Source organism: Pelophylax lessonae, assembly GCF_965119305.1.
Source record: "Pelophylax lessonae genome assembly, chromosome: 3".
Classification (NCBI taxonomy): Eukaryota; Metazoa; Chordata; class Amphibia; order Anura; family Ranidae; genus Pelophylax; species Pelophylax lessonae.
Genome location: NC_138770.1, coordinates 65,589,793 through 65,661,881, shown reverse-complemented (window position 1 = coordinate 65,661,881; position 72,089 = coordinate 65,589,793). Strand labels below are relative to the sequence as shown.

The 72,089-nt window shown below is 44.0% G+C and overlaps 1 protein-coding gene across 1 annotated transcript; it reads left to right on the top strand.

Annotated features, from left to right (window-relative positions):
• Nucleotides 1-21,811: 21,811 nt before the first annotated feature.
• On the top strand, nucleotides 21,812-55,201 carry LOC309549051 (alpha-1,4-N-acetylglucosaminyltransferase-like; the record flags this gene model as incomplete). The annotated part of the gene is made up of 2 exons (XM_082249012.1): nucleotides 21,812-22,267; nucleotides 54,533-55,201. 2 exons carry the CDS (start codon nucleotides 21,812-21,814, stop codon nucleotides 55,118-55,120), a joined length of 1,044 nt encoding a protein of 347 aa, XP_082105138.1. The 3' UTR covers nucleotides 55,121-55,201.
• Nucleotides 55,202-72,089: the final 16,888 nt, after the last annotated feature.

Sequence of the window (72,089 nt, the reverse complement as noted above, 5' to 3'; positions counted from 1 at the left end):
AACTGGTCTAAACAGACGGAGCACTGGAAGGGCAAACACAAGTCAAAGAAGCCAGGGGGTTTCCAGTCACTACTTATCAACCAGCCAGCGACCAACTGAATAAACCTGTCTAACAGTATGCATTAAAAACAGGGGTTTAGTTGCACACATTTGCAAATACATGTGCAAGCTGCAGGCCCCGGCAAGGCACCCTGATATCTGCAAACCCTAACTCTACCTTTAAAGAGTCTCCACAGTGGGAGCACATGTATTATAATGGATAGATGGAGGACAGGTGACTGGAGGGCTTCTTTGACCTGTGTTTGCCCTTCCAGTGCTCCTTACTGTTAAGACCAGTTATAGGTGGGGGAGCTGACCACGTTTTTTATCTACATAAAGATGGCCTAGGCTATAAGAAGATTGCCAAGACCCTGAAACTGAGCTGCAGCATGGTGGCTAAGACCATACTGCAGTTTAACAGGACAGGTTCCACTCAGAACAGGCCTCGCCATAGTCGCCTAAAGGTTGTCTTTGGGAAATAGACGTATAAGTGCTGCCAGCATTGCTGCAGAGGTTGAAGGGGTGGGAGTCAGCCTGTCAGTGCTCAGATCATATACCACACACTGCATCAAATTGGTCTGCATGGCTGTCATCCCAGAAGGAAGCCTCTTCTAAAGATGATGCACAAGAAAGCCTACAAACAGTTTGCTGAAGACAAGCAGACTAAGGACATTGATTACTGGAACCATGTCCTGTGATCTGATGAGACCAAGATAAACTTATTTGGTTCAGATGGTGTCAAGGGTGTGTGTGCGGCTACCAGGTGAGGAGTACAAAGACAAGTGTGTCCTGCCTACAGTCAAGCATGGTGGTGGGAGTGTCATGGTCTGGGGCTGCATGAGTGTTGCCGACACCAGGGAGCTACAGTTCATTGAGGGAACCATGAATGCCAACATGTACTGTGACATACTGAAGCAGAGCATGATCCCCTCCCTTTGGAGACTGGGCCACAGGGCAGTATTCCAACATGATAATGACCCCAAACACACCTCCAAGATGATCACTGCCTTGCTAAAGAAGCTGAGGGTAAAGGTGATGGACTGGCCAAGCATGTCTCCAGACCTAAACCCTATTGAGAATCTGTGGGGCATCCTCAAATGGAAGGTGGAGGAGCGCAAGGTCTCTTACATCCACCAGCTCCATGATGTCGTCATGGAGGAGTGGAAGAGGACTTCAGTGGCAACCTGTGAAGCTCTGGTGAACTCCATACCCAAGAGGGTTAAAGCAGTGCTGAAAAAAATAATGGTGGCCACACAAAATATTGACACTTTGGGCCCAATTTGGACATTTTCACTCAGGGGTGTACTCACTTTTGTTGCCAGTGGTATAGACAATAATGGCTGTGTGTTGAGTTATAATAAATGATCCTGCGAGCTACTATGTTGAGTATAAAAAGTAATCAATAATAATACTGCTTGCACTGATCACTACCCTTATAGTAAGTGTGAATAAATTAATGAAAATATGCTGCGCAAAAAAATATACGTGCTTAAAATATTGTAATATATCCTTGATAACCTAAATACATATCTTGTGACACTCTCTATTAAAAAACATATATATATATATATATATATATATATATATATATACACGTATATATATAAAACATGAAGATGTAAATGATGAAAAACACAATAGTGCAAAAAGTTTATAAAATGAATGTCCGCGCTTCCAAAATGCCAAAAATGATTCCCATTCACCGGTGCTCTTATGAAAAATTGGCAGCCCATGCACTGTGATTTTTCAATGGTTGCCCAAGGTGTCACCTTTACTCTTGTGACCCCCAAAACAGATCCCTGCAGATGAAGGGAGGTTTAATCTCCCCAGATGTGCTGGTTCTCTTTATAATTGGATAGGCTCAATCACTCACATTTATGGGAGAAAAATGCGTATCCACAGTACAAATATCGTTTTATATAAAATCAAATGTTTATTAAAATGTATATATCACTCACATTTGTAGGGTGCATACAGTGCACTAAACTTTCCAAGCAGAATATAAAAATGATCCAAGGACAGAGAAGCCCATAAGCTGCTCACTGTTTAAACTTGGCGCTCCTCTCGCTGCTGGACAATGTGTCAGCAACGTGGATATAGCCTCTCGGGGGGACTTGTTCTTGCACTTAATTTTTTTTTTTTTTTCAAATAATGCAAAAAATAAGCTTCTAGAAAAACTTTCAGCAACAACTGACTGATATCCTCTAAAATTCCCAAGATTAAGGCTGGGTTCACACTGGTGCGAATTGGATGGGGGTTTCCCTGCATCCAATTCACATGTCTGGAGACTGTGACCGGTTCTCAATGGAGCCGGTTCACACAGCTCAGGGACAGCTGCGGAGCAGTTTGCAGAAGTGTCCTGTGCGTTCTCTGGTCCATTTCAGGTCCGAATTCAACCAAATATTCGGACCAAATTCGGACCTGAAACGGTGAACAGGGATGCACCAGACCCCCTGCTGCGAGCCGCTCCACATACACAGAATGAACCCTGCTTTAAAGCGCAGTTCCGCCTTCCCCTCCACCCCCTCCACCACCTCCACCCCCTCCAAAAATTAAAAGTCAGCAGCTACACATACTGTAGCTACTGACTTTTAATATCAGGACACTTACCTGTCCTGGAGTCCAGCGATGTCGGCACCGCCACCATTGCCGGTAAGGGAACCCTTGCGGCTTTACGGTTGGGTGCCTGCTGCCCATTCCTATTGGCTCGATGGCGGGGGAAGGAGGAGTGGGCCAAACCTCCAAGGGACGGAAAACAGGTACCCATTCCCCCCTACCCCCTAAAAGGTGCCAGATTTGGCACCGGGGGGGGGGGGGGAGAAGCAAAGGAGCAGAAGTTCCACTTTTGAGTATAATCTGAAAAAAAAAAGGGAAAATATTCCATTTAATATATTAACCCCAACCAACCCACCCGATCTGGCCCTTTAACTGGGCTATTACTTATGTTTTGCCCGAACATGTGACTACTGTGATCGGCTGTCAAAGTGGTCACATGATAGGGAGCCGATCCTGCTGGCCCCAAACCCTTAATAGAACGTGGGATTGGTCCTGGACAGTTTGGTTGCTATGCTGGGAGCACGCAGTGAGCTTAATCTCGGCACAGAAACTTTGGTTGCCCATTGGCATAGAGCAGGGATCCTCAAACTATGGCCCTCCAGCTATTGCGGGACTACACGTCCCATGAGCCATTGTACAACTCTGACATTCACAAACATGGCTAGGCATGATGGGAATTGTAGTTCCTGAATGACTGGCGGGCCATAGTTTGAAGACCCCTGGCATAGATGATCTGCTCTAAAGCCCACCAACTTTGCTTTCCAATGGCAAAAATAAGCTTTTGTGCTAATGGTCATTTCTCAGGAATATTACACTGTTTTTAAGATTCTTTAAAAAATTATAGCAATGATTAGGAAATGTGCACTGTGTAAAAACACATGTAAATTGTGACTGTAGAGCATGTGGTCAGAGACAGGCTGTAAATAAAATCAATTGTAGACAGCAATTATGAAAACACACCTTTATCCTGTTATGATTGTAGACAGTGTCTGGGAAGAGACTGCAGGACACATATCAGCAGCATTAATGCATAAAAAATCCTTCTCTCCCCCATCCCCATAAGTTCCTAAATTTACAGCATTCAATAAGGGTTTTCATCTACATTCTGTGAACCAAAGATATATGTATGAGGCTGTATGGGAATGAAGTCCTGTGCCCACCGCTGTAAGTGCTGGCCATGACGGGAACTTGTCTATGCTCCAGGCAATGGTAGAGAGCAACTAGTTGTCATGGGAGCTGCACATCAAGTCAAGACCTGCTGTATGATAGTGAATGGCAGTCTTAGCCTGGATTCTCGCCAGGCCACACCCCCAACGCATTTCACTCAACATCACTGGAACTTACCAATGAGTATGCTCCGGTGGCCGAAGTGAAACGCATCGGAGCATGGCCTGGCGGGGGCCATTCACTATCATACAGCAGGTCTTAACTTGAGGTGTTGCTCCCGGGACAACTAGTTACTCACTGGATCTACTTTAAGACCCCAGTGTCTTCAAGCCCTAATCTGTCTTTTTGCACTTTAGCAGCAGAATTCCCTAAGCACATTGTCAATATGACTTTTGAAACTCTGCTTTTCCTAATGAGGGGCTGTCACATAACAAAACATTTTCGATTCTCTAAGCCACCTGACCTTAAGTTCAAGAGTTAAGGCATGAATTATTGGTAGTTGGTTGCTATTGGAGGCAATGGTCATTTTAGTTATCCAGGCTTATGAACTTTGAGCCTATGCTCAACCCAAACTCAAAGCTCATCCCCAGTGGAGTGTAACTGTTTTCCCCTGTCAGGAATAAGCAAAAAAACCTTGGCTATCAGGGACTGAAGAACACTATATTACCAAACGTATTGGGTCACCTGCCTTTAGATGCACATGAAATTTAATGGGATCCCAGTAGTACTAGGTGGGGTTTAATATTGAGTTGGCACGCACTCTGTAGCTATAACAGCTTCAACTGTTCTGAAAAGGCTGTCCACAAGGTTTAGGAGTGTGTCTATGGAAATGTTTTACCATTCTTCCTGAAGCTCATTTGTGAGGTCAGGAACTTATGTTGGAGAAGAAGGCCTGGCTCACAGTCTCCACTCTAATTCATCCCAAAGATGTTTTATCAGGTTAAGGTCAGGAATCTGTGCAGGCCAGTCAGGTTCCCCCACCTCAAAGTCACTCATCCATGTCTTTATGGACCTTGCTTTGTGCACTGGTCCAAATCATTTGGTGGAGGGGGGAGGGTTATAGTGTGGTGTTGTTTTTCAGGGGTTGGGCTTGAGCCCCTTAGTTCCAGTGAAGGGAACTCTTAAGGCATCACAATACCAAGACATTTTGGACAATTCTATGCTCCCAACTTTATGGAAACAGTGTAAAGAGGGCCCCTTCCTGTTCCAACATGACTGCGCACCAGTTCACAAAGCAAGGTCCATAAAGACATGGATAAGTGAGTTAGGGGTGGAGGAAATTTACTGGCCTGTACAGAGTCCTGACCTCAACCCGATAGAACACCTTTGGAATAAACTAGAGCGGAGACTGCGAACCAGGCCTTCTCGTCCAACAAGTGCCTGACCTCACAAATGCGCTTCTGGAAGAATAGTCAAACATTCCCATAGACCAGTGGTTCTCAACTCTGGTCCTTGGGATCCACCAACAGGCCAGGTTTGCAAAAAGATAACTAAATTACATCACAGGTGATCTCATTTGCTGCATAGTGATTGCAGTATTCTAGTCTGCTTTTTCCCCAAGGTAGTACTTAAAATCTGGCCTGTTAGTGGGTCCCTAGGACTGGAGTTGAGAACCACTGCCATAGACACACTCCTAAACCTTGTGGACAGCCTTCGTAGAAGAGTTGAAGCTGTTAAAGCTGCAAAGGGTGGGCCAACTCAATATTGAACCCTACGGACTAAGACTGGGAATGCCATCAAAGTTCATGTGCATGTAAAGGCAGGCGTCCCAATACTTTTGACAATATAGTGTAATACTCTACGACAGATGTCGCCTTCTTGTTTTTCCAGTTATAGCGTGTTTTTGCTAGTGATGTGGTGTTATGAACTAGTGTGGCGTGGAGGTGCAATTGGTACATGAGTTCAATAAGTGCACCCAGAATATGAGACATATGGGCTAGATGGTAAAAAGTTTGGTAGCCACTCACCATCGAAATTTGGGGAAATTATTAAACAGTGTTTGTGATGTCATGTTATTGCTTGCTAGAAGGAGCCATTGCCTCAAAATGGAATTCCAGGACATTTGGGTAAAGCAGGCAAGTCTCCAATGCACCTTGTTCGTGACTTCAAATCCTCCCCTACAGGCTAAAACAGCTCCTGCATATCAGCCTGAGATAGGCAATAACTCTTCACTGCCCCAGCATCAGAGAGAGAATCAAATGGAAAATTCTGACTTCAAAGTTTACCAGCATTGCTGTCTTAACCGCAGATAAGGCAGCAGCCTACTCTGAGCCAAAACCAACTGCTCACCACTCTCTCCTGCCAAAATCCATAATGCTGGAGTTATAATAATAGAAGGAATACATAACATCTATTCTTAACACCAATGCTGGCCCACAAAGAAAAGCTAGCAAAATATTTTCTTGTATTAACCACTTAAGTCCCGGAAGATTTTACCCCCTTCCTGACCAGGGCCTATTTTGCGATTCGGCACTGCCTGACTTTAACGGACAATTGTGCGGTCGTGCAACGCTGTACCCAAATTAAATTGACGTCCTTTTTTTCCCACAAACAGAGCTTTCTTTTGGTGGTATTTGACCACCTGTGCGATTTTTTGATCATGCGCTATAAACAAAAAAAAAGGGCGAAATTTTGCAAAAATAACAATATTTTTCAAATTTTTTTATATGAAATTCCCCAAAAAAAATGTAAAAATCAAAATTTTTTAACATTTGTGGCGAATTTGTTTTCTGCTACATATGTTTGGTAAAAAAAATTGCAATAAGCGTATTTTGATTGGTTTGCGCAAAAGTTATTGCGTTTACTAACTAAGGGAAATATTTCTGTCATTTTTGGTGTTTTTTTTTAACGAGTAATGGCGGCGATCTGCGATTTTTTTTGTGGGACTGCGACATTGCGGTGGACAGATCGGACCCTTGACTGACATTTTTGACACTTTTGGGGGTACCAGTGACATTACTGCAGTAATCAGTGCTATACATATGCACTGCTACTGTAAAAATGACACTGGCAGGGAAGGGGTTAACTTTATTGGAGAGGCAGGGGTTAAATGTGTCCCTAGGGGCGTGCTTCTTACTGTAAAGGGGCGTGGCTTTTCATGTAACCACAGAGACATACAATCCTACATAGCAGGATCGTATGATCTCTGCAGTAACACCAGGGAGAATGACAGGCAGCTTTGTTAACATCAGCCGCCTGCCTTTCTCCCTCTGCAGCGGACGATCGCGGGTGGCCGGCGGACATCCGAGCCGCCGGTCACTCGCAATGTCCGAGAATGAGCGGGCGCGGGAATGCGCCTCCGGCGGCGCGCACTTGCCCCCTATTGGCTCGCGGGCAAGTGACCGATATATACGTCACTTTGCCCAGGAGGGGCTGACTGCCGCCGTATATAGTCGTGCGGCGGTCGGCAAGTGGTTAAAAGAGGTACAGACTCCAGAGAGAGAGTGTAGACATGTGCCTAACGAAAAATTTTTTCGTTTAGATTCATTAACCACTTGCCGACCGCCAGCCGTGTATATACCGCGGCAAGCTGGCTTGGCTGCGCAGCTGGCTTGGATCCACGTGAGAGCTCCTGGGGGCAGCTCAGTTTCAGGGTCTTGGCGATCTTCTTATAGCCTAGAGACCATCTTTATGTAGAGCAACAATTCTTTTTTTCAGATCCTCAGAGAGTTCTTTGCCATGAGGTGCCATGTTGAACTACCAGTGACCATTATGACAGAGTGAGAGCGATAACACCAAATTTAACACACCTGCTCCCTATTCACACTTGAGACCTTGTAACACTAAGGAGTCACATGACACCGGGGAGGGAAAATGGCGAATTTTGCCCAATTTGGACATTGTCACTTAGGGGGGGGTGTACTCCCTTTTGTTGCCAGCAGTTTAGACATTAAGGGCTGTGTGTTGAGTTATTTTGAGGGGACAGCAAATTTACACTGTTATACAAGCTGTACACTCACTACTTTACATTGTAGCAAAGTGTCATTTCTTCAGTGTTGTCACATGAAAAGATAGAATAAAATGTTCACAAAATTGTGAGGGGTGTACTGACTTCTGTGAGATATTGTAAATCTTTCCCCTAGTTTGTAGAAGCGATAGCTTTTGCACAAACCAATCAAAATACACTTACTGCAAGTTTTTTTTCTTACCAAAAATATGTAGCAGAATACAAATTGGCCTAAAAGGATGAAAAAAAAAAATAAAATAGATTTTTATATATTTTGGGGGGATGTTATATAGCAGAAAGCATATATTTTTTTCAGAATTGTCACTCTTTTTTTGTTTATAGCACAAAAAATAAAAATTGTACAGGTGATCAAATACCACCAAAAGAAAGCTCTGTTTGTGGGGAAAAAATGTATTTGGGAAAAGCTTTTGCGCAAACCAATCAAAATACGCTTATTGTGATTTGTTTTTAACAAAAATATGTAGCAGAAAACAAATTGGCCTAAAATGTTAAATTTTGATTTTTACAAATTTTTTTTTTTTTTTTTCAAAATTGTCGCTATTTTTTTGTTTATAGCGCAAAAAATAAAAATCTCACAGGTGATCAAATACCACCAAAAGAAAGCTCTATTTGTGGAGAAAAAAGGGACATCAATTTTATTTGGGTACGGGTTTGCATGACTGTGCAATTGTCCGTTAAATTAGCACAGTGCCGAATTGCAAAAAATGGCCTGGTCATTAAGGGGGTAAATACTTCCAGTCCAGAACTGGTTAATCTAGTAATTTAGTTTTGTAAATTTGGTTGATTCGTTCAATTTCTATTTAAAATTTGTATTTGGAATTCATTCTATGTATTTATCAAATTTACTTCTAATTTACCGATTTATTATTATTTTTAAATTTTTTTTTTTTTTTTTAAACGTTTTTTTTATATGAATGCAGCAGCTGAGTAACCAAACTTCTGATTGTTATGTATACACATTGATCTTGTTTGTATTACTAATACATTCAAAATATGTGAAGTGTTCTAATAATAAAAGTAGTATCTTACTTTCAACATTTTACTGAGTACAATACTGTGCAAAAGTTTTAGCCAGCTGGGAAAAAATAATGTCAAGTACAAATGCTTTAAATATTGATATTTTACTGGTTTCCTTTTATCAATTTTACACTCGCAAATTGAACAAATAAAAGAAAAATCTTTATCAAATGATTACAATGACTCTTAGACCCCGTTCACACTGGGGCGACCTGTCAGGCGACCTGGTCGCCTGACAGGTCGCCGTAGGTCACCTTGCATAGAGAAGCTGTGGACCCGTTCTAATAGGAGCGACACAAGTCGCTCCGAATTAGAAAAAGTGTCCGGAGCTTCTTTGGGGCGACCCGGAGCGACCTGCATTGACTTCAATGTTATGACCTGTGAGGTCGCGCCGGGAAGTCGGATTGCCCCAGTGTGAACGAGGCCTTAAAATCACCTTTGGCTTATCAAAAACAGCATTATTTTGAAACGGTACACTAATAACACACTGTCTTTGATTTTTAACAATACGTTTACGGTTTGAATTTGAATAGAATTCGATGTAAAATTCAAATTTCAATTAGAATTTGGGAAATTTGGACGAATTTAGTTTAATTATTTGGAAAATTCTGTAAAATTTATTTGTACTGTAATTTGGATATATTTGAATCTCTGAATGCAACCCTCTATTATATTTGTATTATCATATTGTGTGTGAATATTTAAAAAAATTTAAAAATAGGATATTTTTTTTTTTTTTTAAATATGAGGACCTACTGATATTTTCAAAAACATACACTATATTACCAAAAGTATTGGGACACATGCCTTTACACACACACGTGAACTTTTTTTTTTTTTTAAAAAGGTGTTTAATTTAAAAAATTTTTCACAATGACAATCAAACAGAATCTTTACATAATGTACAGATGCATATACACACGAGGATACATAACACAAGAGGCCATACAATGCCAGTAAACAACCTACATGTTGAAATGACACGTTGGTTTCCTCATAGGGAGATATAATACATAGGATGACAGAACACAACCATCCATTGTACATAAAGATTAAGTATAACCAGGGCTTTTTTTTCTCAGAGAATAGGTGCAGGAACTCCCCCACCACCCACCCCCGAGCACCAACCCTTGGTTCCACCCCCTACCCACCTCCCAGAACCGCCTCATTTAGAGTATACAGAATCAAGTATCATTATATCATGCTAAGTAATTGTATGGAATTTGGTAGTAATAACAAGAAAAAGCAGTAAAATAGATTCCCCACAGCCAGTAGAAATATAGCCCAGCAACAATAGACCCCCCCCAGCAACATGGGACCCCTGCAACAAACTATCACCCCAGCAACAACTGACCCCCTGGCAGCAACAGATCTCTCAGAAGCCAGCATCAATAGACGCTCAACAGAGAGGAACGATTGACTCCTTCCCCAAAAGTAATTCCCTTCCAGAAACAATTGACCCCCCCCTAGCAACATAAGCCCTCCCCCCAGAAACAATAGATCCCCCACCAGCAACAATAGACCTCCCTAGAAACAATAGGCCACCACACAAAAATAGATCCTCTCAAGCAACAATAGATCCCCCAGCAGCCAGCATCAGTAGACCCTCCATCACACCCCAGCATCTCTTGCCATTGCATACATCCAGTGCTGGAGGTGCCGGAACTCCGTTCCCCCGCGTTCCCGCTGAAAAAATGCCCTGAGTATAACAAGATAACATGGACAACCAGCCAGCCTCACACACACATACAGGCAACACAACCATGCACACCACTCTCCGCGCATCCCAATGTTCCCACCAGGGGAGACGAGAAGCCACAGCTAAGATTGTGGTACATCAGTGGAACACTGATCTTGACTAAACACACACTTGAACTTTAATGGCATCCCAGTCTTAGTCCGTAGGTTTCAATATTGAGTTGGTCCACCCTTTGCAACTATAACAGCTTCAACTCTTCTGGGAAGGCTGTCCACAAGGTTTAGGAGTGTGTCTATGGGCATGTTTGACCATTCTTCCAGAAGCACATTTGTGAGGATAGGCACTGATGTGGACAAGAACTGTCAGGTTGAGGTCAGGAAACAGTCACACACACACACACACAGGCAACACAACCATTCACACCACCCTCCGCGCATCCCAATGTTCCCACCAGGGGAGATAAGAAGCCACAGCTAAGATTGTAGTACATCAGTGGAACACTCATCTCGACTAAACACACACTTGAACTTTAATGGCATCCCAGTCTTAGTCTGTAGGGTTCAATGTTGAGATGGCCCACTCTTTGCAGCTATAACAGCTTCAACTCTTCTGGGAAGGCTGTCCACAAGGTTTCGGAGTGTGTCTATGGAAATGTTTGACCAGAAGCACATTTGTGAGGTTAGGCACTGATGTGGACAAGAACGAGGTGTTCTGTCAGGTTGAGGTCAGGAAACAGTCACACAAACAATGCCTCCTGCGCTTAGGAAAATGGCCCCTCCGGATGGAAATGCTTATGTCTTCATTGCCCTTAGAAATGGGTAACCACGGTCTTGCTGCCCTCAAAGACTTAGAGAGGTCTAACACTGCAACTATACAAAACACACAGAGAGCGCACTTAAGAAGCGTGTGGGTAGTCTTCTCGTGTGGCTCTAAAGAAGAGGAATTTCTCGAAACACATCAGCCCAGGGGGTCTTCAGTGACTGTTATACCCATACATGTTGATACATTGGATGGAATTTACAGAGTTTTGTGATGCGCAATTTTCTGTTGCCTTTGTGAGTATAATACTTACCGTGTTTTTATTCAATAAATTATTTATCTTGGGATAATGCACTAGGTCGGTGCACCCTCTGTTTTGTAGGTCAGGACTCTGTGCAGGCCAGTCAAGTTCCTCCACCCCAAACTAGTTCATCCATGTCTTTATAAAACCTTACTTTTGACTTGGAGTAGCAGGCTCTAAAGCAGCTCCCGCGGTGCGCCCCAGCAAACCAGCATAAAAAGCCCTCCCGACACATCCAGCCTGCCTCTAACATCCCCCCCTGCCTCGGGACATCACCCGGACCCGGCCGATACCCGCAGTTCGTTCCGGGATGGAATGTTTCCTGGAGAAGCCGGCCGCGAGGCCTCCGCCGGGCACGCCACAAATCGAGGCCGCGGTCGCGGCCTACTCCGGTCCGGCGGCAGATTCGGCAGCCATGGATACAACTAGGCAGCCAGAAGGGGACCTCCGGCCACCCATCACGGCGCCCACTTCGGCCCCAGACCCCTCCACTGAGAGGATTGCAAAAGCGGTGGTGGAGCTGCTCACTCCCACGATCAAGGCATCGGTGGAACAGGTCGTGTCAGCAGGCATGGCTGCTATAAGGAAAGAGCTGGAGTCTCACTCCCACCGCCTCAATGAGGCCGAATCCCGGATCTCCAGTGTGGAGGACGAAATTTACCAGATGCAAGGCACTGAGCAATCCCAAGACAAAATCAATCGTCTCATTATGGACAAACTGGAGGACTTGGAGAATAGGTCTCGGCGGAGTAACCTAAGATTCATAGGGATTCCAGAATCCGTCCAACCCTCGGCCATTCCTGAAATCTGCGCATGGAAGATCCCTGCGGCTTTGGGCATACAAGGGACCTGTGTGGTCGAACGGGCTCACAGAATGGGTCTCTACTCGGAGGAACGTAAGACCCCTCGCCCTGTCATTGCGAAATACTTAAACTACGCAGACAAATCTGCAATCCTTCAGAAGTTCCGCCAAAACCCACACTTCCAGATCGAAGGTATGAAAATCCTTATCTTCGCAGACTACTCAGTTGAAGTCGCAAAAAAAACGCAAGACTTTCCAAACCGTATGCTCCCAGCTGCACCAGGAACGCATAAAATTTACCCTGGCCTACCTGGCGCCCCTGCGCCTTCGTGCCCCGAACGGCAACCAATTATCCTTCCAGGATCCTGCGGAGGCAGAAAAATTTGTCCGCTCACTTAACCATGGTGAACCAGGTCACAACAATTCAGCTAAATCCCTCTCTATTTCCAGACCGGACATTCCTCACAGCCCCAGAAAAGAATCCCCAAAGCGGCAACGATACTCCGATGTGGTTAGCTCTGGCCGCACTGGCCCTCCCCGCTGACTCTACTCGACAAATTGATGTGTCTTCTACCTCTAAGTGGGCCTTTGGAACGTTTTCCTCCGGGCTGGACTCCCGGGTGGCTCTGGCCGTTTGATCGTCCTCTCTTACTGGAGATTTGCATTGTACCCTACTACTGTGTTATCAAGGTTATATTTCTGCTGTCCATTGGTTCCTTTTATTGACCTTTTTTCTCCGCAGCGCTCTATATGCCATGGCTGCACTATGCTTAGTCGTAGGTTGCGACCCAAGTCTCTGCAGACATGTTCTCTGTCAGGGTACACTATGTCCCTTTTACTGTCTGGAGTCGCACTTGGGGAGCTGTGCTCCATCGCATACTCATGCGGAAAAAAGAGAAGTCCTTGCGACTACGTTTATGTTTTTGGTGTACTTTTGTTTTTTCCTACCCAGTTTTCCAGTCCCCCCCCTCCTCAGTCCCTCTCCCCAGGGGTCAAACTCTGCATGGTCTCTATGCTTATGTGGCGACATGTTCTTACCAGGTAGCGGTTCCACTTGATTCGTATGCATCTAGCTATCCTCCCGATAATGGTTAGGTTCATTACCGAATGTCACATACACCCTACCCCCTCGGCTAAATTATGTCGCTGATATCCTGGAATGTTAAAGGTCTTCGATCCCCGGTCAAGAGAATGAAAGTCCTGAGGCATCTTAAACGCACCTTCCCTCTGCTGACATGACTCGCATGGAAAAACTTTGGGTAGGCAAGGTGGTAGGCTCTGCAGCGCTCGGGCGCAAGGCGGGCGTCCTCATTTTGTTTCATAAACGGCTCGCGGTGGAAGTTCTCGCTGTGGATGGGGACACGGAGGGCCAGTATGTCTCGGCCCACGTCCGCATCAACTGCAAGGAATTCATCATATCTAATGTCTACGCTCCCAACGTTTTTGACCAGTCTTTTTACTCTATGTTATCGGCTCGTACTCTGGCACTCCCTCCCATCCCCCACTTGATGGGGGGCGACTGCTGTCATGGACCCGGTCCTTGATAGATCACGGTCCCTCTCGGATGCGCGACCTAGTACAGGCGGTTCCCCCACTCCTCTAGCTACGCTCACCGACTCCCTCTCACTAACAGATGTATGGCGACATTTCCACGCGACCGACCGAGAATATACATTCTACTCCCACCCCCACAAACTTTTCACGAGAATCGACTATCTGTTTTGCTCTGACACTCTCCTCCCAGTAATACAAGACACTGTAATTCACGACTTGGTGATATTGGACCACTCTCCTCTCTCCCTATCTATTGACATTACTAGTTCCCCTGCTGTCCCCCTGGTATGGCGGTTCCCATCTTTCCTGGCTAATAACGCAGAGTTTAACGGGTATTTGGAGCGGGCATGGCAGGAATACTCTGACTCTAACGCGTCCCACACCTCTTCCCCCCATTTATTTTGGGAAGCGGGTAAGGCCTTCCTGAGAGGCCGCATTATCTCCTATGCGGTGGCATACAAACGGCATTCAAAAGGCGGCTATAAATCGGCGAGTGAACGTCTTCGCGAGGCGCAACGCAATCTATTACTGGCAGATACCCAGTCGACGAGGGAAATATGGGTTTTGGCCAAAGAGAATTTCGACGAATGGGCCGATAAAGTTGAACGTATACATACAGCCCACTTCTCAGCATCCTTGCACAGGTTCGGCAATAAGGCTGGCAAACTGTTGGCGAAGATGTGCAAGGGGCATCCATCACCCACGCATATTGGGTCCCTCCGGGATTCGTCGGGCGTAGTCGATGTCACCCCCCAAGGCGTGCAACGTATCATCAGAAATTTTTACTCTTCGCTATATGGCCCGGAAAACGTAGATGATACATCGGGCGAGATGTTTCTATCGGGCACAGGTCTCCCCCGCATTACCCCTGCACAGCTCGACATGTTAAATGCTCCGATATCGGCGGAAAAGGTCGCATACACGATTAAACATCTCACGGCGAGTAAATCACCTGGACCCGACGGCCTCACAGGGGAATTTTATAAATCTATAACAGCGAGTATAGTTCCCACTTTGGTGGCGGTATACGCCAGCATTTGGAACGGCGGGCCTTACCTCCCGACGGGTAACCAAGCCAAAATTAAGCTGCTTGCAAAAAAAGGTAAAGACCCCCTAGATCCGGGATCCTATCGCCCCATCTCGTTGCTCAATCTTGACGTCAAAATCCTATCAAAAATTGTAGCCTCACGTTTGGCGGTTATTATGCCCCACTTGATTCATCCAGCGCAGTCCGGCTTCACGAAGGGAAGATCTTTAGGGCCGTTCGTCCAACTGATTACATCTATGTACGCTTCCCCGACAGCCAGACTTTGTGTAGGCGGTTCTATGACTGAAGACTTTAGACTGTTTAAAGGTACCCGCCAAGGCTGCCCACTGTCTCCCTTACTCTTTAACCTGGCTATGGAACCCCTATCTAGATATCTCTCCGGCCCTGCCCCCCTACATGGGATCCACCTGGGTCACTTGGACCTGAGGATCTCTTTATTTGCAGATGACGTCCTCCTCTTCACCTCATGCCCCTCTGCAGACATTCCCACGATTGTATCTATGTTCGACGCCTTCAGAAAATGTTCGGGCCTCAAAATTAATTATTCTAAGAGCGAGATTCTCCCCTTGGGGCTGGGTACAGCCCGGGGGTGGGAATCGGACTCCCCCTTTAAAATAGCGACACACTCTATTACCTACCTTGGCATAAAAATTGGAAGGACCCCCGCGTTTATTTATACCCTCAATTACCCGCCGCTGTTTGCTAAAGTGAAAGGGGAACTGGAAAACTGGAGGGAACTGCCGCTGTCTCTTCTGGGGAGATGCCACCTGATCAAAATGGTCAGTTTTGCCCGCATTTTATATTTCCTTCAAACTCTCCCTTTATTGATCAAGCATAAGGATGTACAGGACCTCTCCAGGGCATTCTCCAGGTTTCTTTGACGAGGAAAAAGGCCCCGCATCTCCTCAAAAAAATTATGCCTCCCCAGGCGAGACGCCGGTATAAACTTTCCTGATATACGTTTATATAACCTGTCATGCTTATTGAGAGTGGCACTGGACTGAATATCTCGGACTGCACAATTCTCAAACTTCGAGTTGGAATCCCAGATGTCTAGCCCTTTTACATTAGCCTCACTCCTACATGCCAAATGGGTTCAACTCCCACCCACACTGCGCCATAACCTGCTCCTGCGGGACACGGTTATTGCGTGGAGGGAGGTGAGGAAACTCTTAAAACTACCTCTATACTTCTCCAAACATCTCCCAATTCGGGGGAACCCCGCTTTTCCACCCGGCTTGGAACATGCGGTCTACAAGGGATGGGAGTCAAAGGGACTGGTCAGTCTCATCCAATTTTGCAACCCACAGACTGGACTTTTTCTGTCTTGTGCTGAAATATCGAAAACATACAATTTGCCACCCTCAGATTCCTTTTACCTGGCGCAATGCCGCCACTTTATACGTGGCACACTAACTAAACCTGACAGCAGGATCAAGCTCTCTCTCATTGATACCTTACTGGACTCTGGCAAATATACCATCTCGGATATTTATAAACCACTCATCCACCTCTGCCCACCTGCCTCCTTCACGTCCTCAGCATCGAACTGGCTTAAAGACTTCCCGGGTGAAGACACGTTGCCCAAGATAATCAGCGGTCTTCGGACCACCCTAAACCTTACCCCTAACTCTACGTGGAAAGAGACTCAACTTAAGATATTCCACAGGGCGCATGTCCCTTTCCTGTCGGACAAGTCGATCCCGGATGCCCACAAATGCACACTGTGTCATGCCGAGCGACCCTCCCTCTTCCACAAATTCTGGGACTGTGCTCCGATCTCCGCATTCTGGGACCAGGTTTTAGCATTCATAACAACGGTAACCACTGTATCCGCACCAAAAGACCCTTTGTTATTGCTCTTCGGTTACTGGGACAAGCGTCTACAGAAATGGTCCAGCACTTTAGCCGACCCACCTCGCCTTTGGATCCTGACCACACTGCTCATCGCCAGACGTTTGATATTAAAACAATGGATAGCCACCTCTCCTCCCCACATATCCATGCTTCGGTCAGAGCTAACCACACTCCACTCCATTGACCGCCTCAACACGGACTCTGCGGCCCCACATGCGACCGACGCCTTCAACATCAAATGGAATGTCTTCTCAAGTTACATCGCCAATGTTTGGGACACCCCCCCTGATCCCTTCATCTTCTCGATCCATGAGTCTTCCACAGATGTTACCCCCCCATGACCTTTCCCTGGCAAACCCTAGGACTTGGGGCTTGGACCCGTCCCCCACTCAAAGCTCCCCTCCCCTGCTCGCTATCAGTGGGCAGGTCGCCCCCAATCCCCTTCACGAGTTGTTGTTTTACTCTGTTTGTTATACATGCATAACCTTGTCCAATGTTTTGTTAAACTTCAAAATTTTAAATAAAAAAAAAAAAAAAAACCTTACTTTTGCTTCCACTTGTGAGGTTTGGCCCTGATGTTGGAAAGAAGGCCCTGACAAACAACCCCACACCATAATCCCCCCTCCACCAAATGATTTGAACCAGTGCACAAAGCAAAGTCCATAAAGACATGAATGAGCGAGTTTGGGGTGGAGGAACTTGACTGGCCTGCACCTCAACGCAAAAGAACACCTTTGGAATGAATTAAATTGGACACTGTGAGCCAGGCCTTCTCGTCCAACATCAGTGCCTAAACTCACAAATGTGCTTCTGGAAGAATGGTCAAACATTCCCGTAGACACACTCCTAAACCTTGCAGACAGCCTCCCCAGAAGAGTTGAAGCTGTTATTGCTGCAAAAGGTGGGCCAACTCAATATTGAACCCTACGGACTAAGACTGGGATGCCATTAAAGCTGATGTGTGTGTAAAGGCAGGTGTCCCAGTACAACATCAGTGCCTGACCTCACAAATGCGCTTCTGGAAGAATGGTGAAACATTCCCATAGACACACTCCTAAACCTTGTGGACAGCCTTCCCAGAAGAGTTGAAGCTGTTATAGCTGCAAAGGGTGGGCCAACTCAATATTGAACCCTACGGACTAAGACTGGGATGCCCTTAAAGTTCATATATATATATATATATATATATATATATATGTGTGTGTGTGTGTGTGTGTGTGTGTGTGTGTGTGTGTGTGTGTGTGTATATAGTGTTTTGGGGTTCTAAGTAGTATTCTAGCGAAGAAAAAAGTACATTTTTATATGTATGAGACAACAGTCAGAATGGCTCAGGGGTCAAGTGGTTAAACATAACTCCTGGCACTTAAACAAAAGACATGGGTGCGAATTTGGAATTATAGAATGCATTTACATGTGTGAGGAGCCTCTTGAATGGCATCAGATGTTGGCTAAGGCATTCATATTGCAAACACAAGTACATTGTGGGTGTGAGCTGCACTGCATGACTATGAAATTATATTAAATGAGGGCATACAATCTGTTTGAAGAAGTAATCCGAGAAATGAACTTAACATATTCCTTCCTTCACTCCATACTCCACAATTGCCATTTCCCTTTTCAGGCTAGGCAAGTCTGCTATAACTCTGTTCCCTCTCATTGCCTAGACCAGGGCTTCCCAAACTTTTTTGGGCCCAGACCCACTTCTGAATACAGTTATTTTTCGGGACACACTTGCTTGTAATTGAATATTGTAAAGCTCTACATAATTTGTTGGCGCTATATAAATGCAAATAATAATAATATTAATGCATATTTTAAAGGGAAGGGGATGTTAAATTAAAAATATAAATGTATTACTTTTAAATTTATTATTGAATACACTTGCCAGATGTTCTAAGTGAGAGGGTCAGAAACCTGTGGCATATAAGCTGAGTTGCAATCAGCACCCTCATAGACAGTATAAGGCAGGCAGAGGACAGAAATCAACCACCCCAGGACAGTGATGAGCAGGCTATATGGCACTCACCCTCCTTCCTGTCCCAGTGGTCCACAGTGAAGGTGAAGCCCCTGTTTGCCCTCTCCAGGGCCCAGCACACCTCACCCAGAGTCTCCATGATGAGGAGCTCTATGGTGGTCTTTTGTGTCCTGGCTCTTCTTCAGATCCTCTACTGGGGTCACAGAAGCTGCCATGTACTCCTGACACCGCCGGGCCTCCTGGTCCTCCTATGACACCAAGGCTGCCATCTCTGCCCGCTATAGCTGAGAATCCCAGCCAGTCTAGCCATCACTACTGCCGCCAGCAGGACCGAGGAGCTGGCTCTGCACCCCATGAACATATCCTACATAACAGCCCACATATATACTCACTGAGGCAAGTATCCTCCTCGCGGGAAATGCAGACCAGCCTCCGTAAACTGTGTGGGCGGGGTCCTGAATCCATCGCGATTTGACTGCTTTGGCTCTCTGTAATTTGCGTGGGCTCGCACAGCACAATTTAAGCTGGCCCCCTCTCAGTGATTTCCAGCTCAGCGCGACTCACTCAAGCACAGCTCGCGACCCACCAGTGGGTCCCGACCCACAGTTTGGGAACTCCTGGCCTAGACCATTTAACTTGCGTTCCTTTGTATTATTTCTTCTGCTAATAAACTATATTAGATTATTGTTATTTAAAGCATGAAAGTCGCAAAGCAATAGATTCTGTCTCTCGGATCTACTGTTGCTGGCCCAGACAAACTGGTCCTCGGCTTTCATGATCCCAGGGCATGAGAAGTGAGTGCAAACATAGGGTTAAGATTCTAAAGGGTTACGTTAAAGCGGAGTTCCAGCCACAAAACCGACATAGTCGATTTTGGGCCATCCGCTTGCTTTTGGTCACCTGAAAAATAAATGGATAGTTACCATTTTTTTTTTTTGTTTACTTACCTTGTTATTGAAGAAAAATATACTCACCTTTCTTCGACTTTCTCCCTCTGCGGCCGCGGCCCGCGCTGTCACTTCCTCTTTGCATTGATTTCTGGGAGCTGAACATCATCGCTCCCAGGAATCAATGCACCTGCACCGGCCCCGCTCGTCAGTTCCGGTGCGGGCGCGTCATTTCCTGCTAAACAGCTTCTGGGCATGCCCAGAAGCTGTGGAGGGATGACGCGCCAGCACCGGAAGTGACGAGCGGGGCCGGTGCAGGCGCATTCTGGGAGAATAGGACACAGAAGAGGACACAGAAGAGAACACGCTGGCTTCAGCTGCCCAAATCCGAGATGGCAGCGCTGGAGAAGAAATTTTCAAGGTAAGTATTTCTTCTAAAAGGTAAGTGCAATCCGGGACATTACAGAGGCTATCCATTGTGGAATGTAGTAGCCCTGACTGTCCCGGGGGTATTTTTAGGGAAAAAACATTTTCGTGGCCGGAATTTTCGCTTTAAGGTTATGGAAAGGATCAGTGTGCAGGTTTGTGTGGAGATTAGCGAGAGGGTTATTGTGAAGGTTAGTGTGAAGGTTGGTGCCAGGATTACGGGTGGATAAATTTAGTTTTGGGATTACAGAGGGGTTTAAGTATTGGAGTTACATGAAGGGTTAGTGTGGACATTATTAGGGTTACAAGACGGTTTATTATGGAAGGGGGTCCCTCCCTCCCTCCCGCCATTGCCACCGCCTTTCCCGGGCTCCCCCATCCTACCAGGGAACTTGACACCAATGTGACCATCCCCGTAGTGTGTACTAGGCAAAGTTAGAGGAACTTCCATTGTTTCTTCCACTCTGACATCAGAAACTGGTGGTGACAAGGATTCTCTCACATCCTGTTTCGGTTTGTTTGCTTACAAGCTGTTACCGATTTGTAAAGCAGCCGATCAAACCCTTCTCTGCATTTTATTCACATACTTGTCATTTATACCCCTATTTACCACTTGCCGACCGCCGCACGACTATTTACTGCGGCGGTCAGCCCCTCACAGGCAACGCGACGTAGGACTACGTCGCTAGCCTGTGAGGCTCTAGGGAGCGAGCGCGCACCACCGGAGGTGCGCTCCCGCTCCCGCTCGGGCACGGACCCCCCCGCGCGTGTGCCCGGTGGACCCGATATCCACCTGGCACTCGCGATCGTTCGTTAGAGCGGGAGAAAGGCAGGCGGCTGATGTAAACAAAGCCGCCTGTCATTCTTCCCTGTGTAAGAATGGAGATCACATGGTTCTGCTATGTAGGACCGTTGATCTCTGTTCTTACACCAGTAGCCACATCCAATCACAGTTAGAATCACGCCCCTAGGGGCACACCTAAGCCCTCCCTCTCAAAAAAAGTTAACCCCTTTGCTGCCAGTGTCATTTTTACAGTAACAGTGCATATAAATAGCACTGATTACTGTAGTAATGTCACTGGTACCCCCAAAAGTGTAAGAAATGTCAGTCAAGGGTCCGATCTGTCCACCGCAATGTCGCAGTCCCGCAAAAAATCGCAGAATGCCGCCATTACTCGTTAAAAAAAAACAACCAAAAATGACAAAAATCTTTCCCTTAGTTAGTAAACGCAATAACTTTTGCGCAAACCAATCAAAATACGCTTTTTGCGATTTTTTTTACCAAACCTATGTAGCATAAAACAAATTGGCCTAAAATATTAAAAAATTTTGATTTTTACATGGTTTTTTTGGGAATTTCATATAAAAAAATTTGAAAAATATTGTTATTTTTGCAAAATTGTCGCTCTTTTTTTTGTTTATAGTGCATGATCAAAAAATCGCACAGGTGATCAAATACCACCAAAAGAAAGCTCTGTTTGTGGGAAAAAAAGGACGTCAAATTCGTTTAGGTGCAGCGTCGCACGACCACGCAATTGTCCATTAAATTCACACAGTGCCGAATCGCAAAATAGACCCTGGACAGGAAGGGGGTAAAATCTTCCGGGGCTTACGTGGTTAACAATGTTAGCTGGGTATTATTAAATACACTGTATTAAGTATGACTTTAAACAATACTGACATTAGTAAAGGTACCCATAATATTTGATATACCTTTGTCTGTTCTTCCTACAGTGCCGCAATTGTAGTCTACAGCCATGCTGAGAAAAATAAGAATATTTGGCATTTTCTTGATGATTGCAGCATTGGGCTTTATCATCATGACTACTAAAGATAAAGGATATTACATCTTGGATTTCTTTACTTCTATTAAATCAGAAGTAGTAACCATGGATCATGATAATGAAACATCCCGTTTGTTTAGTGCAAACACCATTCTAAGAGAAGGAAATGGAATCTTATTTATGGAGACCACAGACAGAATGGATCCACCATCCCTGGTACTGTGTGCCATTGAATCAGCTGCACGAGTCTACCCTGACCGACCGGTGGCCTTCTTCATGAAAGGACTGGAGGACATTACCACAGAAGAAGATGAGAAGAGAGCAAGACAACATTATCCAACCCTGTCCTCTTTTGACAATGTTTACCTCTTCCCACTGAGAATGGATCAATTATTTAATAACACGCCTCTTAAGCCGTGGTTTGATAAGGTAAATTATAGTCTAAGTAGGGGGACCTTTGGGGAAAGCCAAGGTTTGGATGGTTGTAGATAAAAATCTAGCTACTATCACTCTGCAGGAAGCTCTTAAATTAGAACTATGGGAAAAACTTTTTTTTTTTTTTCATTTTTTGATAGAGCAAGGGAGGGTTATAAGTCCCTATCAGATTTTTTTTTCGCCATCTCTGTCCCATTGTGGAGATTTTCTTTCACTTCCTGTCCCATAGCCAAACAGGAAGTGAGAAGAAAACCTTTTGCAAATTAGAGGAGTTCTTCGGGGACCCCTAGGTCAGCAGAACTAGTGTCCCCATCGGAAGAATTCCCCTCTATTAGGCTACGTTCACATGTAGGTGTTTTGGGGGCGTTTTTCTGCTCTAGGATCAGTTCTCAAAACGCCCAACAAGACAAATCCTATTCATTTCAATGGCTCCTGTTCACATCTGAGCGTTTTGAGGCCGTGAGCAAAACGCCCAACGCTCAAAAAAGTACATGAGCTTCTTTTTTGGGCAGATCACACGCGTTTTTCATTTGTCTCTATTCAATCTAAAAACGCCTGTAAAACGCCTGAAAAAACGCCCATAAAAACGCCTGTAATAGCAACGCCAAGATGGGAACGTAGCCTTTGTTTTCTGGGGACAACCCAAAATTTGAGGTTTTCTTTTACTTTCACTTTCAATGATAATGGTAAACAGGACAAAGAGATGGTGAATTTCATTAACCGCTTGCCGACCGCCGCACGACTATTTACTGCGGCAGTCAGCCTCTTACAGGCAAAGTGACGTAGGGGTACGTCGCTCGCCCACAACCCTGTAGGCCTGTAGGCTCCTGCCCCCCCTGGTGAGCCAGTGCGTGTGACCGGCGGTTCCGATGTCCGCTGGCCACTCGTGATCTCCCGCAGGAGAGGGAGAAAGACAGACGGCTGATGTAAACACAGCCGTCTGTCATTTTCACTAAAGAAATCACAGAGGCTATGCGATCCTGCTATGTACAAGACTCTGGTCCGGCCACATCTGGAGTATGCTGTCCAGTTCTGGGCACCGGTCCTCAGAAAGGATGTGCTGGAACTGGAGAAAGTCCAGAGAAGGGCAACAAAAATAATTAGGGGAATGGAGGACATCAGCTATGAGGAAAGACTACAAGCACTGAACCTATTCTCTCTGGAGAAGAGACGATTGAGGGGGGATATGACATCAATGTACAAATACTGTACTGGCGACCCTAGCATAAGGAACAAACTATTCAGAGAAAGGAAATACAATAAGACACGTGGCCACTCACTAAAACTAGAGGAAAGGCGGTTTAACCTTAAAGTGCGTAAGGGGTTCTTCACTGTAAGAGCGGTAAGGATGTGGAATTCTCTTCCACAAGCAGTAGTATCAGCAGGGAGCATTGATAGTTTCAAAAAACTATTAGATGGACACCTTAAAGACCACAACATACAGGGGTATACAATGTACGGTTAAAAGCAAACACACACACACATCATAGGTTGAACTGGATGGACTGATGTCTTTTTTCAACCTCACTAACTATGTAACTATGTAAGCCACGCCCCCCACCATTAGAATCACGCCCCTAGGGACATACCTAACCCCTTGATCACCAGTAAAGTTAACCCCTTCCCTGCTAGTGTAATTTTTACAGTAACAGTGCATATTTATAGCACTAATTACTGTAGTAGTGTCAAAAATGTCAGTCAGGGGTCCGATCTGTCCGCCGCAATGTCACAGTCCCGGAAAAAAAAATCGTAGATCGCCGCCATTACTAGTTAAAAAAAACAATAAAAATGACATAAATCTTTCCCGTAGTTAGTAAACGCAATAACTTTTTCACAAACCAATCAAAATACGCTTATTGCGATTTTTTTTTTTTACCAAAAATATGTAGCAGAAAACAAATTGGCCTAAAATGTTAAAAAATTTTGATTTTTACATTTTTTTGAGAATTTCATATAAAAAAATTTGAAAAATATTGTCATTCTTTCAAAATTGTCGCACTTTTTGTTTTACAGCGCAAAAAATAAAAATTGCACAGGTGATCAAATACCACCAAAAGAAAGCTCTGTTTGTGGGAAAAAAAAGGACATCAATTTAATTTGGGTACAGCGTCGCACAACTGTGCAATTGTCCGTTAAAGTCACGCAGTGCCGAATCGCAAAATAGGGCCTGGTCTTTGAGCAGCCAAATCCTCCGGGGCTTAAGTGGTTGACGGAGGCACAGACAGCAATAAAAGCTGACCGACGTTCTAATCCCACACCACTCTATCCAAAACTAAAAAAAAATAAATGTTTGCCTTTAGTTATACTTTAGGTGTTTTAAAGTAAACTTGTCTTGAGAAAAATACAGTGGTTACTAGGAGTAAGAGAAATGGAGAATTTTTACATTTCTGAGATTCTTGCAAATATCTCGAAATTATCATGAACTTTAATCATTCTGATAAAAATGCATTTGAGTCAGATGAGAAGGTGAAATTAGGATGCATTTTAAGGGTGCAATAGGGTTGAACTAGCTCTTGAGGGCTACAGAAGCTCATTTCAACTTCCCTTGCCCTTTTTTTTTCCTGCTGACTTCTCCAGCGCTGCCATCTCGGATGTGGGCAGCTGAAGCCAGCGCGTCCTCTTCTCCGTCCTCTTCCGTGTCCTCTTTTCCCAGAATGCGCCTGCATCGGCCCCACTCGTCACTTTCGGTGCGCGAGCGTCATCCCTCCACAGCTTCTGGGCATGCCCAGAAGCTGTTTAGCAGGGAATGAGGCGCCGCACTGGAAGTGATGAGCGGCGCCGGTGCAGGTGCATTGATTCCTGGGAGCGATGACGTTCAGCACCCAGGAATCAATGCAAAGAGGAAGTGACGGCGCGGGCTGCGGCTGCCGAGGGAGGAAGTGGAAGAAAGGTGACTATCCATTTATTTTTTCAGGTGACCAAAAGCAAGCGGATGGCCCAAAATCGATTATGTCGATTTAAGGTCCTCCCTGGATAATATTTTGCTGAAGGTCACTAATATACAATATGGCAAGTGAAAGTAATTTATTCTAATAATTCAGCATTAATCTACTTTGAAGGAAAGTTGTACCTATACTAAAATACCTGGCGTAGGCATTAGGTAGTTGTGAGATGCTTAGAAATAAGTTGTGTGTTCTTGGGAAATGAGTGTTGTGCACTGTGGCGTAGCCTACAGTCACTGGCATCAGGGCAGCCTTAAAGTGATTGTAAAGTCAGAAGGTTTCCTAATTTAATGCTTTCTATGCATTAAGATAAAAAGCCTTCTGTGTTTAGCAGCCCCCCCCCTAGCCCCCCTAATACTTACCTGAGCCCTATCTCTATCCAGCGATGTCCACGAGTGCCTCAGCCATCCGGGACTCTCTCTCCTGATTGGCTGAGGCACAGCAGCGGCGTCATTGGCTCCTGCTGCTGTCAGTCAAAGTCAGTTAGCCAATCAGAAGAGAGAGGGGACGGGACCAAACCGCAGCTTCGTGTCCGAATGAATACACGGACTGCGGGCTTGCTATGGGGGGCTCTTAACAGGTGGGAGGGGCCTGGAGCTCCAGCCAGGGACCCGAGAAGAGGAAGATTTGGGCTGCTAGAGCAGGTAAGTATAACACGTGTGTTATTTTAATAGAAAAAAAAAAGAGACTTTATAATTACGTTAATAGCATCATGGGTCTCTGGGAAAAAGTCATGTATTGGGGCTCCTACCAGCCTGCCTCAGTTTGGGGAGGGCTGTAAGGTTCTGGCACTCTCAGTGCCTCCTATCACATCATTTCCGGGTGCTTTCCATCTACCTAGATAGATGAAGCACATATAGGTGTGTTTCCCTTTAAGAGTGCTGACATCATCACTGAGCGCCGGACTGAACAGCTATTTAAATCACCAGCTCTCACTCACATGTGTTCGTTCAACCTGCTTTGTGCCTTGATGCTAACCTGTCTTGAAGCTCTCATGCTTGCAAGCATACCTAGCTGTCGGAACCACGCTGCGCTGATCCCTGTATCCCGCTACCGGATCATCCGCTCTTGTCGAACCTCTCCTCTGCTACATTGCTACTAGTGATAAGTACCCCACAGGGGAAACCTCAATAACCTTCATACTAAAGCTTACACTGTCTAGCTCTGCATACTAAGGACTGTTACTACATCTGCACTATCTAGATTGCTAGCTCTTGAGCCTACTATCATCTGCTCTTGCACTGGGTTAGTCTCTCCTGTATGTCATCTGCTATCCTATCATCTGCTACCATACATGATTGCTAACCTATCTGCATCCCACCTGTTACTATCTCATTCTCAAGAACATTCCTCTCAAGCGTCTGTCACCTATCGTCTCTACTCAACCTGTCTCTTCAGCCTATCACCTCTATACTACTATATACATAGATCACTCCAGGAACTTCTTATTGAGTGTGTATATTTACTTGCTGAATTGAGATCATCCACACATGATGAGTCTTTGGGAGTTGGGATTGGTGTCTCAGCGTTTCTCTACATGACTACTGAAGTGGAATATTTCTGCAGCTGTAAATCCACATCATACATAAAACGCAGGAGCGTTACAGATTGAACGAACCAGATAAAATGGATTCAGCAGAAATGACCACTCAGGTGACACAGTTAACACAACAAGTAACTGCGTTAATACACACACTTACTGAATTAAAAGAAGACAATCAGGCTCTGACGCAGCAGGTGGCCAGACTGACACAGCCTACTGCTGCTCAACCCCCAGAACCTCTTGTCCTTCTACCAGACAGGTTTGATGGTTCCCGTTCCTCTTTTCTTTTTTTTCGTATGGATTGTGAGCTCCTATTTATCCTTAAGCCTAGGACCTATCATAATGACTTTATTAAAGTGCATGCTGCCATTAATTTGCTTTCTGGCAAAATGAAAACGTGGGCATACGAGAAACTGCAAGAAAAAAGTCAGATCCTAGACAATTGGGAATCATTTGCAATTGCCATGCACTCCCAGTGTCTCCCCTCCCAAAAATCTACTCCTAAACCTGCTCCAGGTAACCGCAGACCCCGGCTACCTAGGGAAAAAAGGAAACCAAATGAATATGGTGATCCTGCCTAGTCATGGTCCAAGCCTGCCTTAAACAGTCAGCCTTGTCACTCTGACACATCTCATTTGAACCCTGATCCTACAGAGATGGATGAGGAGCCTATGGAGATTGGTGCCGTACATGCTAAGTTGTCCTTACAAAAAAAAAAAGATCACAGGAGAATCTGTGGCTTTTGTTTTTATTGTGGAGAAGGGGGACATTTCATTACATCCTGCCCAACCAGACCCCATAGGCCTAAGGCTCTCCCAATGGAGGCCAGGCGAATCCGAACGGTCTTCCCTGAAAAACAGCCTGGAAATTACCAAGGCTGTTGCCAGCCCTGTCCCCGTCCTATACCAAAAAAGGGCACCCAGACTTTGACAAATATTGGAATAGATATTCCTTCAACTCCAGTGAACTCGATACCACGTTCTAAAAAACCTCCTGTACCACCTCCTGAGGATACTCTTATTTTTGCAAGCACATTTTTAGCTTCCAATGAAAACATTGAGATTCTTGCACCTGACTGCGTACGCGCTTCTAATGGCACGGTGGTATGTAGGAAGGATCTGAGGATGTTTGAAGAAGCATTGGTTGCTAGGACTACTAGGATTACTTCGGATGGTTATGCGTCCGATTCTAGTGAGGGGTTCATGTAGCAGATACCCTAACAACAAGTCCTATCCGATTCTCAGATCGGTTACCAACCTGATCCGATTCTCATATCGGCAACAAGTGATCCGATTCTCAGATCGGTTACCAACCTGATCCGATTCTCATATCGGCAACAAGAGATCCGATTCTCACATCGGTTACCAACCTGTTTCGATTCTCATATCGGCAACAAGTGATCCGATTCTCACATCGGTTACCAACCTGATCCGATTCTCATATCGGCAACAAGTGATCCGATTCTCACATCGGTTACCAACCTGATCCGATTTTCATATCGGCAACAAGTGATCCGATTCTCAGATCGGTTACCAACCTGATCCGATTCTCATATCGGCAACAAGTGATCCGATTCTCACATCGGTTACCAACCTGATCCGATTCTCAGATCGGCAACAAGTGATCCGATTTTCATATCGGCAACAAGTGATCCGATTCTCAGATCGGTTACCAAACCTGATCCGATTCTCATATCGGCAAAAAGTGATCCGATTCTCAGATCGGTTACCAACCTGATCCGATTCTCAGATCGGTTACCAACCTGATCCGATTCTCATATCGGCAACCATTTTTTTTTTTCCGATTTTCACATCGGCAACCAGTATTATCCGATTCTCGTATCGGCAACCAGTCTTATCCGATTCTCGCATCGGCAACCAGTCTTATCCGATTCTCATATCGGTAACCAGTCTTATCCGATTCTCGTATCGGCAACTAGTATTATCCGATTCTCGTATCGGCAACCAGTCTCATCCGATTCTCGCATCGGCAACTAGTCTTATCCGATTCTCGTATCGGCAACCAGTCTTATCCGATTCTCGTATCGGCAACCAGTCTTATCCGATTCTCGTATCGGCAACCAGTCTTATCCGATTCTCGTATCAGCAACCAATCTTATCCGATTCTCGTATCGGCAACCAGTCTTATCCGATTCTCGTATCGGCAACCAGTATTTTCCGATTCTTATATCGGCAACCAGCCTTAGAGGCCTTCCGGAGCCGGCCTTAAGGGGGGGGGGGGTACTGTAAGGTTCTGGCACTCTCAGTGCCTCCTATCACATCATTTCCGGGTGCTTTCCATCTACCTAGATAGATGAAGCACATATAGATGTGTTTCCCTTTAAGAGTGCTGACATCATCACTGAGTGCCGGACTGAACAGCTATTTAAATCACCAGCTCTCACTCACATGTGTTCGTTCAACCTGTTTTGTGCCTTGATGCTAACCTATCTTGAAGCTCTCATGCTTGCAAGCATACCTCGCTGTCGGAACCACGCTGCGCTGATCCCTGTATCCCGCTACCGGATCATCCGCTCTTGTCGAACCTCTCCTCTGCTACATTGCTACTAGTGATAAGTACCCCACAGGGGAAACCTCAATAACCTTCATACTAAAGCTTACACTGTCTAGCTCTGCATACTAAGGACTGTTACTACATCTGCACTATCTAGATTGCTAGCTCTTGAGCCTACTATCATCTGCTCTTGCACTGGGTTAGTCTCTCCTGTATGCCATCTGCTATCCTATCATCTGCTACCATACATGATTGCTAACCTATCTGCATCCCACCTGTTACTATCTCATTCTCAAGAACATTCCTCTCAAGTGTCTGTCACCTATCGTCTCTACTCAACCTGTCTCTTCAGCCTATCACCTCTATACTACTATATACATAGATCACTCCAGGAACTTCTTATTGAGTGTGTATATTTACTTGCTGAATTGAGATCATCCACACATGATGAGTCTTGGGAGTTGGGACGGGTGTCTCAGCGTTTCTCTACATGACTACTGAAGTGGAATATTTCTGCAGCTGTAAATCCATATCATACATAAAACGCAGGAGCGTTACAAGGGCACATTACAAGAGGAAAAAGCAGCACAATACAGGGAGGCCAGGAAGGCATAGGGGGTGGAAAGGAGAAATTAATACAGGAGGGCCATGAGGGCAAAGGGGGCAGGAGGGCACAGTACAGGGGCGGTAGGAGGGTACAGTATGGGAAGGGCAGGGGGGCACATTATGAGGGGTTAAGAGTGCACAGTGCAGAAGGGCACAGTACCGGGGGTGCAGGAAGGCATAGCATGGGGGGTAGGCGGGAGGACACAGTACAAAGGGGGTCAGAAGGACAAAGTATAAGGGGCAGACAGGCACAGTACAGAGGGCAGGGGGGCACAGTACAGAGGGGGCAGGAGGGCACAGTATAGGGTGCATACATTAATAATAAAGATACGGTCTGTCTCCTCAGTCAGAGAATAGGAGAGAAGCTGCTGTCACAGATCTGATCTGCTCTGTAAGGCTGTCATTGGGCTAGATCTACAATCAGAATGACATTTGTCCCCTTCTACCCCCCCCCCCCAAGATTCTGGCATTTTGCAGGGGTTAAGAAAGAACCTCCGGGGTGGAAGATTTTACTACTGCTGCTTGTGTGGGTGGGATGTTTTCTGCTCCGATCCCCACTGGCCCTCCTCTTCTATTCATCCCATGTATTGGACAAAGTACATTTTTTGCCCACACACACAGCAGCAGTGGTAAAATGCCCCACCTTGGAGGTTCTTCCTTAACCTCTGCAAAGCACTGGAAACTGTGAGAGGAAAGGTGGGTGGGGGATGGGTAGATGTCATTCCAATTGTAGATTTAGCCCAGTGACTTGCTGTTGTTGTCTCCACAGCCCAGATAGCGAGACCCTGCTCAGGACATGGCCATCCTGGGACAGCTTAGTAAAAAGTATGACTGTCCCGGCAAATCCAGGACAGTTGGCAAGTATGATGTAATGCAAGATTATCATGGGGCTTCTGGGCAGTGCCCATGCATTAGGACGTCCCTGACGAGCATGTTTTCTCTAGGAGGTATTCCAGGTCGTAATTACTAATCAAAGAAGTACTGCTATCATCAAAAAAATAAAAATAAAAAACCTGCATCCTCAGAACTCTAACCCTCAGATAATCCACAGGAAGGCAAAACACCCTGTAAATGCATGGACCAGGATATTTCTACAGGGAAAAAATCCTTCTTGATTCCTTGACACCCAGATTCTCACTGGTTTAAGAATCTGCAATGTTATATATTTTTTTTATCATCTTTATTTGTATTAAGATATTTTCCCAATCAATTAAAAAAAAAAAATCACAACGTTATTTCTTATAAATATTAATAGTTATATATATGTTGTGCATTTAGAAACACAATAAGCTTTTTTTTGGAAACATAGTTAACTTGTTTCTGTGGAAATCTGTTATGCATTTTCACAATACTTACTGTAAAGAAGCCTTTCTGTATGTGCCAGTCAAACCTCCTTTCTTTCAGGTGCAAAGAGTGCCCCTTGTCATCGGTCATGACCCTAAAGTAATTGTAAAGTCTAGTTTAAAAAAAATAAAAAATAGCAAAACATGATATACTTATCTTCTCCATGCATTTGGTTTTGCACCCTCTTCTCGGGTCCCTCATTGGGATGGGATCACCCCGCTGTTTTTTTATTTTTTATTTTTTTTCATTTTTTTTTTTGTTTTTTTAATTGACATTTGTTTTGAGTACATTCTGGTGTCAGACGGAAATCCCGCTGACAGCAGATGAGTCATGGTTGTTAAGGACGCCAGCGGCCGTCCGCTCCTTAACAACCAGCTATTTTGATTTCTGAATATACAAAAGGAATGGCGAAGAAAGGAAATTAATTCTGAAATTCCGAAAAAAAAATTGTCCAATATTGCGTCAATGGGCAAATTTTATTTTTGTTATTTTGGAATTTGTTTTGTATTTTTTGTATTGTTTATTCAGAATATAATTTAATAGTAAAAACAAAAAAACAGTGTGGGCCCTCGCCCCCAATCCATACCAGGCCCCATGAAAAAAGATTGCGTGGGGTCCCTCCCAAAATCCATATCACACCCTTATCCAAGCATGCAGCCTGGCAGGCCAGTAAAAGGAGGGGGGGTGATTTCCCCCCTCCTTAACCTTACTAGGCCACATACCCTTAACATGGGGGGGGGGGGGTTAGGACAGAGGGCTCTACCCCCTAACCCCAAAACACCTTGTCCCCATGTTGATGGGGCAAGGGCCTCGTTTCCATAACCCTGGCCCAGTGGTTGTGGAGGTCTGTGGGCAGGGGGCTTATTGGAATCTGGAAACCCCCTTTAAAAAGGGGGCCCCCAGATCCCAGCCTCCCCATCTGAATGAGTATGCCCCTACTCATTCAAGAAAAAAGTGTAAAAAGTAAATAAAAGCACAAGCTTTTGAGCACAAGTCCTTTATAAAAAAAATAAAGGATCCATCTTAGATCCATCGACACCGCAGACGTGAAAAATAAAAACCTCCGATCCCGCCAGCTCCACCGTCTGACAGTTCTTAATCAGCTAAGGGGCGGGGTTACCAGATAACATTACCGTTGGCCTCGTCCCCTTGTGACATCGACCCAGCACGCCCCTGTCAATGATGTTATAAGGGGTGGGGGTCAGCCGATGTCATTGTGTGGCCCCGCCCCTTAGTTATTTAAGAACTGTCAGACAGCGGTAGCTTTTGTCGAGACCGGAGGTTGTTTTTCTTTCAGGTCAGTGGTAGCAGCAGATATCATGATTGACGTTGGATCTACTACAGGGGGCATTTATTTATTTATTTGTTTGTTTTTTAACAAGGAAATGTCAAAAACAGTCACTTTGGGCCTGATTCATAGTACGGCGAATTGGCGTTTCGGCGGGATTTTGCGAACCGGCGATTGTTTAAGTCTGAAATTGGTATTCAAAGAACGGCGGGCGGAAAATAGCGCCTAGTGTGAGATTCATTAAGATGCAATATGGTCAGAGCGCGCGCGACTTAAAACCACGCCAGCTAAAAGCTCGACTAAAGTTTAGCCAAATTTTCCCCTGTACCCCCAAAAATCCCAAATCACTGTGGAAGGTGTGGAAGTCAATTTGGAGATGACTTGCGTTTAAAAAATGTCAAAAACTGACTTAGAAAGAGAGATATCTGCGAAAGTGTAGAAAGGTTAAACAGCTCCTCCAGCCCCGAGCTGCGAACGCGCGAATGTGCGCATGCGCAACGCCAAATAGGCTCAAAAAATTTCGCCAGCGCGATTTTGGGCCAATTTTTTTTTGAATACCGCTTGGAAATCCGCTGTCTCGCCCATAGAAAATGGCAAAAACCGGCGGAATTGGAAAAACATGCACACTTCCAACAAGGGATCCCTTAGTAAACACCATCACATTCCATACACCTTTCCTGCTAACTCAGAAATCATAACAGTCAAATCTACAGTGTTTATATAGAACCTCCACATTATCGGAAAAAACCCACAAAATATTACATTGGGGAACGGGTCGTCAGATAGAACAAAAATAGATGGAAAACATATTTCAAAGAAAGATTATTAGCATTTCACACATATCAAGGAAATGTCACAATTTTGACAATATTTTATGTGTTTCAAAAGAATTTTTTTCGAAATATATTGCAAATACTACATTTTCTTCCATATGGGTATGGCCAAGTGTTACCATTTTACTACACATTTAACTGAAGGTATATATATATATATCCCTCATACTTGGCTAATTAGCAAAGTATGCCCAACAAACAAATAGAGCTTTAGCTCACAATATTGCTACATATTGACTGGCATCTTTTGTATTTTGTTCATGTCTTTAGATTAAAAGTTTGCTGATACACATGCCTTTTTCAAACATGAACAAAATTAATGATGTCAACATTTGGAGGATTGGAGATATCCAAGTGTTGCCCATACAGAGGGCTCCTTCCGGATTCAAACTTAAAAACCTACAGCAGGAAGGCAGACTCCCTAATCATTGTGCTATTTCTCAGTGAGCGTTGGGTGTTTTCCTCATGCCGGCAAAATGCTCACATGGGAACAGGGGCCATTAAACTGAATAGGATTGGATTTTTTGCCTGTTTTGGGAGTTGATCCTTGAGCTGTACAAATCCCCCTCAAACGCCCCCAAATGGGCTACGTTCACATGTACGTGTTTGTGGTCTGTTTTTGGGGCTTTTTTAGGTGATTTCATATAACAATGCCTGCCCAAAAAATGCATGTCAAAACGCCTGTGAAAACGCCAGCCAAAACGCCCATAAGAACGCCTGATATAATTGCCACGCCAAATTTAGGGATGTTCATGAGTGATGAGTCAGATTGTTGGCTTACATATCTGGTCAATCGTCACAATCTCACTTCCCAAATCCCAAAAGGTGTGTTTCAATTGTTTCCCTAAATATATATTTCTCTCTCTCTCGCTCTCTCATGTAATTGTATATATATGTATGTATTCCTGTATCTAAACATTCTAAATAATGACTAGCAAACTTGAAGAGAGAATTTTATCAATTCACATATATACACACCTACATACATACACACATGGATTTGGGCTGTTTAGGTCTCTCTCCTCCTCCTCATTTCTATTTCCCTTGTTTTGGCAACTGAGCATGCTCCAAAACACACAGGACACACACAGTTAATTTTTTGACTGGGCGTTACCATTCTGGGTGTGTGTTTGCTTTGATTATATATAGCTCACTCAGACATCAGGAAAGATTTGACCTACGAAGAGGTCCAATATATTTGTGTGTCACATGCTTTATGGTTAACATTTGTGGGCCTTTGTTATTTATGGAGGTGAGATTTGGCTGTGTTGTGTGTTGACTCTCTGTAAGTATTTATTGCTGTTAACATAATAGTGTATTGTTCTGTCAATCTGCACATGCATCTGTTGATTATGGGCTCTTTGTCGATGTATATGGTCTAAATGTTGTACAAAGGTTGTTTTTGTTTGAAAAATACAAATCTGTGGCTTCAATGGGATAGTGTGGAGACTGTGCCAAAAATATGTCATGTGAAATGTTTGAGCTGTGTATTTGTGTAATAAACAGCATGTTTACAATCTTTTTTCCAAATGTCTTCATGTGTCTAAATAAAGTTTTCTGGTGTCCACAAATGTATGTATTTGTATTTCTTTTTGTAAGTTAAATATGCTTAATGGTTGTGTATGTTGACTATTGTTCGCGAATTCGCTAATATACAAACCCGCGTTCTCACATTTATACATGAAACCGGAAACGAAACTTTTGGTGCGTGCACACGTTTCCGGAAATTGTCCAGGCCCTCTCGCAAGTGTGTGCATCATGGCTCCTGCGCTCTATACTGCCGAAATAGTGGCATTTGTGTGTAAGGTAAGGAGGGGGTGTGAATGTGCGGGGTGCGGGATGGGGGATGGGGGATGGGGGATGGGGGCTGGGTGGGTCGCTTATCTAGCGGGTGTGCAATAAACTTTTGGTCTGCTGATCTGCGCATGCACTTTCTGCCTATTAGACGTGATCTAGAAGCTTCCTGTTATAGAAACTTCCTAGATGTGAACCTGTTCCCTACACATATATATATATATATATATATATATATATATATATATATATATATATGTGTATACACACACAAAATATATATTATAGAAAATATATATATTAGAGAATATATATATATATATATATATATATACTATGTATATATTATATACAATATATACAATATATACAATATATACATTATATACATTATATACAATATATACATTATATACATTATATACAATATATATATTATAGAATATTTTATATACCATATATTAGTGTATATAATAGGGAACAGGTTCACATCTCTGAACTTTCTATATAGATATAGATAGGCATACCCTGCTTTAAGTACACTCACTTTATATACAATCGTGAGTAAGGACACAGCTTGTTCAGCTTGCCATGACACTGCTCACAAACCATAAGTGACAGGGATAAGAAACTTAGGGAGCAACGAGAGGGTACCCAGTTACCCAGGACTACACCATATCCATTTTGTGGCTGGCCAGCTTGCCTAGGTAATCTATCATGTCATAGTCCTGGATCCCCTTAACATGCTCCCACATGGTTTGGGAGTAAGGCTATGTCAATGTGGCCAAAATTTACAATGGAGCTGGTGTATTTTCATGCATTGAGAAAAGAAAAAAGGGATTGCTTCACTTTAAGTACATTTTCAGTTTACATACATGCCCTGGTCCCATTGTGTACTTAAAGTGGGGTATGCCTGTATATAGTAATAAACACAATTATCTGTGACAGATTGCTCTAACGCTTTGGAATCTGTCTAGATAAAGACAAATGTATTGACCCTTTTCATATATGCAAGATTAGAAACATTATATTCCCTAAATACATAATGCCAAAAATTATTGCCTTACATACATCCATACACACTGCAAGCTCTGCACCGTTTGTCTTGTCTGACACTCTTACCATCATAAGCTGGATCTGCACACAGCAGCTAATTGGTTCACCTGAGATGGAATCAGTGATCACAAAAATCTGAAATGGTCATGTCTTCAAAGGATTGCCTTGAACAAATCACCTCTAAAAGAAACACATGAGTGTATAATCACTTGTCTTAATGGATCACATTCCCAACACACCCATCTCACACTGCCATATGATAATGAATGGGGGTGTCCATTGCAAGTTAAATACACCCCCAGATCCCATTGCTTTGTAAATTGACAGATCTAACTGGAATCTGATGGCACTGCTGTGAACCACTATGCCATCAAATTCTGCTGGGGACCTTTAAAAAGGATTATGTGTGATTGTGTGGATAATTATGCCACCTTAAATTCGCATCTCCCACATACCATGTGCAACTCTTGCAGGAATTGCGAATCAAGGATAATTCAGCACAGCATAATGAACAGACACATTGAGGAGTGTAGGAGCACACCGTCAGATTCCCCGATCACACTATGGGGTTTTAACTCCTCCATAATTTTGCCACTTTGGAAACCAAGTGCTTACTTTATGTATACTTTTTAGACGGAACTCCAATTTCTAATAGGGTGATATCATTGCATGAGATTTCCCCTCACTTCCTGTCTTAGTGTCACCAAGACAGGAAGTGAGGGGAATATCACTGTGGGGAAATGGCTTGCAATTGTTGCCTTATAATGTCCATAGTATATATAAAAGGAAAGAATTGCTGGCTATATCCCCACGGGAGATTCCCTCACTTCCTGTCCTGGTGACACCAAGACAGGAAGTGAGGGGAAATCTCCTGCAATGATATAACACTGTTACATGTTCTAGTTATGTAGCAAACTTAAGAATATACAAAGCAAACATCTTTTTTTCCCATTTTGGCAAAATCATGGATTAATTAAAAAACTATCTTTGTTTGTCCCGTGGCTTGCAGGAAAAACATTTCGCCTTGATTCCACCATCAACACAGACAGGGGAAACCCTCCTGCGGAGCCATTGTGTTCTCCCGGTGATGCCCCTGCCAGGAAAACACAGTGATTATTGCTAGTGGCTACAAGAGATGCTAGCGATAAGTGTGTGTAAAATCTGACAGACTGGTTGTACGTTGTCCTCAAGGTGATCGATCAATCAACTTGGGTACCTTCAGCCTGGCCATACATAGTTTAAATCTGCATCTCAAATGAAGCAATCCCATTTACATATAACACTCCATAAAGGAGAATGGAGGGGCTTATCAGGTCTGCGTCAAAAATTAACAGCCACACCCAATCAGACAGCTCATGTTAAAAGGGACCTGAAAAGCAATCTGCATAGCTTGCTTTTCCAAGCATTGGCTAGTTGAGTGAGCCTGGACTAATAACAGTCACTGTAATGCTACCCATACTGCTGTCCTTTTAACATGGTGACAAAAGTTGATACCTATGCTACATGTGTGTAAAGTTACTTTCACCCTGCTAAATGGACAGCAATAAGGTTGTAAATACAGTGACTGCCTGACCCCCCCCTGATGGCGGCCCTGGGTGTGTCATGAAAGGCCAATTGAGAAAATGGCTATATCATGTAGAGGAAATCACCAGTGTGGGGCAACCTATGTCATGGAGGTAGATTTGGACATTGATGTATATGTATCACCAGAAATGGAATTCTTTGTTCTACAATATCTCAAAGACGACCTAGCATGTTATTTGAAGACTGTACTATTTTGGACATACTTGGACTCAAACATACACTGCTCTTTCCACAGCTCCTCCTCCTCTGGGGGTATGATACCATTAATACGCATCTTCACCAAAAGCACAAGATGATGTGTCGTGTCCGGATGAGGCTGCAGCGGAGATTCCAGTTCCAGGCTGAGATGGTGGATCTGCAGCGGGCCTGGAGTGATGCCAAAAGGCGCTCACCCAGGCTCCTGCTAAAGGCTGTGGAGCAAATCTCCGGTAAGTAAAAATATACATTACATGTGACCAGATAGGTTACAATTTTTTGGGTAGGTGGACATGTGTTTAGCTATGCAACAACACTAATACCAACACCCCCCCCCCTCCCTCTCGCTCCTACCTTTCCTACCTCCATCAAGTGTCTCTTCACAACCTTTAATACTACTATGTACATTCGTATTTTTTATGTTTCTTTTTTTTCTTCTGCTTCTAGCCAAAGCGGACGGCCGGCACCCTCTTGTGCTTTTGGTGAAGAAGGGGAGGAGGAGGACTGCCACACTCAAGTATGCCTTACGAGACAGCGAGCCATTTCAGCAGCTGCAAATTGTGGATCGTAAGTAGAAAATAAAAATGGTAGAAATTTCAAATCTCTAATCACATTTTACAGAGCCCCCTTTACATCGGAGTCTCCAGACTTACTACACTGTAAGAGGGAAGTGTGAAGACTCTGATGTAAGGAGAGTTCTGGGAACCATTATTTGAGGGGGGAAGCTGGGGACTCTGGTGTAAAAGGGAACTCTGTGGTCCCCAAAGCTCCCCCATACATCTGAGCTTACAGAGACCCTCTTACACTTCCCTTCCTCAGTCCACCACAGTCAAGGGCACAACAAGTCCCACTGCAGAAGGCTACCTGCTTGGACTTGTAATGCTCTCTGTAGGGGAATGAGGAACTACTGCCTGCTATGCTAAGACTTGTAGTGCCCTCTGTTAGGGACTAAGGATTCCTCAGTCCTCAACATTCTAGGGCACTATAAGTCTCAGCATAGTGGGCTGTCATACCTCAGTCCCTCACAGCTCGGGTCAAAAACAACACAGTTAAACATCTAAAGGACAACTCCAAACAAAACTAACAATAATGGACAGAGTCCATATGCTCTATAATGTCAAAGACCCGCTACCACTCACCTTCCACCTCCGGTGCTGTCATTGTGTAGGGCAAAGGGCTCCATCTACACCATGTTTGGCTTTCAGGTCAGATAGGCAGGACTTGCTCAGCTCCACTCTCTTCCCTGGCAATTGACTCTGGCGTCATTGTGGATCTTTCCTCCTCTAGAAAACACCCAGGGGCCCTCTCCTTGTCCCCCAGCCACCCAGGGCCTTCTTCTCCTCCTCCTCCACCAACCATTTTCAGACTCTTCCAACTTCCCTGGGGCTACTCAACCCCTTTGCATAGTGGACACCACAAATCTATGACCAGCCTGCAAAATATCAAGTCTGGGCCTGGTTACCTGTATGTTCCGGGTCCAGGGCGGAGCTCTCCTCCCAGAGCAACAACTGATGATAGCAGAGTGAGTTGACCGGCCAGTCACTTCCTACTGGTGCAGGTACACACCTACCGATTCCTCAACATCTTAGGATAACATGATCAGACGGCCAATCCCCAGTCAGAGAAGGAGGAGTAAGTGTCAGCGGACAACAGACAACTGGCAGACGCAGTGAAGGGACTGCAGCACACTGCTGCAAATTTTAGATCCGAGGATTGAAAGCAATCTTTTACTTGGGAGATTTCCCTGACTGCGCCCTTCGAAATGTTGGTGCTCCGCCACTGGCCGCAAGGCCCCTGTAGGTGCGAGGCCTTAGGCGACCGCTTAATTTGCATGGTGCCCTCCTGTTTTAAAACATGGTCAATGCATCTCATTGGTGTAAGTGCACTTCTATGTTCTGAATTGTAGGGGCATTGAGTATGGTGCTAGCATGATGAGAGGTTACTGCCTATTTGTGTCCATAAATAATATATAATATTTTCCTTTAATTTTAGAAACCAGTGATGAGGATGTGGAGGCTCAGCCTTCTCAGGCCCACTGTAAGTAATGTGGATGTGCTGGTGTGTTGTGTATTAGGTCTAACTTGGAGGAATGATTGTTTGTTTTGTTTTCTTTTGTGGTTGATGTCGCTTCAGCAACAGAGGAGCCTCAGGCAGGGCCAAGTCACCTGGATCCGGGCCAGGAGGACGAAGAGGCCAATTTCTCCTGCAATGAGGAGGACCTGGGCTCTCCTCAAATGGGAAGTAAGTATTCTACATGTGTTTGTGTGTTCAATGTGTCCTGGGAAATATAAGGGCTGTAATATATATATTTTGCCATTGGGGTTATGTAGCAGCTGACATTGAGGATGTTTGTTGTGGAGGACTGGGGAAGAGGGGCCGCTGCTTACCCAGTCCAATGTAACTACTACCTTCAATGTTTCCCAACTACTTTCTGTGTGCCTTTATCAAATAGCTTTGGTTCAAGGATTGTATTTGTGTCTTTGTGTTTCTAGGAGATACGACGCCATCCCCCCATGAAGGGACACCATCCCCCCATGAAGGGTCTCCCCCATCCTCCCCCACTCCAGGCTCCCCTGAACTAGTCTGTAAGTACCTAAAATTAGATTCTCACATGAATTGTGTGTGCTAGGATGATGTGTATCTAGGATAATCTAAGTTGGAGTCAAAGCAAGTGTAGTTTTGCTATATGTGACAGGAAGGTTGGTCATGAAACACTCTTGCTTAACCTTCATGTTTGAAAGGTGGTTTTGGGGAGCATTACAGGACATGTTATCTTTTGTAAGTTATCTCAAGCCACCCTATTCTAAATTGGTGTTAGTTTCTCTACATTGGAAATGGTGTGCTTTGTACTTGTAAATTTTTTGGGGACATTGTAATTTAATCATGTCCTGATTTAGTCAACACTGAAAATGTGTGTTTATCAATCTTTCATAAATACTCTTCCTCTGTAATGTACCACATTCCAGTTCACAATTTGTGTTCTTTTTGTGCAGTTTCTCCTGAGCCAGCAACGCCATCCACTTCGGGGGCCCAAAAAAAACCTGATGATGGTAAGTTGTGTGCTTTTGCAGTAATGTGTCTACTTAGTAAGTGGAGAAATGCTAACTGTGTATGTCCCCGCTCAGGCTTCAAGTTGTTCTAAAGGCAGCAGGTTCTTTATGTGAATGCATTCTATGCATTAGTATTCCAAATGATAGGTGTGCATATTCCCCCTAAGACTTACTGGGACCATTTTCTTACTGGCCAAAATTTTGGAACAGACTCCCCCTCCTCCTTAACTGAGGTGACAGCATGCCAATATTGCCTCCTGATGCTGTCACTCCTAATCATTGAGACCATCGGAAGGGAGGGGGGCAAGGCTGGCTAACAGCCTAGTGCCTGAACAGGCACAGGGTGCTTGGCTTCATCTCATGTGCCTCCATAGCAAGCTGCCTGCTGTGGGGTCAACCAACAGGAGGGAGGTGCCTAGAGGTGTGTACAGGGGCCATGTAAAAAGGAGGATTGTGATTTCTCTCGTCCCCAAAAACCTAGAGAGTGTAAGTCTAACCTGATTAGTTTTCCGCAGCCCTCCAAAAATGATATGTTTCCAACACTTAGAACAGGCAGGGCTGAGGCACAAAAAACATCCGAAAAACACAATCAGCACAAAAGCAGGGAGTACGTATCCTTAACGCTACAAGCTTCACCCAGAAGAATGACGCTTGCACTGTACAAATCTGCATCACCACCATATCAAAGTCTAAATAAAACTTTCAGGGAAATGTGGAGGGGTAATGAGTGGGTGTTAGAGCGTTTTCATGACTGCGTAACCTACAGTTAGCGTGATTCGATTTTTAGATACATTTTTTCTTTTCTCTTAACACAGCTGGGATGGCGGAAAAACCAAAAGGGGAGCAGACACATCTACTCCGGCCACAACTGGCCCTCCGAATTCCAAAGGGTAAGTCTCTACTATGTGTCAGGTTCAATCTATAGACAGTAAGAGGGAGAGAGAACGCTACAGAAACTCCAATGGTGATAGAGATAAATGTGTGCACATGTATCGTGTTGACCAATTGAACCCAAAACACCTTACATTCTTCTAAATGATTGCTTGTGTTGACATAAAGAAAAGCCTTTTACTTAGCTTTGGTGGAACTGCTACTAACATTCCAAGCCATCTTATGTAACCTTTTGAACAATTTGCTGTGAAAGTTTGAGTTTAAGGTTTACACCAGCAATTTAGCATATTTGCTTCAGAGTGTTGATAAAAGCCAACCAATAGACTCCTAAGCATATTTGTTGAGGCACATTAATTACAATCGTTGTTTGGATCATTTTGCATAAAACTAATTGTCATGTCTTTTTCTACCCAGGACACACCCACCTCACCTATGAGGTCCTTTTGGACTATGTGACGTGGTGCATAGATCGCATTTTAGTTTTGGAAGACACTTATGGGGCGGATCCAGACCCTGAGGAGCCATTTGTGAGGAATGTGTCACCGTTAAAAAGATCGTAGTTTTTATTTTTTAATTTGTTTCGTTAATTTTCCACAGAAATGTCACATTTCTACATTATAAAAAAAAATATACCAAAAAAAGCAAAAAATAAAAAACCCTTTTTTGGGACCAAAAAAATTTGAAAAAAAATAAAAAAACCCTTGTTTTTGGGACCAAAAAAATTTGAAAAAACAAAAAAAACCCTTGTTGTTTTTGGGCCCAAAAAAAAACAAAAATGTTTACAAAAAAGCCTTGTTGTTTTTGGCAACAAAAAAAAACAAAAATGTTTACTAAAAAGCCTTGTTGTTTTTGGCAACAAAAAAAAACCAAAAATGTTTACTAAAAAGCCTTGTTGTTTTTGGCAACAAAAAAAAACAAAAATGTTTACTAAAAAGCCTTGTTGTTTTTGGCAACAAAAAAAACCAAAAATGTTTACTAAAAAGCCTTGTTGTTTTTGGCAACAAAAAAAACCAAAAATGTTTACTAAAAAGCCTTGTTGTTTTTGGCAACAAAAAAACCCAAAAATGTTTACTAAAAAGCCTTGTTGTTTTTGGCAACAAAAAAACCCAAAAATGTTTACTAAAAAGCCTTGTTGTTTTTGGCAACAAAAAAAAAAAACAAAAATGTTTACTAAAAAGCCTTGTTGTTTTTGGCAACAAAAAAAAAACAAAAATGTTTACTAAAAAGCCTTGTTTTTGTGAAACTACAAAAAAATTGTAAAACCAAAAAAAATGTTTATATAAATAAAATAAAAGTATGTTGCTCGTTGCAACACAAATGTTACATTGGCAATTTAGTTCATTCTATTATATATTTTAATATATTTTTTGTATGCTACAGTTGGTAGACACCCACATGTGTTATTAAAACGTTTATTTTATTACCAAAGTTTTCTTTTTGGTGTACACATCGAATGTCTTTTGTGTTGTATTTGTTTAGTCGAGTGGTGTGGTCTGTAATTGTTAGTATGTTGGCTTTGGTTTATGTTAGCCTTGAGACTTGTTTTGAAGCTACATTTGAAGGGAGACCTTTTCTTGGGGCATTATGTGAACATTGAGTTTTCAAAATTTACATGAAATCATATGTTTGGAGATAGAGAAGCACATGTGTATAAATGCCTACATTAACCAGGGCCATTACTTGGCCACCAACACTCCTAAAAAACCAAAGATCAAACACAAACTAATCATTTTGCATAAAATTTAATTTCATCCCCAAAAAAAACACTATAATAAATCATATTGTGCCACCCTCAAATTAAACAAAAAAATGGGCCAACAAATTGGCCAATGTAACAATCATTAACAAAACTAACCAAAATAAAATAATAAAAAAAAAAAAAAATAAGTTGGTGGTGGTGACTGAAGCAGTGTGGTGAGCACTGTTAAGGTTCCTGCCATCAAATGGTGGGCCAATAGTCCCATCTGGTCTGGGGTTAGCCGTAGAGTTCTGGTCAAGTGGCCCATTAGGATCAGATCTTGTGTCTGAGGCTGCTGATGATGCAGGGTGTTGAACCCTGGAAATGTCCCAGACTGAAGATCTTGTGCCAATAGTCTAATCTGCTCTGTGCTCAGCCGAAGAATTTGGGGAACGTGTGCCATTACCATGAGATGGGATAGTTGCTGCCCCGAGGCTATTTGATGCTGCTGGTGGTGCAAGGGTTGTGAAGATGTGTGGGGAGTGGTGGTTGATTGGTTGTTGTGGTCCACGGTGCGGGGGGAAACGACATGTCGCATTGGTGAGAAAAAAAGAGGACGGCCTGGGGAGGAGTGAAGTGATAAAGGTGCGTAGGGAATGTAGTCAGGTCGAAGGGGTATTGTGGAACCAGTGCGCATTGAGGTTGTGCAGGAGGATTGCTCATTGAGGGGTGTGGGAGTCCGAATGGAGTGTGAAGTGCTAGGAGTGGCTACAGGAGGAATTGTCCCATCCCCAGCTGCCTGACAAGTGGCCAACACTGGCATTACCCTCCCACTACCACAACCTGCAGTGGCAGGTGAGTGAGATGTTTGGGAGGGCTCTGCCAATGGGGCATCTTCAGATCCAAACAGGCATTGGCGTGTGGCCAGCACCTGAGTGTCAACACTTTGCCGATCCCATTGATGCTGGTCTGCTAAACTTACCAAGCTGTTACGCATATCCTGTTGAACCTGTACCATTGTTGCTACAGATTCCTGTATGAGCCCGAGCAGATGTACTACCTCAGTAGATTGCTGAGTACGCCTCCTTAACTCATTTTGGATCCGATACTCATCAAGCAGCCTCTCGGCTACATCCAGCATAGATGGACGAGTTTGGGTAGGTGACAATCCCTCTGCATCTAAGGCTACCTGAAAGCAGAAGAAATAGACCAAATCATTATCAAACATCATGACTAAATATTTCAGATTAGTTTGACAAATTAACACCCCAAGCAGAACATTGAAAAGTTTGATGTGCTTCTAATAAGTACTTGTTCATTGTAAGATTATCCAAGCTAGCAACACTTCTGATAATGGGTACATATTATATTGGTATGACTAATATGACAAAGGCAAAAAAGATTCAACATGAAGGTGTTCCCAATTAACCCTGGTGTGGTAGGTTGTTTATGCTTTTGGTAAATCGGTTACTACACCAATGACTTTATACATCTACGTATGTTGTCTAAAATCTTGCCATCAATCGGCTACAGGACAACCCAACCAAACGATACCCATGAATTTGGACCTGGAAAATCAAAGACTGGCCGGACTTTAAAGATCCTGGATGTTTTTGGAACATTAGTGCCACGCCAAATTATAACATAATTCCCTGATGTTCAAGATAGAACTCTTGTTGTGCTGGTGCATCGTCAGAATGTCATAGCACTAATTTAACACACACAATGTAAGCCACATCTAGCCCAAAATCATTACTACCATTGAAATGTTACATGTGCACCTTGTTCCCTTATATCACATACCACAGCACTGGATGCAGAATCGTCGCCAGCTCCTGATCCAACTCCAGCTGCTACGTCAAGAGGGGCCTGATGTTCTTTTAAAAAAAAAAAAACATGTTTAGTACATAACCTTAGGCAGTAATGATTATGGCCAGATTGCCCTCCTAGCTTCAGGAATGAAGCATTGAGGCCAAACATTCAAAAGTGCTTTCCTGGGCTCATAGGACACTTGCTAAACCCTCCCAAAGGTTAAGAAGGCTTGGTCTGCCTACTAATGACGGCACCCATTAATGCTGTCAACTGTGTTTTGCAGGGTAAACATCTAAAAGGCAACACTCTTTCATAAGAAAAAACATGTGTGTTAATGGGGTTAATAAGATTGCAAAAAACATTATTTGGCTAGACATACCAACACCTTCCTCCAGGCCTTGCTGCACTGGGTGTGTTCCCTGCTGCGGATCTTCTGTAAAGGACATAGCAATATGAGCTATCTTGGCAAAAAAAAAACATCTACATTGTTTGGCACAGTATGATATTGGACCTACCAGGAGGAGGGTCAGCACTGATGTCAACACCTGTGAGTCCGTCTGGTTCGCCAAGCTGCATGGGCTGTGGAGGGGCTGAGATCCGTGCTACAGATGAACAAATTGCAGGTTGGGGAAAACAAAAAAAGGACAATTGGAAGGGCAAGTATCAAATTCTATTCATGTCACACATAGGATAGTAGTTAATCTTTTCAAAACAACTCACACAATTGACATCCAAGATAATATCCTACCTCGGTGCAAAGCATCCGAATCTAAGTCCTCTCTGGGAAAGATGGTATCGGGTCCTATGATCTTCAAGAAAGGTAATTGATAATCCCAGAGAGAACTTCGTGCACGTTCATCCAGCCGACCTTGTCGGTCATAAAGACCCTCCGCAGCCCATGCAATTAGCTTCTTCCGAACGGACCCACAGATGTCGTTGACCTTCTTCCGCACACTGTCACGGTGGCGAGGTGCTTCACCCAGTGCATTTACAGCATCCCGGATTTCATCCCACAATCTGTTCTTCTCTGTTACTGAGTAAGACGCGGCCCTGGTCCCATGTATCGCCTGATATCTGGCCATATAGGCGTGGACCAGGGCACAGCACTGATTGTGGGTGAAACGGGGAAGCCGGGGTAATGTGGACAAGCTGACTCTGGTGGACGGACCCTCTCCAGGACTACTGTCAGAAGAGCCAGCTTGTCCACTTGGTGTGTTACCACCTCCCCCGGCTTCCTCCTCCGGGATGGGGATGGTGGACTCCCTCATGGATACAGCTGGAGCCTCCCTCACACCAGAGCCAGACGATCTGCCCACCCTGCCCCCCCTGGCCACCCTGCCCCCCCTGCCCCCCCTGGCCACCCTGCCCCTTCTCCTCAGCCTTCCAGTGGGTGGGGCCATGGGAGCACGAGGTGGGCAGAGAATCTGGCTGTCCAGCAGCAGCAAAGAGCCCCAAACTCCTAAATCTGAAATGACAAAAGATAAAACAGAAAAAAACATGATTTGCAGATTGCTCTTCATATACAGTATAATTAGTGAACAGTTACAGAACACACTTACCTAATGGCACAAACAGACTTGGTGGTGGTGGTGGTAGTGGGCAAAGAGCAGAAGAGGCTGCAAAGAAATGGAAAAAAAACACATAAGAAAACGCATATGGGTACAAATCACACGAGGCCCTCCAAACACTTACCTAATGGCACAAAGACGGTGGTGGTGGTGGTGGTGGTGGTGGTGGTGGCAAAAAAAAGCAGAAGAGGCTGCAAAGAAATGGAAAAAAAACACATAAGAAAACGCATATGGGTACAAATCACACGAGGCCCTCCAAACACTTACCTAATGGCACAAACAGACTTGGTGGAGGGGGGGGTGGTGTAATCCTTTATAGGCAAAAGGAGGCTGCAAACATTAAACATACATGAGAAATCGCATGACCTACATACGTGCACTTAATAAATTACAGTTATCAGGAAAGCAAAAATGGTGTCTTTGGAAGCTGGGAAGGTAAGGGGGCAGGTTTAGATGCCAAATCTAGACTGCACACCTTTAACAAACATGAGAAAACACATGTCCAAACCACATGCACATGGGGCCAACTGCCAATGATTAAAAGACACTTGAGGGGTTCCCAAGCTATTGTGGGTTGGAGGGGATTCACCATAGACAACTTAAGCACACCCAAGATAAGTACAAATTCTCTCCTTCCTTTTTTTTGGGAGAGAGAGATACAATTGTCTTACCTCCAGATAATGTAGGTTGTGGGTCACAGGGTCTTGCTAGCACATAAGAAACATCGATCTATAACATCCAGCAGCCATATTGGCCATGTGCTCCTTTTATAGCTGGCTCACAGGTGTGATAATTAGCGGCCGTTTCTATATATATCTGCGCATTCGCGAATTTGCGCGTTCAAAATGGAGGACGATATCCCAGACGCATTAGATGGTGCAATGTTGGCATTCATCGGTGCCTTGTTTGAGGAGGCCCTAGCACAGGAGACAGCAGAAGGTGGGGAAGCTGCAGCAGCAGCAGCAGCAGCACCTCCAGCAGCAGCACCTCCAGCAGCACCTCCAGTCCGTGTGCCCTTACCTCGCCAGCCACGCATTTTTGCTCCAAGGATCTATTTGGACAAGTTGCGGGATTCTGATGTCAGGAGGAAATTCCGGCTTGAGCGAGGAACTATTCTCCACCTCTACCAGCTCATAGCAGACAAAATTGACCCGGACACACAGCGCGGCCATGCGGTGCCCGGCATGGCCAGATTGCTGGCCACTTTGTATATTTTAGGGCGTGGCAGCTTCCAAGCCACTTCGGGAAGTATCATGGGCATTAGCCAGCCCACAGTTTCAAGGGTGTTCATGTTGGTCATTAATGCCATAGTCGATATAGTGCCCAATTTTATCCACTGGCCACAGAATGAAAATGAGTGGAATGAAGTCAAGTTGGGTTTCTACCTGTGGGCACACATGCCGCAAATCCTAGGGGCAATCGATGGCACCCACATAGCCATTAGGCCACCAAGGAGCCAAGAAAGTGAGTACCGGAACCGCAAGCAGTACCACTCCGTGAACGTCCAATTAGTTTGTGATGCCAAACAGCGCATCATGAGTGTCAACACTGGTCACCCAGGGTCGTGCCATGATTCCAGTATGTTAAGAACCAGTACTCTGTACGAGGTGTTTGAAAGTGGCCAAATGCCCCAAGGGTGGCTTATTGGTAAAGTATTTTGTCTTAACAACATAAACTGTAAGATTACATAGACATAGGAATAAGCTACATCGGTGTACACCCTGATTTAAGCAAAGCCTACCTAAAATGGATGTGTTAGGAGTTGGCAGGCTGTTCACACACAACCAGATCAGCAGCTTAGCAGCTCACAAAAGAAAGATTTGCAAAGTTGTCTTTGAGTCCAATGAAGGTGGTTAACCAATGTGTAAATGGTGTCCTCTAGCCACCCAAAGAAAACCTACAAATGATTCCAATGGTATTGCCATATCCCCAAAGTACTTTGCATAAGTGAGTCAATATTGGTTTCCTCACTCTAGTTGCAGATATATTCCAGAAGTAATACCTAGGCTAATGTAATAGGAACAAAATAGGGGCCAAGTTGGAACTTGCAAGAGAAACACACCACTTTGTGTGTCCTTTTTCCCATTTGTATTAGTGATTTAGGCAGTTAGACAGAGTTGAGATGTTTCATATGAGTTTTTGCAAACAGACGAGCAGGTTGTTTAGTAAAATGCCTAATTGTCTCCCATTTTGAGGAGTCATCTAAAGTCACATGATATGAAGAACTAATGTATATTTTTCTTATTTTTCAGGGGATGCTGGTTACCCGCAGCTGACGTGGCTGATGGCTCCAATCAGGTACCCCCAGGGCCCAGCAGAGAGGAATTACAACAGGGCCTTGCAGAGAAGCCGGAGTATCATCGAGTTGACCATAGGTCTTCTCAAATCCCGGTTTCTCTGCTTGGCCCGGCCTGGGGGTGAACTCCTGTACTCTCCTACAAAGGCTTCCAAGATCATCCTGGCGTGCTGCGTGTTGCACAACATGTGCGTTGCCCGGGATGAATCTTGGGAGCTGACGGAGGAGAGGGAGCCAGAGGTCCGTCAGCCGGCGGCCCCCAGGCGGCGGAGCACCGCTGCAGGTTTTGCCACCCGGAATACCCTGGTTGCTAGCCACTTTACATGTAAGTACTGTAACCGGTCAAGATAGGGCATGTGTATTAATTAGCTAGTTAGCAGAGGTGCCACTCACAGGGAGACAGAGGGTCATTATCATCTGCCAATGATACTTGCCATTGTAGATAAAGTGTAGTCAACATTGGTAAAATTGTGTTACTTGAGCAAAAACATGCACCTCTAACCATAAACATGTTGGTATTGTGAATAGTGTAAAGGGCTGAGAAGAGCTGGCAGGTGTTTATTTGTGTCTATGCCACCTGTGTAGTTATTGATAACATGAACGGCTGCTTGGTATCTTATGGTGTTGTAATTTTCCAGAACGTGAACATCTTGGAATCATGGCATGTACCATGAGAAGCCTGTGGTGATGGGCTGTCTGGCGTCACAGGTGTGTATTCAAATGTTTACATTAATGATTTCTGGTTTGTGTAAGTTGGCATAAAATGTGTTATTTCACTCGTGATGTCGAAATTAAATGAAGTTCAGAATGAAGCAAACAGGCATTAAGATGTGATTTTCATAATGAAATGTCTTATCCTTTGTTTTATTTTTCCAGGAGTGGTACTGCTTGCGGGTGTAGGTGGTAGAAACCCACCTTGATGGACTCCACTCATCTTCTTTTGTGGTCAGTGAATATTTGGTAAGGCACATGGCCAAAAGCAGCATCGATGACCAACATGAACACCCTGGAACTTCAATAGTGGCTTGGAAGCTGACCAGCAACCTTGCCATGCCTGTCCCCTATGAGCTGGTAGAGGTGCAGAATGGATTCTGAACTCTGCCTGACGTTGTGGAAGACATCAGAATCCCGTAGCCATGGAGCAAAGATCGTGGTCTGGCGCTGTAAAGGCACACGGACTGGAGAGTGACAATATTATTTTGTTGCATCCCTCCTCCTTTTGCTGTCATTCTCAAATAAATAAAGACTTTAGAATTGAACATGTGTTTTTTTGTTTTGTGTGGGTGCCTACAGACAAAAGGGCCATCCACACTGTAAGATTTAGAGAAGACTTTATCCTTCAGATTGACATTTTCTATGTAGTGCAAGGGCCTGCCTGATTGCATCCAAATTGAAAGTGTTGAGGTTTGACCTTATATTATATGGTTTGGTTAAGTCTACAGGAAAAAGTCTAGACAAATTGTTAGTGTATGGCCCATTAAGCTGCCAAGGCCGGAGTTTTGCACTTTGCATGCTGCTTGTACTGGTGATGTGAGGGGTTGTAATGTAGAGTAGGGATGTGACAGTGTTGTGTTGAGGTGTGAGGCAAATGTAGTGTTGGACTATGAGGGTCTGTGTTGTTGAAATATGGAGAGAGTCCAATATCAGACACCTATGTTTATTGGTCAAGAAATTGTAAGAACCATGGTAAACTAGGACCACACTCAGAAAATCAAAATTGTGTTGTTTCCATTGATGTGCTTGAAATTTGGGTAGGACACCCCCCCCCCCCCCAAATTCAAGATAGTTTAAAAAAACTGTTAAAAAAATGAGAGTGAAAAGAGATTCCAAGTGTAGTGATGTGATTTGAACCCATGACGTTGTTAACTGCAGTGAAGTTGCAAAGCACTTAGCTATTGTGCAGAATAAAGCTGTATGGTGGAAAAAAAGGAGTGTGTTAAGGCTAAAAAGCACATATAGCTAAAGAACTAAACATTGTATGGAATCTGGGAAGAAGACCATGGTAAAATTGTGAGGTTTCATCTTGCCCTGAAGTAGGGTAGGGGTTTGGTCACTTGCCTTTGGTACTTTCAATCATAAGATCGATTCGACACACAGACAAGATCATAAAACCACTTAAAATGCTGTAAGCTTGCAAGCGCTTCTGAGTGTAACATTATTTAGCAATATATATGATGTAATCCGTTACATTTTAGCAATATAAACAAAAAAAGAAAATAAAAAAGTTAGGTGGAGATGGTAAGCCTCGAACCTACAGCAGAGGGAGATGAATTACAGACGTGTGATGTGTGCACTAATCCACTAGCCCACATCGCTATGTGAAACTGCTATAAGCACGAAGACATAAGTTTGCGAATTGGCGAAGCCGAGATCGTAAGTGAATACCGCTGACGGCGGAATTCATTATTGCTGTTTCACTAGCCAATTCGCCGCAGCGCCAGTTAATTGATTTGAACGCGGCGAAACTGAAACACGTCATAGATGTTTGAAGCTGCAGTTTCTTTAAATCCGGCCCCCCGTTTTTATGGAATTTTTACACTTTTTTGGGGAATGAGTAGGGGTACTATGTACCCCATACTCATTCACATAGGGGGGCAGGATCTGGGGGCACTCTTGTTAAAGGGGACTTCCAGATTCAGATAATTCACCTCCCAACAACCATCAGCCAGGATTGTGGGGAAAAGGCCCTTGTCCCCATCAGTTGTTAAGGTCATGGCTGCCCCTGCCTGCGGCCTGCTCCTTAACAACCAGCTATTCTTCACATAGAATTTCAATCAGTAGATAATTTTTCGACCTATCCGAATTAGAATCATTTCAAATATTTGGAATTCGTTGGAAAATTAATAAATTAAATTTAACAAAACTAAATGAAACAAATCACCAAAACGATACTAGTTTTCAGTTCTGTAGATGTCTAATGCTTATTGGGATTTTCCTTTGCCAAAAATATACTGTATAGCAAAATATATTTTGGTCTAAATTTATGAAGAAAATAGATTTTTAAATTTTTTTTATTGGATATGTTTTATAGCAGAAAGAAAAAAAATATTGTTTTTCTCAAAAAAAATGTTTTATTATTTATAGCGCAAAAAAAAAAAAAAAAAACAACCCAGTGCTGATCAAAAGAAAGCTCTGTTTGTAGGAAAAAATAATATAAATTTAATTTGTGTACAGTGTTGCATGACCGCGCATTTGTCGGTTAATGCACTGATAAAAAAGCAAAAAAAGGGCATGGTCATGAAGTGGATAATCTTCCGAAGGGCACGTTACATGCTGATAATATCCCCCTTTAATAGAATCTTCTCAAGGGAGAATACAGTATCTCACAAAAGTGAGTAAACCCCTCACATGTTTGTAAATATTTTGAAGAAATTACACTTTGCTACAATGTAAAGTAGTGAGTGAAAAGTTGCTGTCCCCTCAAAACAACTCAACACACAGCCATTAATGTCTAAACCGCTGGCAACAAAAGTGAGTACACCCCTAAGTCAAAATGTTCAAATTGGGCCCAATTAGCCATTTTCCCTCTCTGGTGTCATGTGACTCATTAGTGTTACAAGGTCTCAGGTGTAAATGGGGAGCAGGTGTGTTAAATTTGGTGTGATCGCTCTCACTCTCTCACACTGGTCACTGGAAGTTTAATATGGAACCTCATGGCAAAGATCTCTGAGGATCTGAAAAAAAGAATTGTTGCTCTATGTAAAGATGGCCTAGGCTATAAGAAGATTGCCAAGACCCTGAAACTGAGCTGCAGCACAGTGGCCAAGATCATACAGCAGTTTAACAGGACAGGTTCCATTCAGAACAGGCCTTGCCATGGTCGACCAAAGAAGGTGAGTGCACATGCTCAGCGTCATATCCAGAGGTTTTCTTTGAGAAAAAAGATGTATGAGTGGTGCCAGCATTGCTGCAGAGGCTGAAGGGGTGGGGTATCAGCCTGTCAGTGCTCAGACCATACGCCGCACACTGCATCAAATTGGTCTGCATGGCTGTCATCCCAGAAGGAAGCCTCTTCTAAAGTTCATGCACAAGAAAGCCCGCAAACGGTTTGCTGAAGACGAGCAGACTAAGGACATGGATTACTGGAACCATGTCCTGTGGTCTGATGAGACCAAGATAAACATATTCGGCTCAGACGGTGTCAATCGTGTGTAGTGGCAACCAGGTGAGGAGTACAAAGACAAGTGTGTCTTGCCTACAGTGAAGCATGGTGGTGGGAGTGTCATGGTCTGGGGCTGCATGAGTGCTGCCGGCACTGGGGAGCTCCAGTTCATTGAGGGAACCATGAATGCTAACATTTACTGTAACATACTGAAGCAGAGCTAAATTCCCTCCCTTCAGAGACTGGGGCACAGGGCAGTATTCCAACATTATAAGGACCCCAAACACACCTCCAAGACGACCACTGCCTTGCTAAAGAAGCTGAGGATAAAGGTGATGGGCTGGCCAAGCTTGCCTCCATACCTAAACCCAATTGAGCATCTGTGGGGCATCTTCAAACACAAGGTGCGCAAGGTCTCTAACATCCACCAGCTCCATGATGTCGTCATGGAGGAGTGGAAGAGGACTCCAGTGACAACCTGTGAAGCTCTGGTGAACTCCATGTGCAAGAGGGTTAAGGCAGTGCTGGAAAATAATGGTGGCCACACACAATATTGACACTTTAGGCCCAATTTGGACATTTTGACTTAGGGATGTACTCACTTTTGTTGCCAGCGGTTTAGACATTAATGGCTGTGTGTTGAGTTATTTTGAGGGGACAGTAAATTTACACTGTTATACAAACTGTACACTCACTACTTTACATGGTAGCAAAGTGTAATTTCTTCAGTGTTGTCACATGAAAAGTTTTAAAAAAAATGTGAGGGTGTACTTACTTTTGTCAGATACTGTACATTCAATTCTGTTATTGTTTCCCTCATTCTCCATGCCCCTTATAAATTCTCAGCACTTTTTCCAGTTCCACAAAATCCTTTTTTTGTGAAATTATGCCTAATCGTTTATGCAAAATTTAGTCTTACTAATGTTTTGTACTGGGAAGGATTATTATGCCATTGCCTTTGCCTTTATCTGCAGTCAGTACCTCTGTTTATACAAGAAAGTATCTTGCTTCCTCTTTCTATCTAGTATACAAGCCCACAAATAATGCCAAAAGTAGTTTTTTGCAATGCTACAGCTACTTATAAAAATGTTTATTAAAATGGCATTTTATATGTAAAGCAATATGTTATAATCTCAAAAAAATGCATTTTTCTGGATTACCAGGTGGACCCTAAAAGAGAAGTCTACTGGACCCATGTTAGCTCAGATGCCTGCAGGTTTGCCATGATGTGGAAATACGGTGGAATTTACATGGATGCTGATGTCATCTCACTGCACCCAATACCCCAGGACCATTTTATAGCAGCCGAATCTTTCACAACTACTAGCAGTAGTGTTTTTGGCCTCTCCTCACATTACCAACTGACATGGCAATTTATGGAGAACTTTGTCGAGAACTACAGGGGTGAAATATGGGGACACCAAGGGCCGGGGGTTTTCGCACGTGTTGTAAAGAAATTGTGTGGCATGCCGGTATTTAAATCTACAGATGATGTCATGTGTGCAAACATAAGTTATTTTCATCCTCGACGTTTCTACCCCATCTTGTATCCAGCATGGACACGTTACTTTGAAGTCTGGAAGAATTTGCCAACTTTTAACGATTCCTATGCCTTACATCTTTGGAATTTCATGAATAAAGAAGGTAAATCCATGGTACCTGGAAGCAACACATTGGTGGAACATCTCTACCAAAACCACTGCCCTACCACTTATGGATATATCTTGAGAAATGAGAAAACTCACCTTTAACAAGGTACTTTGAGCTTATAAAAGCAGATTATAGTATTCATTTCAAGAGAACATATAGGGAAACATTGAAGCATCCCAAAGTCAACACAGAAATGTTGCATTTTAAGCACTTAAAAACTGATTTTCATCCCAGTCCTATTTTTCTATTCCTGGTTGCTACACTAATGAACTTGTCCTTTTGTTTTACATTAACATAAATCTGTGAAACCCTATGAAAAAAAAGTGAATTATTCCCTCCCTTCAATGACTGCTATGTCTCTGAGCCCACTGCAGCAATGCCCTCTCAGAATGTAACATTAAAAGGAGGTTTCACTTAGGGTCTTGGATTTCTCCATTAATTCTGGTCCACTGTTACTGGAATGGAGAGTGAGGGAAAATCTACACAACCAAGATTGAGAAAGCAACTAAAAATCTCTTGTATAGTGAAGAGTTAAGAGCTGACAAACCATGTATGCAGACAATGCAGCTACACCAAGACCCTTTTGATGTAAGGGACACATTAATACTATATGAAGGCTGAACGGTTGCTGGGATGCTTCCTGCTGTCATGTAGGAGACCCCTCATGATGAACTAACTGTAACATTCCAGTGGTGTTGGGAAGCAGGCTAATCTTTCACTTCCTGCCCTGGCAGCACTAATTTTGGACTGAAAGTGAACGTGATATTTTCTCTTTGATTATCTGATCTACAAGCCCAATTCCAAAAAAGTTGGGACACTGTACAAATTGTGAATAAAAAAGGAATGGACTAATTTACAAATCTCATAAACTTATATTTTATTCACAATATAATATAGGTAACATATCAAATGTTGAAAGTGAGACATTTTGAAATGTCATGCCAAATATTGGCTTTTGGAATTTATGAGATCTACACATTCCAAAAAAGTTGGGACAGGTAGCAATAAGACTCCATGTACACGGGACGCTGGAAATGGCCGTTTAGGAGCAGTTGGGCGTTTTTTTCAGAAGCCCCTGAACCCATCTACATTTTATCTTATCTGTCCATGTACACCAGGTCGTTTACAGTCATTTGCAGGCAGTTACGTTCAGGGACTGTTTTTAGAACGCAATTATTTGCGTTTCAACGTGTGTTTCCCGGCGTTTCAAACGCACAAACGCGTCCGAACGCGTCTGAACGCATCCGAAGGCGTCTGAACGCGATGACCCGCGTTTAGCGTTCGCGTTTTTCCATTTTAAAGGGGAATAATTTTTTTGACCTCTAGGAACGCTTCTAAACGCAAATGCCCGCAAACGCTGCTAAACGCGGGTACAAACGCGACCGAACGGACGTTTCAAACTTCCTAAAAATTCCAGCATTCAAAGGGACTTTTAACAACGTCCCGTGTACATGGAGCCTAAGAGGCCAGAAAAGTTAAATGTACATATAAGGAAACAGCTGGAGGACCAATTTGCAACTTATTAGGTCAATTGGCAACATGATCGGGTATAAAAAGAGCCTCTCAGAGTGGCAGTGTCTCTCAGAAGTCAAGATGGGCAGAGGATCACCAATTCCCAATGCTGCGGCGAAAAATAGTGGAGCAATATCAGAAAGGAGTTTCCCAGAGAAAAATTGCAAAGAGTTTGAAGTTATCATCATCTACAGTCCATAATATCATCCAAAGATTCAGAGAATCTGGAACAATCTCTGTGTGTAAGGGTCAAGGTTGGAAAAACCATACTGGATGGCGGTGATCTTCGGGCCCTTAGACGGCACTGCATCCCATAAAGGAATGCTACTGTAATGGAAATCACATCATGGGCTCAGGAATACTTCCAGAAAACATTGTCGGTGAACGCAATCCACCGTGCCATTTTCCGTGCCGGCTAAAACTCTATAGGTCAAAAAAAAAGCCATATCTAAACATGATCCAGAAGCACAGGCGTTTTCTCTGGGCCAAGGCTCATTTAAAATGGACAGTGGCAAAGTGGAAAACTGTTCTGTGGTCAGACAAATCAAAATTTGAAGTTCTTTTTGGAAAACTGGGACGCCATGTCATCCGGACTAAAGAGGACAAGGACAACCCAAGTTGTTCTCAGCGCTCAGTTCAGAAGCCTGCATCTCTGATGGTATGGGGTTGCATGAGTGCATGTGGCATGGGCAGCTTACACATCTGGAAAGGCACAATCAATGCTGAAAGGTATATCCAAGTTCTAGAACAACATATGCTCCCATCCAGACGTTGTTTCTTTCAGGGAAGACCTTGCATTTTCCAACATGACAATGCCAGACCACATACTGCATCAATTACAATATCATGGCTGCGTATAAGAAGGATCCAGGTACTGAAATGGCCAGCCTGCAGTCCAGACCTTTCACCCATAGAAAACATTTAGCGCATCATAAAGAGGAAGATGCGACAAAGAAGACCTAAGACAGTTGAGCAACAAGAAGCCTGTATTAGACAAGAATGGGACAACATTCCTATTCCTAAACTTGGGCAACTTGTCTCCTCAGTCCCCAGACGTTTTCAGACTGTTATAAAAAGAAGAGGGGAGGCCACACAGTGGTAAACATGGCCTTGTCCCAACTTTTTTGAGATGTGTTGATGCCATGAAATTTAAAATCAACTTATTTTTCCCTTAAAATGATACATTTTCTTAGTTTAAACATTTGTTATGTCATCTATGTTTTATTCTGAATAAAATATTGAAATTTGAAACTTCCACATCATTGCATTCTGTTTTTATTCACAATTTGTACAGTGTCCCAACTTTTTTGGAATTGGGTTTGTATATACAGTGATAAGTGTTTGTTTTTGAGCAGTACCTGAATGGAAGCCCTGAAAGGGCCCTTTTGAAGACTATATAAACCACTAAACCAGTGAGAGGAGTTTAAACCCATGCTAATTATTTATTGCTATTTGGCCTTCAAGGTTTCCTGGCTTGGCGACACCCTATAAGTGTGTGATATTGGGTCACCTGAACAAGACGTATGTGGAAATCATCCTAATGGGTACTTAGAAATAAAATCACTGGCAGGTGTTCTAAATCTTCCAATCTCTAAAGCAGCAAAGCTCATCTGGCTCTCTTTCATTCCCCTGAGGACATACATTTAACTTCCCACCTGTACAAGTAGTTTAATGTGCCATACACACTATAAGATTTTCTGAAGACTTTTTCCTTTAGATTTACCAAAACGATGTAATATGAGGTCAAACCTAAACACTTTCAATTTGTATGCAATCTGGCAGGCCCTTGCACTACATAGAAAAGGTAAATCTGAAGGAAATCTAACCTTCTAGATTGTAAGCTCTAACGAGCAGGGCCCTCTAGTTCCTCCTGTTTTGAACTGTATTGTAACTGTATTGTCTTCCTTCACATTGTAGAGCTCTGCGCAAACTGTTGGCGCTATATAAATCCTGTATAATAAATAATAATAATAATAATAACCACAAAAGCTGGATAGTGTGTATCCAGCTTTAAGCCCCGTACACACGCGTCAAAAATTGTCAGGGAATTTTCGGCCAACGTCCGATCTGCCGATTTTCGGCTTGTTAGTATGATGCTTCCGACAACCAACTCCGACTTTTCGGCCGAAAAAAATCTGGTGTGCAGACTATAAAATTTTTGTTGGCCGTCAACACAACGGCCGATTTTCGTGCAGTCAGTACAGATTTCGACAGGGAAAAATCTGATGAGCAAGTCTGGACATGCTCAGTGAAGAAAGAACACAAAGAAAGCAAACCAACACATGACATCACTTCTGAAGTAGAATTTTGTCATGCGGGAAAATTCGTGTGCAGTCTAGGCACATTTCAACCAACAAAACACCACTCTGGACAAAAGACGGACGACCGGTCGGCCGAGAATCGTTGCGTGTCTAAGGGGCTTTAGAGTGCTGGTAAATTAAAGTGGTGCACACACGTCTCTTCTTGTTTCTGAACTTCAACTGCTACTCCACAAAAAGACCATAAGGCTTCTGCCAGAACAATAAGTAGTAAATGGTCCTTGGTCAGTGCAACCCTTGCCTTGTAGGCATTGGTCTCAATAAAGGTTTTTCAGTTCAGAGGAAACATTGGGTGACATGGTCCCCAACTAATTTTCTCCCCAAGAAAGAGGCAAAATTCATTTTTGCTTACATGTCAGGCCTAGTTGAAGTCCTCAATCACAGAAAAGATCATACAGTCATGACAGCCTCTCTAAACCTACTCCACTCAGCAAATCAGTCATAGAATAGGACCTCTGTTACACACTACAGTGGGAGAAGGAGAGCCAGAAAGCTGAAAGCTGTACCTTACAACCTTCCTACCTTATTGAATTGATTGATGTAAAAGAATTGTGGCTATTGCAACTTGATTTATTGTAAAGCTTCCTACAAATTTATAATTCCATTTTTTCAATAAAAGCTTTGAAAAGAAAATTGATATTTCATTTTGGTTTAACTTCTGTAAGTTGTGTCCTTTGGCAGTTTCTCTTTTGGGTTTCAGAGACTCATATGGTAAGCTATCTCTGCAGTATTTGCCTTTATGCCACTTCCCAAAGGACCAACACCAAGACATTGGTTATCCCTCTCTGCTGGACTTCTCAATTATTTGTTTATCCTACTATGTGGGGAAATCATGGAGAGACCATGACAATATTTGCCTTGCCATTGCATGTAGCAGTGAGGTGTGGTATCCTGCCACTGAACTCATTAATGGGTGAGTAAACTCCCATGGATGATTTTTACCTATAGGTCAGCCTATAGTAAGGTTTACTTATTGATATAGTGAATACATCGGTGTCATCGGGGCTCATCCATTTAAAGGACCAGAGCCCACCAACCCTTAATGAAGACCAGGTAAAGATGGAAGCCCTGTCAGTGGTAATAACGCGTCGCTAGAGGGCTTAATTTTAACCACTTAAGCCCCGGAAGATTTTACCTCCTTCCTGACCAGGGCCTATTTTGCGATTCGGCACTGCGTTACTTTAACGGACAATTGCACGGTCGTTCGACGCTGTACCTAAACAAATTTGACGTCCTTTTTTTCCCACAAACAGAGCTTTCTTTTGGTGGTATTTGATCACCTGTGCGATTTTTTGATCACGCGATATAAACAAAAAAAAAGCGTCAATTTTGCAAAAATACCAATATTTTTCACATTTTTTTATATGAAATTCCCCAAAAAAATGTAAAAATCAAAATGTTTTAACATTTTAGGCCAATTTGTTTTATGCTACAAATGTTTGGTAAAAAAAAAAAAAAAATCGCAAAAAGCGTATTTTGATTGGTTTGCGCAAAAGTTATTGCGTTTACTAACTAAGGCATGGGTGTCCAACCTTTTGGCTTCTCTGGGCCACATTGAGTGTAGAGAAATTTTCTCGGGCCGCATATAAAATATATACTATAGTTAAGGTATATAAGTAATAAAATGCCGCCGCGCCCTCCCGAGCTGCCGCGCCCCCCCCAGCCCTAATTTAACATGACTAGTGGATGATCCCCTCTGAGGCAGCCTCTGTGGCCGTGCCCCCACTCGACTTCCTTCCTCCCCAGCAAAAAAAAATAAAAAATTGTCAGGGGGCAATGGGCCGCATTGCCTGTGGTTTCGGGCCACATGCGGCCCCCGGGCCGCAGGTTGGACATGCCTGAACTAAGGGAAATATTTTTGTCATTTTTCTTGTTTTTTTTTAACGAGTAATGGCGGCGATCTGCGATTATTTTGCGGGACTGCGACATTGGGGCGGACAGATCGGACCCTTGACTGACATTTTTGACACTTTTGGGGTTACCAGTGACATTACTACAGTAATCAGTGCTATACATATGCACTGTTACTGTAAAAATGACACTGGCAGTGAAGGGGTTAACTTTGTTTTAGAGGGAGGGGTTAAGTGTGTCCCTAGGGGCATGCTTCTAACTGTGATTGGATGTGGCTACTGGTGTAAGAACAGAGATCAATGGTCCTACATAGCAGAACCGTATGATCTCCATTCTTACACAGGGGAGAATGACAGGTGGCTGTGTTTACATTTTTTCTCCCGCTGTAACGGACAATCGCGGGTCTGCCGGGCACACACGCGGGGGGGGGGGGGGTCCGTGAATGAGCGGGAGCGCGCCTCTGGCGGCGCACACTCGCTCCCTAGAGCCTCACAGGCTAGCGACGTAGACCTACGTCGCTTTGCCTGTGAGGGGCTGACTGCCGACGTAAATCGTAAAAAGTGGTTAAAGGGTGAGTAAACTCCCATGGATGATTTTTACCTATAGGTCAGCCTATACTAAGGTTTATTTATTGGTATAGTGAATACAGCGGTGTCATCAGGGCTCATCATATCAAAGGACCAGAGCCCACCAACCCGTAAGGAAGACCGGGTAAAGATGGAAGCCCTGTCAGTGGTGATAACGCGTCGCTAGAGAGCTTAATTTTAAGGTAAGTTTCACATGTGTGCAGCAGCCCCCCTAATACTTACCTGAACCCCATCTCTATCCAGCCATGTGCATGAGTGCCTCATTTGAATATCCCTCCTAATTGGCTGAGACACAGCAGCGGCGCCATTGGCTCCTGCTGCCCTCAATCAAAGTCAGTTAGCCAATTAGGAGTTAGAGGGGATGAGGCCGAACCACAGCTCTGTGTCTAAATGGACACACGGAGCTGCAACATGGCTCAGGTGCCCCTATAGCAAGCTTCTTCTTACCCACAAAGAGGAGGAAATGGGCTGCTCTGTGAAAAAACAGGTAAGTATGACATGTTTGTTATTTAAGAAAAAAAAAAAAAAGAGACTTTAGTATTACTTTAAGAGAGAGAAGAATAGTTGTGCTATTGATCTCAATTGAAATTTCAAGAGTGAGGGCATGGGGGGAGGAAAAATTGTGAGCTCAGTGTTTGAAAGAAAGCGATGTGAGATCCATATGGATATGTCAGTCTAGGAGTTTGTTATGTGCAAGCAGACTGAAAGAGGGAGCCATTTTAGGTTGGATTCAAATTACTATTACTATCGAAACAATGCTTGCTTGATATGCCCAATTCCACTATATACAGTACATAAGGCTGGACATTTGGTAGCTTCTAGCGCAACATAACTGCTAACTCTGCCATACATATAAGAGTACAGTAAATAGTTCAGTTCCTAATCACCTTCAGGAGTTTAAAGCGGAGTTCCGGCCTCGGGGGTGAATTTTGGATAAAAATACCCTTGGGATAGTCAGGGCTAGTACATTCCATAATGGATAGCCTCTGAACTGTCCCGGGTCGCACTTACCTTTTAGAAGAAATACTTACCTTTAAAATTTCTTCTGCAGCGCTGCCATCTCATCATGCCCAGAAGCTGTTTAGCAGGGAATGCCACGCCTGCACCGGAAGTGACGAGCTGGGTCGTTGCAGGCGCTTTGACTCCTGGGAGCGATGACGTTCAGCTCCCAGGAGTCATCTCAATCCAGAAGAGACGGCGCGGGGCGCGGCCGCAGAAGGAGGAAGTGGAAGGAAGGTGAGTACCGTATTTATCGGCGTATAACACGCGCCGGCGTATAACACGCACCTAAATTTTAGGGCAGAAATTTCAGGAAAAAAGCTGAAATTTAAAATTAACAGCTTTCAACTCAGAACATTTTTTTTAAATTAAATGTAGTCTTACCAGTGCCCACAAATGCAGCCTCATCAGCGTAGTGCCCATATATGCAGCCTCACCAGTGCAGTACCCATATATGCAGCCTCACCAGCGCCCATAATTGCAGCCTTGCCATCGCCAGTGCCCATACATGCAGTCTTCGCCAGTGCCCATACATGCAGCCTTCACCAGTGCCCATACATGCAGTCTTCGCCAGTGCCCATACATGCAGTCTTCGCCAATGCCCATACATGCAGCCTTCGCCAGTGCCCATACATGTAACCTTCGCCAGTGCCCATACATGCAGCCTTCGCCAGTGCCCATACATGCAGTCTTCGCCAGTGCCCATACATGCAGCCTTCGCCAGTGCCCATACATGCAGCCTTCGCCAGTGCCCATACATTAAGCCTTTGCCAGTGCCCATACATTTAGCCTTTGCCAGTGCCCATACATTTAGCCTTTGCCAGTGCCCATACATTAAGCCTTTGCCAGTCCCCGTACATTTAGTCTTTGCCAGTGCTCATACATTTAGCCTTTGCCAGTGCCCATACATTAAGTCTTTGCCAGTGCCCATACATTTAGCCTTGGCCAGTGCCCATAATTGCAGCTTCGCCAGCGCCACTATACACATCACTAAACATCTCCATAAAGCAGTGATGAGAGGTAGAAGGGGGCGGGCGGCGCCGAGAGGTAGAAGGGGGCGGGCGGCACCGAGGAGAAGGAAGGATGCGCTCTCATCGGAAGTCCCGGCGCCTATGATTGACGTCGGCATAGGAGGCGGGACTTCCGATGACAGCGCGTCCTTCCTTCTCCTCGGCGCCGCCCGCCCCCTTCTACCTCTCGGCGCCGCCCGCCCCCTTCTACCTCTCGGCACTGCTTTATGGAGATTTTTTTTTCTATATAGGCGTATAACACGCACAGCTACTTTTTCCTCCATTTTTAGGAGGAAAAAGTGCGTGTTATATGCCGATAAATACGGTATATTTTCTTCAAAAACAAGGTAAGTGAACAAACAAAAAAAATCGGGAGCATCCATTTCTTTTTCAGGTGACCCTCAGCAAGCTGATGGCCCAAAATCGATTTTTTCGATTTTGAGGCCGGAACTCCGCTTTAAGAAATGGAAGTTAGAGTACATCTACTTCTAAAGCAAAGTGGGAAAGTGTTGCAATTTATACCAGTTTTTATTTTATTGTCTGTGCCTTTGCAGGGAAAATGTACCCTCTTTATAAGGCCCCTTTCACACATGAAAAAGGATAGGTGGACCAGATCAGACCCTCCATTCTCCTCTATGGGCAGTCAGATGTACAGTGCATTGAAAAAGTATTCACACCCATTGAAATTTTCCACATTTTCTCATGTTACAACCAAAAATGTAACTTTATTTTATTGGGATTTTATGTGATAGACCAACACAAAGTGGCACATAATTGTGACGTAGAAGGAAAATGATAAATGGTTTTCCAAATGTTTCACAAATAAATATCTGAAAGGTGTGGCTGCATTTGTATTCACCCCCCCCCCCCCCCCCACACCCAAGTCAATTACAGCTGCAAGTTGTTTTGGGGATGTCTCTACCAGCTTTGCACATCTAGAGAGGGACATTTTTGCCCATTCTTCCTTGCAAAATAGCTCAAGCTCTGTCAGATTGGATGGAGAGCGTCTGTAAACAATTTTCAAGTCTTGATACAGATTCTCAATTAGAATGTCCCAGTCAAACTCTTGACCTAAATCCAACACATGAATATGCTTTGATGTAAACCATTCCATTGTAGCTCTGGCTGTATGTTTAACCACTTACCGCCCGCCCGCCGTCATATGACGGCGGGACGGTGCGGCTATTATCCTGGGCGGACGTCATATGACGTGACCCAGTAAATGCACGGCAGGCGCGCGATCGCGGGCGCGCCGCCGTGCACTGCCGGTGTCGGCGTGTCCCCGGGACACAGCCGGTCACCGGCAGGGGGGAAACAGCCAATAGGCATGGCTGTTTCCCACGTGATCGGCTGTGTTCCAATGACACAGCCGATCACAATGGAGGCGGCCGGGAGATGACCGCGCATGCGCGATCGGGAGCGCGCAGCGCGGTCATGTCGGTGGCACTGTGTTCCGTAGGAACACAGCTGTCACCGGCGGTAGTAAGCAGTCACTGACAGTGACTGCTTACTATGTGATCGGCTGTGAATCTATTCACAGCCGATCACAAAATGTAAACAAAGAGCAGTAACTGACTGTTACTAGCTCTTCTCTCCTCATACAGCTTCCAGTGTGAGGGGAGAAGAGCTAGAAATAGTGAGTTACTGCTCTGTACCCCTGTAAAAAGTAAAAAGCACACAAATAAAGGTCCCCCACACACAGTCCTCAGCCCCCCCCAATGTCACCTGTCACCCAACAGTCACCTCATCAGTGCCCAGAAATTGACACCCATAACGTTCACATGTGAGCGCAGCGATCGCAGGCAGAATCACCGCGATTCTGCCCGCGATCCGGAAATCATTGCAAATTGCGGGACGCCTGTGCGTTGCCCGTGATTTGCAATAGCACCCCAAACGCTGTGCGATGTTGCCGCCATTTCCGCCTGCCGAATCGCGGTAACATCGCGCAAACATCGCATGACGCCCAAAAAAGGTACAAGAGTTTCTTTGGGGCGTCATGCGTTGTTTGCGTGATGTTACCTCGATTCGGCAGGCGGAAATCGCAGCAACATCGCACAGCGTTTGGGGTGCTATTGCAAATCACGGGCAACGCACAGGCGTCCCGCAATTTGCAATGATTTCCGGATCGCGGGCAGAATCGCAGTGATTCTGCCCATGATCGCTGCGCTCACATGTGAACATAGCCTAAAGTTCACCGGTCACCAGAGACTGCCATCAGTACCGCCGTGCACCGTCACCTGTCACCCATCAGTGACCATCGCCCGTCACCTGTCACCCCATCAATCACCGTCACCTGTCACCCCATCAGTCATCGTCACCTGTCACCCCATCAGTCATCGTCACCTGTCACCCTATCAATCATCGTCACTTGACACCCCATCAGTGATCGTCACTTGTCACCCCATCAATCATCGTCACATGTCACCCCGTCAGTGATTGTCATCTGTCACCCCATCAATCATCGTCACTTGTCACCTCATCAATCATCGTCACCTGTCACCTCATCAATCATCATCACCTGTCACCCCATCAGTCATCGTCACTTTTCACCCCATCAGTCATCGTCACCTGTCACCCCATCAGTCATCGTCACCTGTCACCCCATCAGTCATCGTCACCTGTCACCCCATCAGTCATCATCACCTGTTTGCCATATACATGCAATCACTTACTGACCGCCTAACGACTATATGCGTCGGCCATTAAAAGCTAAATACTGGAGTTATGGCAGCAGATAGCCCCCATAACCCTGGTATTTTTTGAAACGGCGGGCGGTCGGCTTTCAGATAAGGGTGGTCCCAGTGGCGGATTCACCGCGGAATTACCCTTACGGTGCAGGGGAAGAGGTGCCCCCCCCCCCTCCTGCCGCGTCCCAGATGTTTTCCCAGCTTACCGGACCCGCCGGCAGCGGGGAAAACTATCCGGTCCCGGATCCTCAGAGACAGGAAGTCGAGTGAGGGCAAGATGGCCCTCACTCAACTCTATGGTCTTGGAGGACCGGAGCTACGTCAAAAGACGTTGCCTAGCAACCGGTTTAAAGGGCCGCTTTTTTTTTTTGCTTTTTTTTTTTTCCTCTTTCAACAATTTTTTTTTTTTTTTTGCTTTTTTAGTGTAGTTGTGAGGTGTGAGGTCTTTTTGACCCCAGATCTCACAATAAAGAGGACCTGTCATGCCTATTTCTATTACAAGAGATGTTTACATTCCTTGTAATAGGAATAAAAATGATCAAAACATTTTTTTTTTTTTAAACTGTGTAAAAATAAAAAAATAATAAATAAAATAAATAGGAAAAAAAAAAAAAAAAAATTAAAGCGCCCTGTCACCGTTAGCTCGCGCGCAGAAGCAAACGCATACGCAAGTCCCGCCCACATATGTAAACGGTGTTCAAACCATACATGTGAGGTATCGCCGCGATCGTTAGAGCGAGAGCAATAATTTGAGCCCTAGACCTCCTCTGTAACTCTAAGCTAGTAACCTGCAGAAATTTTTAAAATGTTGCCTATGGGGATTTTTAAGTACCAATGTTTGGCGCCATTCTGTGAGCATGCGCAATTTTGAAGCATGACATGTTGGGTATCTAATTACTCGGCGTAACATTATCTTTCACATTATGGAAAAAAATTTTACTAAATTTACTGTTTTCTTATGTTTTAGTTCAAAAAAGTGAATTTTTTTTCAAAAAAACCGCATTTGGAAGACTGCTGCGCAAATATGGTGTGATAAAAAATATTGCAACGATCTCCATTTTATTCTCTAGGGTCTCTGCTAAAAAAAAATATATAATGTTTGGGGGTTCCAAGTAGTTTTCTAGCAAAAAAAAATGATTTTAGCTTGTAAACACCAAGTGTCAAAAATAGGCCCAGTCTTAAAGTGGATAAATGGACAACTTTGTGTAAAGCGCTACTTGGATGTTAGGCCTATGTATGTGGCCAGGCTGTGAAAAAGTGTTACACATGTGGTATCGCCATACTCAGGAGGAATAGCAGAATGTATTTTGGGGTGCAAGTTTTGCTATGTACATGCGATGTGTTAGAAATATTGCATAAATGGACAGCTTTGTGTAAAAAAAATGTGTTTTCATTTTCTTTCCACATTTTCCAAAAACTTGTGGAAAAAAATGACATATTCAAAAGACTCATTATGCCTCAAAAATTATACGTTGGGCTGTTTGCTTTCTAAAATGGGGTCATTTTATGGGGGTTTCCATTGTCCTGGTGCTCCAGGGCCTTCAAAAGTGCGATAGGTTGTCAGGAAATTATATGTGTAATTTGTGCTCCTAGAATGCCGGACGCTGCTACTTTGATGTTAGGCCTCTGTATGTGGCCAGGCTGTGAAAAAGTCTCACACATGTGGTATCGCCATACTCAGGAGGAGTAGTAGAATGTGTTTTGGGGTGTAGTTGCAAGTATACATGTGCTGTGTGAGAGAAATAACCTGTTAATACGGCAATTTGTAAAAAAAAATAAAAAAAAAAATAAAAATCTTCATTTTGCAAAGCATTGTGGGAAAAAATTACAACTTCAAAAAACTCACCATGCCCCTTATTAAATACCTTGGAATGTCTACTTTCCAAAAAGGGGTCATTTGGGGGGTATTTGTACTTTCCTGACTTTTTAGTGTCTCAAGAAATGAGATAGGCCTTCAGTACATCAGGTGTGATCAAGTGTGATCAATTTTCAATGATTCGCACCATAGCTTGTGGACTCTATAACTTTCACAAAGACCAAATAATATACACTTACTTGGGTTATTTTTACCAAAGATAAGTAGCAGTATAAATTTTGGCCAAAATTTGTGAAGAAAAATTACTAATTTGCAAAATTTTATGACAGAAACAAAGAAAAATGCGTTTTTTCACAATATTTTCAGTCTTTTTTTATTTATAGCACAAAAAATAAAAAACCCAGTATTGATCAAATACCATCAAAAGAAAGCTCTATTTGTGTGAAAAAAAGGACACAATTTTTGTATGGGTACAGTGTTGCATGACTGAGTAATTCTCAGTCAAAATGTGAGAGCGCTGAAAGCTGAAAATCGGTCTGGGCAGGAAGGGGGTGAAAGTGCACTGTAGGCAAGTGGTTAAAGTCGTTGTCCTGCTTAAAGGTGAACCTCCACTTCAGTCTCAACTCTTTTGCAGACTCTAACAGGTTTTCTTCTAAGATTGCCCTGTATTTGGCTCCATCCATTTTCCCATCAACTCTGACCAGCTTCTCTGTCTCTGCTGAAGAAAAGCATCCTCAGAACATGATGCTGCCACCACCATGTTTCATGGTGGGGATGGTGTGTTCAGGGAGATGTTCAGTGTTACTTTTCTGCCACACATTGCATTTTAGGTCAAAAAGTTCAATTTTGGTCTCATCTGACCAGAGCACATTCTTCCACATGTTTGCTGTTTCCCCCACATGGCTTCTCGCAAACTGCAAACAGACTTCTTATGGCTTTTTTTCAACAATGGCTTTCTTCTTGTCACTCTTCTATAAATGGCAGATTTGTGGAGCTCACGACTAATAGTTGTCCTGTGGACAGATTCTCCCATCTGAGCTGTGGATCTCTACAGCTCCTCCAGAGTTACCATGGGCCTCTTGGCTGCTTCTCTGATTAATGCTCTTCTTGCCCGGCCTGTCAGTTTAGGTGGACAGCCATGTCTTGGTAGGTTTGCAGTTGTGCCATACTCTTTACACTTCCGGATGATGGACTGAACAGTGCTCCATGAGATGTTCAAGCTTGGGATATTTTTGTATAACCTAAAACTGCTTTAAACTTCTCCACAACTTTATCCCTGACCTGTTTTGTGTGTTCCTTGGCCTTCATGATGCGGTTTGTTCACTTAGGTCCTCTAACAAGCCTCTGAAGGCTTCACAGAACAGCTTTATTTATACTGAGAATAAAGGACACACAGGTGGACTCTATTTACTAATTAGGTGACTTCTGAAGGCAATTGGTCCCACTAGATTTTAGTTAGGGGTATCAAAGTAAGGCCCCTTTCACACGGGCTTTCCTATCGGGTCTGCCTGTCAGTTTTTCAGGCGGACCTCAACGACTGCTCCATGCACCTCTATGGAGCAGCAGATGTCAGCGGAGACATCTCTGCTGACACCCGCCGTTATCCGATCCTGTCTGTGAAATTTGGACGGATGGAAACCCTATTTTCCATCTGACTGGAGGATCGGATTGGATAAGATCGTATGAAAATGGACAGGCGGTCCATCTTCATCCGATCTCCCATAAAGGAGAGCTGGGATCTGACAGGTCTATCTCTGCAAAGTAAGCGGAGACGGAGCTGTCATCCACCTGCTCAGCGGGGGTCGGCGGATCGATCCCCGCTGAGCAAAACTGAATCCGTCGGCCGCACCGCCCATGTGAAAGGGGGCTGAATACAAATGCACACCACACTTCAGATATTTATTTGTAAACAATTTTGAAAAACATTTATAATTTTCCTTCTACATACTGTAATTATGTGCCACTTTGTGTCTATCTCATGAAATCTCAATAAATACATTTACGTTTTTTGTTGTAACATGAAAAAATTTGGAAAATTTCAAGGGGTATGAATACTTTTTCAAGGCACTGTAAATAGACTTGTGACTGTTTACACCCGGCTACCTCAGATCCAATCCGGCAAAAACAAATGGAAGGGGATCCGTTACCCTCTGGCTGGATTGGATCAGAGGCCAGTCCAGTGTAAAAGGACAGATGGACTTTTAACATCTGACTACCCATAGAGCAGAGCAGGCTGTATCCATGTCTGCTCTGCAAAAGCGGGGTGGACATGGACCTGTTATCTGGCCGCGCTGTTCAGCTCAGCTCAGAAGGGGATTACCGGACAGATCCCCTGCTGAGAAAAACAGGATCTGTCTGTGTTTTCCTTGCATCTTTTAACCACTTGCCAACCACCCGCCGCATATATACTGGCGCAGGCTGGCTCGTGGGAGCGCTTCTAGGGGTGAGCGTGCGCCACAAGAGGCGCGCACCCACCCCCACTAAGCAGCGGGCTTGCCGATCCACAGGGTCAGTGGCCGCGATTGCTGCTGGGCACCCGCAATCACTCCCCAATAAGAGAGAATGATGGTCTGCTGTTGTAAACACAGCAGACCGTTGTTTGCCCTGAAATGAACACAGAACGCCTGTGTTTCTCCTATTTAGGATCACAGGTCTCTGTGTTCATTTCAGTCCCTCCCCCATACAGTTAGAAAACACTCCCCAAGGCTCACACTTAACCCTTTAATCACCCCTGGGTTAACCCCATCCCTGCCAGTGTCACTAGTACAGTAACAGTGCATATTTTTAGCACTGATTACTGTAGTAATGTCACCGGTCCCCCCAAAAGTGTCAGTTAGGGGTCCGATCTGTCTGCCGCAATGTCGCAGTCCCGCTAAAAATCACAGATCGCTGCCATTACTAGTAAACAAAAAAATAAAAATTACATAAATCTTTCCCCTAGTTTGTAGATGCGATAACTTTAGATGCGCAAACCAATCAAAATAGTTATATAGCAGAAAGGGAAAAATATATATATTTTTTTAGAATGGTCGCTCTTTTTTTGTTTATAGCACAATAAATAAAAATCGCACAGGTGATCAAATACCAGCAAAAGAAAGCTCTATTTGTGGTAAAAAGGGACATCAATTTTATTTAGATACCCAGCACGCCCCTGTCAATGATGTCACAAGGGGTGGGGTCACCCGATGTCATTGTGTGGCCCCGCCCCTTAGTTATTTAAGAACTGTCAGACAGCGGTAGTTTTCGTCGAGACCGGAGGTTGTTTTTTTTCAGGTCAGCGGTAGCAGCAGATATCATGATTGACGTTGGATCTACTACTACTTTATTTATTTATTTTTTTGTTTGTTTTTTAACAAGGAATTGTCAAAAACGGTCACTGTGTTTTTATGTACTTTTTACGCTTCACATAGGGGGCGGGATCTGGGGGCACTCTTGTTAACCACTTAAGCCCCGGAAGATTTTACCCCCATTCCGACTAGGGGGTATTTTGCGATTCGGCACTAAGTGACTTTAACGGAGAATTGCGCGGTCGTGCGACGCTGTACCTAAACGAATTTGGCGTCCTTTTTTTCCCACAAACAGAGCTTTCTTTTGGCGGTATTTGATCACCTGTGCGATTTTTTGATCACGCGCTATAAACAAAAAAAGAGCGTCCATTTTGCAAAAATAGCAATATTTTTCCCTTTTTTTTATATGAAATTCCCCCCAAAAAAAATGTAAAAATCAAAATTTTTTAAAATTTTCGGCCAATTTGTTTTATGCTACCTATGTTTGGTAAAAAAAATCGCAAAAAGCGTATTTTGAATGGTTTGCGCAAAAGTTATTGCGTTTACTAACTAAGGGAAAGATTTTTGTCATTTTTGTTGTTTTTTTTTTTTAACGCGTAATGGCGGCGATCTGCGATTTTTTTTGCGGTACTGCGACATTGCGGCGGACAGATCGGACCCTTGACTGACATTTTTGACAATTTTGGGGTTACCAGTGACATTTCTACAGTAATCAGTGCTATACATATGCACTGTTACTGTAAAAATACACTGGTAGTGAAGGGGTTAACTTTATTTGAGAGGGAGGGGCTGTGTGTGTCCCTAGGGGCGTGATTCTAACTGTGATTGGCTGGAGCTTCAGCTGTATGCAGAGTGATCAACGGATCTACATAGTAGATCCAGATGATCAGCTCTCATACAGTGAGGAGAATGACAGGCAGCTTGTTTACACAAGCTGCCTGACTTTCTCCCTCTCCCCCCGCCGATCGCCGAGTGGCCGGCGGACATCGGGTCCGCCGGTCAC